At 42.2% G+C, this 59,578-nt stretch overlaps 3 protein-coding genes across 3 annotated transcripts; 2 read left to right on the forward strand and 1 right to left on the reverse strand.

Moving 5' to 3' along the window:
- Positions 1–2,112: 2,112 nt before the first annotated feature.
- On the reverse strand, positions 2,113–36,026 carry LOC142959817 (replication protein A 70 kDa DNA-binding subunit-like). Its single transcript, XM_076101297.1, has 17 exons — positions 35,912–36,026; positions 35,544–35,594; positions 35,188–35,266; positions 34,849–34,957; positions 34,657–34,748; positions 34,473–34,571; positions 28,515–28,779; positions 26,373–26,475; positions 26,189–26,257; positions 23,696–23,888; positions 19,058–19,194; positions 17,841–17,989; positions 15,811–15,940; positions 9,722–9,898; positions 9,448–9,555; positions 9,263–9,349; positions 2,113–2,869 (listed from the first exon to the last, which is right to left on the reverse strand). The coding sequence occupies exons 1-17, from the start codon at positions 35,942–35,944 to the stop codon at positions 2,768–2,770; spliced, it is 1,983 nt and encodes a 660-aa protein (XP_075957412.1). The 5' UTR covers positions 35,945–36,026; the 3' UTR covers positions 2,113–2,767.
- A 73-nt stretch (positions 36,027–36,099) lies between these two features.
- Positions 36,100–42,802, forward strand: smyd4 (SET and MYND domain containing 4). The gene is made up of 10 exons (XM_076102505.1): positions 36,100–36,462; positions 36,735–36,879; positions 37,567–37,656; positions 38,674–39,673; positions 40,034–40,279; positions 40,876–41,081; positions 41,187–41,334; positions 41,459–41,575; positions 42,041–42,164; positions 42,303–42,802. The coding sequence occupies exons 1-10, from the start codon at positions 36,326–36,328 to the stop codon at positions 42,424–42,426; spliced, it is 2,337 nt and encodes a 778-aa protein (XP_075958620.1). The 5' UTR covers positions 36,100–36,325; the 3' UTR covers positions 42,427–42,802.
- A 12,125-nt stretch (positions 42,803–54,927) lies between these two features.
- tpbgl (trophoblast glycoprotein like) lies at positions 54,928–58,336 on the forward strand. The gene has a single exon (XM_076101947.1). It carries the CDS (start codon positions 55,753–55,755, stop codon positions 56,824–56,826), a length of 1,074 nt encoding a protein of 357 aa, XP_075958062.1. The 5' UTR covers positions 54,928–55,752; the 3' UTR covers positions 56,827–58,336.
- The last annotated feature ends 1,242 nt before the right edge of the window (positions 58,337–59,578 follow it).

Below are 59,578 nucleotides of genomic sequence, written 5' to 3' on the forward strand. Positions count from 1 at the left end.
GACGTCAGAGCAAGTCGGGATCAAGTCAGACACAAATATAACCCGACATGCGTTATGCCGTAATCACCGGTGATCGATTCTGGCCCGTCTCAAACGAGCCTATTAACAGCTTATATTACTATAAGTAATATAACATTTCATGTTCACTTAAAACACAGTTTAAACACAAATTAAGTAATATGATTAATAGATTAAAATGTGCCTTACTCTTCCTCCTTGCCTCACAGTCGGCCACACCTGCAGTCCACTTTAGATGACGTGAAACACTGTGATTGGCTTATAGACATCCAATCAAATCAGTTTGTGCATTTGGGTGGAGTCAGATGACACCAATCGTAGATCTGGACATCCTAGAGTATTTCCACAGCGTGGTATTAGTACTTTTGCTTACATAAAGGATCTGAATCTTTCTTCCACCGCTGCAATTGATACCGTTATTGGTATTAGGTCATAGAGTTTGGTAATATGTTAATCCCAGCTTCTTTCCGGTGTTACGCCTACAATACATGTGTCGAAGGCCTGTGTCTCCACTGTAGACTGATGGTTCCAGGTTGTGGGGTTACACAATGTAGGCGTTGCATGTACTGGTTCTGAGGGATGATGGTCTCTTGCGAAGTCTCTCACACACACACACACACACACACACACACACAGCAGGGCTTGACTGAACTACAGTGTGTTTTAAGATAAGACTGCGGTCATATAGACTGTGATCAGGGCTACGACCTCCACGATAACCGCGGCTCATTTCCATTGGCTGTCCTTGTAGCCTGACATTCTGCAGATAGAGACAAACTGCATATTCACCAGACTGAAGGTCCCACATTCCCAGAAAGAAGATATGACAACCTTACCAGCAAATCAGTTCACAAACTGCTTAGCACGTCCCATAAAGTTCTCTTGGGGGTAATACAAAAAAAATGTATTTCTCTTAATCTCTTCACTGTGTCCTCCTCTGTCCCATAATGCCTTGGGGCTGCAGACTGACATGTCTCCATCTTAAGTCTCAATCACCAGCAAGGCTTTAAGTTGGAAATGACTTTCTGATCTCACAGACTCCTTTTTAGAATTGCTGAACAGAACACAGAGTTACAACCGCTGCACCTGCTTGTGCCAGGAAAATAAAATGTCTTGGCAAGGTTTCAGAGTAAAGGTTGTTATGTGAACCGTTATTTTGAATTGTGTGGGACCATTCCCTTTTGTTCAGCAGTGACACATGAATCAAAAGCATCCTTTTATCATTCACTTAGTTCCTTTTATTATTTTCACTTGAGGTTCAAAATGCAGTCTGTGTTACACGTTGGGCCACGACGCTGCACTGCATTAGGTCTGCTTGTGTGGTCGTTAACAATAGATGATTAGAGAGACTTTGGCCTTAGAACAAAAGAACAAAAGAAAAGAAGGAAGACAGAGATAACGGAACAAGTTAAGGGAAAGGTGACACCGGGATGAAAAGATCAGTGTGTGTGTTTAATCTCCCAAACCTCCACACACTCAGCATGGCAGCAGGCAGGAGATGGTGCTCAGAACGCGGGGAGCAGACGGCTTGCTGCCAACATAAATCAGTGCCATGCCCTTGAGCCACAGCTTTAGCAGAGGCACGTCACAGAAGCGCTGTCCGAACGTATACCAACAGTGAACAAAACGTGGTTTAAAATGTTAATATATTCAATTTGACAATGATTTCAACTAGAGTGTAAAACAGCTTTTCATGATGCAGCTAAGAGGAGTAGAAAGCCTGATTCATCAGTGAAATGTGTGATTCTTAAACAGGGTTTGTGCTGGGTTTAACTGAGGGACAACATAACCTACTGTTATTTATCATTATATCACATTAATCAGTACTTCCAAGCTGTATATATATATATATATCAATAACTCCTGATAAACTGATTTGGATGGATTAATCAGTGCAAAATGAATTGATTGAAATCTATTGTGGCTCGTTTGTGTGCAGTTACTGAGGCTCGTAGCTGCTGGGTGGTCAGTAAATCCCTCAATGCATCATTTTCTATTCCCCACACGTGAAACACAAAAGATGTGACGTTTGTGTGACGAGGATTTGGTGAAATTGGGTTGTGATTGTGTAACAGGGATAAAGACGAACACTGATTTTATTCCGACATCCTTTTAATCACTTTTCTTATTTGGACATTTTTGGAGGTGCAGAAACAAACCAAACACTTTTTTTTTTAAATACAAAGAATAATTTGAACAAGCTGAAGACACGGTCGGTAAGAAAGTTAAAACAAATGCCAACACGTGAATCTCCCACACACACTTTGGCCACGCTTTCGTATTTAAAACGCAACAATGAAAATTAAATCAAATCTGACTCATCCATGTCTCACTCAACCAACACTGAGCATCACCACCACAGATTGGAAACAAAGATGAATCATTTGTATTAAAAAAGAAAAAAAGAAAACCGTGGGAGCGTGTACGACACATGAATTACGATAAAAATGTGTGTAGATCTCAAACACAGTTCTGTGTAATGAAATAGCGAAAGCTCGTTGTTAAAATGTCAACAAATTAAAACGGTAAAAGTCATTTCCATCATGTTCCAGTGTTTCACAAATGGCCCGCTGAAGTGAACAACTAAATATCAGTCTTTTGTTCGGCTGCCATTTAATCAGATGAGTCACTGACCGCCCCGCTGCCTCTGTCAGATATGCTCCATGTCGGAAAAAGCCGGACACCAGTCAGAGACCAGCAGAAGAAATGTTGAATCGCCAGGCAGCCGCGTGGACGGCCGGGACTATATTCAGCCGGCCAATTTGCGGATGTTACTGAGGAGCCTCCTGCTGTATTCCCTGTGGTCGAGTGGCTGGACTTCCATGACGGTTACCTTCACTCGGCTCTCATCCTGAGGAGGGGAAGGAAAATCTTCAGTTAAGTGCAGCAACATCTGATGAATAGACGTGTCAAGCCTCTATGATCAGCATCATTCAAGAGATAAATGCTGTAAGAGATAAATGCTGTAAGAGAAAGCACTGAAACCAACAGGTCTCTGTTTGAGTGGTCTGTGTCAGCGGTGTAAATCACTACTGACACGGTGGAGTACTGAACGGTCCATCTGCTCTTGGCTTTCTGTAAATCAGTGGTCCCACATTTTTTACGGCACACCTTCGTAGGAATTTCATAGGCAACATCTGCATCAGCATTTCTTTGAGCTGTTGTAATATGGACAAATCTTTATACCGCTTGCTCGGACGGTCACTATTTTTGACTGCACACCTGGAAAACTGACGATACGATGATTTTGTTATGCATCGCTTAGTTCTTCTGTTTTGAAATGTTTGTGAATGCAAAAGAATTTAGTTAATGGAAGACTTTTTATGTGGTGAAACTTAAGATTCGCACAGTAAGCAAATAATGAAATAAATAAATCTTGCAGCGTCCTTCGCTTGTCACCAAGGCCCCCCACTGTGGGAACCACTGCTGGAGACGACAGATGCCTCTGTAGATACAAATGATGAATTCAAGGATTTCTCAACATACTTGGGTCTATATATCGGCCTCTAACTCGACAACCTTGAAAACCTCTGTGGTGACTGCAATCTGTGAGGGAACAGTGTGTAAGAGGTGGAATGTACCACTTTAAAAGTCCACAAAAGCAGCATGTTGGAAGTTTTTAATCTTTAATTAAAAAAAATAAAAGGTATGCTCTAATTTAACTTGTTTAGTAGGAGTCCACATCTAATACCACATGAGAATCAGTTATTATAACGTACTGTATGTAGGAACAGCCACCATCAGCAGGATGTAATTCACATCACATAAAGCAGCGGTTTCTCACTAAGAGAGCCAAAAGATCATTTCCATTACAAACTCACTCGATAAATCATTAATCAATTCAGCCAGCATAGCCAGCATCACGGACTTAACTTTTGCCCATTATCTTATATGTGGTTTAACACCTCTATTAGTATTTTCAATTTGCATCTACCCGAGGATAGCAGGAAAATTAAACAATACGGGGGGCTGTCGAGACAAAGGTTCCACTTGACGAAAGGTGACAACATATTTAAAAATAATGGTCTTACAAAGGAGGGGAAACTGTGAACGACGGCTCGTTAATTTAATGCTTGGAAAGTAATATTCCAATCACATCTGGAGAAAACAATTACCCAGGGGCCTAACATTCAACCCCTACCCGCCGACTCAATTTCAGACCGTGGGGTTTTTCCTCGAAGAATACACACACACACACACACACACACACACACACACACACACACACACACACACACACACACACACACACACACACACACACACACACACACACACACACACACACACACACACACACACACACACACACACACACACACACACACACACACACACACACACACACACACACACACACACACACACGGCTCACACAGAATCAGTGAGATACTGAACAAGGAAATGACATGAAATTTAAGAATACAATAAACCGATGTGAATGAGAATCATATCAAATCTATAAACATACCTTCAGCTTCTTCAGATGTCGGCATGCTATCACACTAACCTAAGTTAACATTTTACCTGTTAAACACCAGAATCTTAGCATTGTCATTGTTAGCATGTAGCTCAAAGCACCGCTGTATAGGCACAGCCTCAAACAGCTGCTGACGTAGCTGTAGACTCTGTCTTATTGTATCCTGTATATTTCACGGTTACATCATTTTCTATTTATCTCATCAACTTTAAAAGCTGGCTCCATCGCTAGATGTGACATAAACAATAACATACAGAAACAGCACAGATTACAATAAAGCAGCCCGATTTTATTTTAAAACAGTGGCATGAACTATCTTCTGTCAAGTTGAATTAACGTTTCTTTCTTAATAAAAACACAATGAGCGTCATCAAAAGTATACTGAAAGGCTGCTGTATCGTTAAGTGTCTTTGATAATTGTCTCATCCACCCAGTCATGAATGCTCATTGTCAGATACGAGTTATAGAAGAAAGTAACGGAACCAATTATGTAAATGTTCACATTCAGAAAGGCTTTGAGCGGCCGCCTCGAGGAATATTTCTGTGCATCATTTACACACTGGTGGCTTTCACCTTCAGCCATATAAGAATCTTCTCAACCCCCTTTGCACGCGCACAAGGACGACGAAAAGACCCGAATGTGATGTTGACAAGGATTACCACGAGTGTGGTTTGTTGATGTAAAGTGAGTGTGAGTGTGTCTCTCAATGGCCTGCCTCTGACACTAATTTATTCATTGAGACTAAAGCCATTTATTCACTTCAGACACATTCTCACGCACACGCACACAAACCGTATACGTCTACATACATTATTAATACAGTATATTCAAAACGAACAACCATCCGGCTTGGAATGGACTCAAACACTCACCAGGACTCAATATATTGCATCTAGTTATTAGTTGGAAATCAGATACACTTTCCCAAATTCTAAGTGCATTAATCATCTTTGGTAGCCTTTTAAACAAATGCAGAGAAGATGTTTATGGGGAAAATGCAGTCATCTGAGCTCAGTAAATCCAATTCTTCAGGCCAAATCTGATCATTACCATCATCTGAATCCCATTAACTCCGCTAGGAGATGAGATGGGCCTCTACTACACTGAAGTGCTGATTCTCTGCCCACTCTCGGGCCTCTGTGGGGCTCCACCTTAATGAAACATGACAGTCAAAACGGAATTATATTTAAATACTATATTGCATTTTTTTGTATATTGGTTTAGACTCTAATCTACCTCCTAAACGTTATTTGTGTGTTTATCAGTTTTAGGTTTATACCAGATGTTGTCATTAAAGTTAAGCAGCTGTTTCTTCATCATAAACTATCAAGGTGGAAAATGACTGGTGATTAGCAGTGGTGAGTGTACCGTGTGCTTTCAGAGATCACTCCATGTGTCGATCATGCAACAGCAACTATCAAAAACATATTCCGTCTAAAACAGAAGGATGGAGCTGCTGCCTAAACATAAAAAAACAATCACTTCCTGTGTGGAACATCAAACGCTCCAATCTTCAAAGCTCCGGACTCACGCGGACTACAACAGCGATAAGGGGCCCGTATGCTTCAACAGAAGTGCTTGTTGGATGGCCGAACAGCGTCTGAAATCCTCTCACCGCACACCTTTCTGACGCCTGACTTGGAGGGGGGGGGGGGGCTGCTTCCAACATTTTTGGTATCTTTTCAAAACAGACAATATGACAATCAAGTCCACTTCACGCAGGGTTGGACAGGAGTGAGAAAAGCAGGCAGGGAACCTGAACTTCTCCCTTTAGCTCTCTATTTCCACCCTTTCATTTGAACAGCTGAGTGCAACAACATGAATGTTTTCTTCTTCAGGAAGCTGAAGGTGCCGACCTTTATATCTTCTGTTTTGATTTTTTTACTTATTGCCTGTGCCCAACACCTCCAGATAGTCATTAGTTCAAGTCTTGTATTATCACCAACTGTGTAACATGAAGCTATAGGCTTGTGCGGTTTAATTTGATAGCTGATGGCTCAAAACTTAAGGTGCATTGTGCTTGTTAAGTAGATTGGTAGTTTATCATCTCTGCCCGGAAATAATTCAAACTTGAGTTTCTATGCAAGGGAACAAACTTTCTCTTTGTCCTTGTTATGAAAAATGACAAAGCACACATTTTGTTACTTCATTAATCTTGTTAAGCTCCGACATGTCATTACATTGTTCTATTTTTATGAAGACACTGTGGTAGACGTCTGATCTTTTTTGTCTGGCGTTACACTCAAAAGTCTACGGGAAAGAACTGAAGATCAGGTAGACAGACGCACTGAACCAGCGGATCACATACTCTTTCGGTGCTCGTCTTTTTCAATCAGAAGTTTTGAAACAAAAACATAAACTTTGACTAACACCCACTGAAAATAAAACCTGAATCTATTGATAAGCCCCGTGTAGGACATGGATCTGCTCAAACCTCATTATCTTTGTGGCATACTGAAATGATCAATTTTGATGTTGTTCCTTTTGGGCTTTAGATCAAGACTACGACAATAAATCAAAAAGGTGCAGGAAACTAACATATTTGAATTTGTACCTGTATAGTGTTGCTGTTATTGGCATCAGTTCCTAAAAATGTCACCAACAGCTGTTCAGCACTTGTCTGGTGTTTGGCACACTTCTGCTCCTCACCTTTGATGTGGAATTAGCAGCTTCATCGTTTAGAGCAGCATCATCAATTACACAACCAAAACACATTTTCATGATTATAGCTGTAGATATTTTTGGAGGGGGAGGTGTAGCATTAACTTTTTCCTAAATAATGCATCGGCCTCACTTTCTCTGGTTCAAATACTGGCATGCTCTGCAAAATACAGACTTTAGTGACATGTGCTTGTTGTGCAATTCATTAAAAAAGGCACAGAGTGTAGGATTGCTGGTGATCCCATTGCAGAAATGAAATATGATATTCATAAAAAATGTATTAATTGGTGTATAATATCCTGAAACGAAGAACCGTTGTTTTGGGAGAGGATCCCCTTCACGCGGTCGGCTGTGTTGCACCGCCATGTTTCTACGGTAGCCCAGAACGGACAAAACCAAACACTGGCTCTGGGTAGGAATGAGCGGAGTATTCACAATTCTTCAACTACACCGCTACATGCCACCAAATCCTACGCACTGTGCCTTTAATGAGTTATGTTTAAGTGATTCTCACTTGAAAATAAATGCATTTTCATTTCTTTTTTTTTTCACCTCTGGATTCGTATTTCTACGTGCAGAAATCCACAGAGATTCGTGATGCTCAGAGGATGATTTACAGAGAACATCCGGACTTGTATCCTACGACTCTTCCTGTAATGCAGCCATGAAGACAAACTGTATTTTGAGCTCCACCACTAATCATCGGTATGTTAGTGCATGTCATGACCAACACTTCTTTATTGTGGTCGGTAATGAAAATCGCAGCCTCTAGCATCTGCTGAGGCTTCAGGCTCATTCTTGTTCAATAGTGAGTAGCAGTGGTGCGCTGACATTTACTGCAAACAGACGGTCAAGACCATTTCATTTTGTGAGTGAGCATTCCTCTTCAATGTCAATACTTTCCGTAGACTTTGTGTAACTTCTCCTCAAAAAGGCTTCTACATCATTTTCCGGACTATAAAGAACGATTTTTTTTCTTTGCATAGCGTTCCTTGGAGGTTTTCTTGGGGTCGGGACACAGACCGTTCAGAGCTCATCCTACATTTCAATCATTCCACTGACTCTCGGCATGTGCCGCCAGTATCAAATTAGCCACTGAATAATTAAGCTAATTAGGCTTAGACAGACAATAGCTAAATGCTAATTAGTGCCTAATTAAGAGAAATGAATCCACAGCTGTATTTGTTTTCGGTTGCCCAAAATGCACTGGTGGATACATAACAACTCCCTTGTCACTATGACACTAATTGAAATGGTTTTGGATTCATGTTGTGTGACTGACGGTGCGTTATGATTGTGTTGCATTGTGCGCATCTTGTTTAGTGGCTTTAAAATGCTCAGGACGGCAGTTCAGCCGAAGATAATAACAGACGACGAGTCTGGTTGTTACAAATTCATGGTTGGCAGGCAGGCGGCCTATTAAATAAAACACCACACGTCAATGTATCATGCTCAAGATGAGGGGATGCGTCGTATAAAACAATAAATGTTCACTTTTTCTTTGTTGTACTGACTGAGGATTTCACCAAGCAAGCTCCTTGTACCCCTTTATGCGATTCATTATTTGGAGAGAATCCCTCCCACCTCTGCCTGCAACCGCTGCTGATCCATAAAAACTTTCAAAATACTAAATCAGCAAAAACCACAAGCTTTGCCTCCTCATCATGTTGTAACCAAAGTCCATCAGTCACCAAAAAAAAACTTCAGGAACTTCTACTTTTTCAGCCAATAATAAGCTTGTACGTTTGACAAATATTAAGTGCTGCAATTTCCAATTACAATTTCATAACTAAAATAAGGCAACTGTGTTATAAAAAGGAACTGCTGTAACACACACACACACACACTTACTGCAGCTGGTCGCAACGTTTTGGTTTGATTGTGAAATTGACCCTAAATAAGAGCATCTACTGTTTTTAGTCCTTTTTCCCAGAACTACTAGGGTCAAGTACTCCCGCATGTAGAGATCATTAAAACATTTCTCCCAGCTTGCAGGACAATGACGAGCACCACTGTCCGTCATTATATTCTGCTCTTTCATTCCTGGGAAACTAAATTGCATTGCATCAAATTCTATTGTGCTCGTGTTTAAGGCAACTTACGTTGTACGTCTCCAGCTTGACTCGGTTCCTGAAGATGTGAGTTGTGAAGTTGGTTTTCTGAAAGACTTCATCGAATGCAGTTTCGTCCTTACGAGCACAAACACAACAATGTAAATACAGAGTCAGGGCAAATGGTTTACAGGAAACAGTGTGTGGTAGCATATCCTTGTGTGTGTGCGTCTCACTGTGTCTCTGAGCTGTCCCAGTGTTTCTGCACTGTGACCTAACAGGACCTCAGCTGTCTCCTGGAAGCATGTCACCCACTGGTTATCCCCGAAGTCTGCCAAGTTGGCCTGAGAGTCAGACAGAGAGAGAGAGATGATGAAAGGGCGAGAGATTATTCATGTGTGGGCGTTTGAGTGTGTACGTGTGATCACATAAGTTACAATCTTCCTCAAAGTCAGCGGCACAGCATGTGTGACAAAACAAGCGTAAACGATGTGCACTTTATGCACTTACAGAAAGTAGGAGTCTGTATTTGAAGTTGGGGAACTCTCGGTTACACTTTTCGCAGCGGTACAGTCCGTTCTGTTGGTCGACGACCTTCTTGTTGCAGTCTGCAGATGGACAGGCCTGGTACAGACAATTCTCCTTACGAATGTACAGCAGTGTCGCCAAACAGCTGAAATAGTCCGCCTGAGAGGAGAGAAAAAAAAATAATAAATCTAATTATGGGAATTAGATCGAGATCAATACAAAAAAAAACAAAAAACAACAACTACCAAATCACATCAAACTGCTGCAATTTCAACGTCTAAGACGCTGCAGTAAATTTGCAGGCGCTGCCCCTTTAGACAATATTGTGCAGAGGAGAAATCTAACCTGCAAATCAAGTCTTATAATGAAAACAATCTACCAAAGCAGACCTTAAACATTAATTACAATTATTTAAACTTCATTATAGAAAATGTTTGTGCTGCAATATTATGCATTGTATTGTATGTTATTCTACACTTTGGAGAATCTGAAGGTAGAGGTCTGGTCAAATGACGTGCCTTCACCAAATCCTGAGCAGACATATTTTAAGAGCATTGCATTAAATGCAACAGTGAAATTTGTCCTGCTGGAGCAGGGAGAAAAGACAACGTAGCAGCATGATTCACCAGCTAATTAACATTGACCTTCAAAAGCATAATTCAAGTCACAAAAAATGTGGTAAATTGACAAAACACAGGATGACTGCGGCGGGAAGGAAGTGATGATAAAGGACGAATTAGGGTACCATTGTTATGGATCATTTAGTTTCCCTGTTTAACTGTCAGCCTTTCAATGTGTTGCCGGTTGCTCGTAGTACTGGCAGATGTTAAAAACAGAAGATGACTGTAGCAGCGCTTGTGACTGCCTTATAGCTTCGGTTCATTAAAATGTCAGTACATACCCATCTGATTCATTTTTTTCTGAGTTTTAGACTCGAGTGAAACTGTGTTATGAAGACATTTTCACTTCCATTGTCAATGTGGAAAAAAACCCCAAAAAAAACAATTGCATGGAGAATTCAAGCCTAAACCGCTTGACAGACAAACAGCTTCTTCTTTCCGGCTGTGTTTGAGAGGCCACATGAGTAATATGCCACATGCCCCTATGACTAATCCGCATGAGCAATCGCAACACATAATTGTCATCATCAAGTCCCGTTATGTTTACATAAAATTAATTTGTCATTTTTCGTTGAGCACTTCTACCTGGCACATCTTTAAAAACTATTTAAAAAACTAATTACAGAATTGGTCGGTACTGGTTGAGGTACCATCTTCGAACCCACACATTAAAAAGGATTCAAACAGGTGTGATTTGACAGACTTTTAAAATCCATGTTTTTGTATGCCAGGAGAACAAGTCCGAGCGTTGCAAAAGATGTCGCTAAGCTTTTCAAAAGCACAAATCTTTAAAAAAAAAAAGAAGCTGTCCAATGAATGGACAGGAACCAGAGACCCCATCAAAGCGGTTGTTATGTAGGAGGCTGCATCTTGCTCAATGAACAAGACGCCAGGTGGCTCAGGCTGCAAGAACACAACGAGGTTTCACTCGTTCACAGTACAAGAGGTAAAAATCACATGACAGTGGTTGGGTCCGATGATACATTTCAGCACACGCAAAGCTTCAAACTCCTTTCTGCTGGGGCACAACAGCAGATTAGAAGGTAGCTCTCCTGCCCACTGTGACACATTTCCAGTGGGTGAAGAAACATCAGCAAAAAAACAAAAAACTGTCAACTGAAAAAAACAACTTTGTCTGGTCTGATGAATTCCAGTTCCAACAAGTTCACTCAACCACATGAGGCGATGCATGGCATGCATGGTAATAACTGTACAGGCCATGTTCATTCATTATGACCATCATGTAGCTTCAGTTCGACGGGTGAAGAACACAATGCTGCCATCGGTACGTAAAGTGTGCCGGAATGGTTCCTGACACTCAAGTCAAACACAGCGCAACATTAGAGAGAAACGTGAACTCAAACCTCCGCTCAACAAAAATGGTACGAGTATTCTTTTGTCATTTTCTTGTATGATCACTATTGGTATTTTTATATCTTAAATTTGCAGCACACAGCAAATGAAACCAAAGCCCATCAAACTGAAGAGGAAGAGACGAGGAAGAGCAAAAGTGCTGCTTCTAGTGCAGGCAGGACATCCTTCAACAGTTTTAATAATGTGAATAAATAAGCTGCTTAGGGTGAAAAGAGAAACATTAAAAAAAAAAATAAAAATAAAAATTGGTATCATCAGTAAAACTGTTGCCAACAAGTCAGTCCAGCTGGTAGATGCACGCTGTTTACACATCTCTATTTGACTTCCAAACAATCTTGGAACGGTTTAAAAAGAGAGCAGAGGGAGTTTGAGAGTTCCATGCATAATAGATGCAAGATGAGACGAATCCCTTTCTCCCTCTCGAACACATAAATTGTGCTAATGCACGCACACACAAACACACATGAACAAACCAGCACACAGACGCATGCATTGCAAGGTTATATGCAAAGGCCAAAACGTACACATTTGCAATACAGATACAATGGGCTAAACTTCTTTCAGTTAGGAATTTAAATTAAAGTGCAAACAGTCAAACAGAATCAAATTAAAACGCAGCGATGTTGCGGTAATTCAAACAGATATTAGCACTTAAAGCGGCAGAACTCACACTGTAAAAACCAACAGCTAAAAAGGAAAGAAATGCTAAATCGGGGGGGGGGGGGGGGGGGGGGGATGCTGTTCTCTCATCCTGTGGAGAAGCACAGCATTCAATTACCATAAATATAAATAAGAAGAATGCACACAGCAGTTGAACTGTGTCTCATTGGGAAGAGGCGCGCACATGTAGACGCCTGCATGCACACACACTCATACGGATACAAACAAGCACAACGCTGTAAAATACGATATACATGTAAGAAACCACAGAAAAAGAAAAAATCCCTTTTCCAAGCTTCACCAGAGGGTATTTCTTTGTACCAGGAGAGCAGGCCTTGAACAAGACGTTGGAATCACAGCCAGCATTTAAAATGCATTCTAAAACAACAACTACAAGCGAGCGCCGGGCCAGACTCTTTACTAATGTTGGCCTAAATGAGTCTATCAAAGACTCTCTAGGACACTGGCCAACTTCACACACACACACACACACACACACACACACAAACTGACTGAGCAACGCTGCCACCGTTATACAACCCACACTTTCTGTAAAGTGTTCAGCAGGAGCTTCGAATGTGAAAAGGCCATTGTGTTCTCTGCATCCCGCGTGAGATGATTGATGTTGTCCTGTGTCCCCACGACCTCTGCAGATACTGTCAGTCAGACTTAGAGCTCGCCGACACTTCCTTCCCGCTAGCTAACTTTGACTCACATCCTCATAATCTGTCCACGCATCCATCTACCCAGTGCCCGTGCCACACAGCGAGAACCCCCGGAAACACTTGGTAAGAAGCTTCTTTTAATTAGGAGAATTTCTCCCGTGAGCAACAGCCATCACCCCCTCAATCCCCGACAACACTCCACTCCCATGTTTCCGCCCGCGTGCCTGCCTCATCACATTTTGCCGACTTGGGCAGATTGGAGACGCTCGGAGGCTGAAGAGGTGGGAAAGCGATGGGCGGGGAAGGTGGTAGGAGGGTGGACGTGGCAGGAAGAACAGAACAGAACTGGACACTTTCTTTGGGGGCTTGTTGAAGGCTCGTGATGTTGGCAGATGCTACAGAGAACGTGAGGATAGAGGTCAGCAGGATCTGGACCGCAGCGCTTCCATCACAAGTAGACCACTCAAAATGAATCCCCCTTCATTTGTCATCTCTCCCTTTCTTCTTCTTCTGTGTCTCTTTCGTCTCCCTCTGTATTCCGGTGTGTACACAGAAGCCTGAGGGCGAAGTCTTAACCCTTAAGCACACCGAGGAGAACCTAGAAGAGCAGCATGACTAACGCTGCACACAGAGAACGCTCACAGACAAAAACACTAAAATATGTGCAAGACTTACCTAAAGATTCATACACATGCACACATAAACACACACACACAAACCTAACAGTCTGAAAATAGTTTTCATTCTTATCACACCACTGTGTCACCTTCTGGCACCTAAATGCAATTAAATTTTGTATGTGGAAGGGCAACCAAGTGAAAATCTACTTCACATAATTGACGTGGCTGCACGTGCCAACTTTAATGCTCGTCCCAAAACCCCGACACACACACACACACACACACACACACACACTAATTAGAAATGGCTTGTACACACACACACACACACACGTAGAGGCAAACAGGTAGAATGTCAAATTAGATTCCTTCAAAGTATAAGCTAATGATTTGGATTCCATTATTATTATCGAAGCAGCAGCCTGAGTGTGTGACAGACAACCTCTTCCTTAAAGCCGTTCAGTTACAGGAACGGTCGGGGTGCACAGGGCAGGGAGAGAAAAGAAGACGAGACAAAGAGAATAAGTGAAGGTAAAAAAAATAATCTGTGCTTTAATTGTTAACACATTCTCATTTTTAAATCTGCCAGTTAACCATTCCTGTGTATCCGTTCTAAATAATCCTCGACATTTCTCTTTCTTGCCACACTCTTCACTCTGTTTTAATTCTTTTTTTCTTCCTGTGGCCTTGTTCTCTTCCATCCATGCAGTTTAAGTGCCTTGATTTTCTTCCAATCTCCCACATTCTCAGTCTGCACTACTTCCCTTCTGGTAATGTTATGCCCTATAGGCTTCCTCAACTCCAACACATAATTAGAAATTTTCATCAGAAACGACATTGATCTTGAAGCTACCCGTAAGTGGCTTCCAATTTAACATGAGGGATGAGGGAGACTAGTCGGAGATAAACCTAATTAATTAGATGGAAAGTGTACGAGTGGCACACACCACCTCCATTCACTCTTTTAGTTGAAAGCGTTGCATTATTCTGTGCCTTGACACTTCTTAAAATGGCACACGGTTCAATTTGAGACTTCTCACACGCTCCAACAGCATGTGGCAGTTCAACCATTCCTGCGAATATGTGAGCATCACTATCTCTCTCCCACAGCTAAAACAAGGGAACCATGACTCTAATCCATGAAGTCAAAGAAAGGCACAGCCTGAAACAGCTCTATTTACAATGAATGGAAGACTGGCTGTGGATTTATGTTTGACTAAACGCTTACATTCAAACGAGACGGACAAATGTCTGTTCACACAAAATCTTCTCTGGTTTTAAAGAAGAGGCCATCAACGTAATCTCTGTATGGCTAAACAAAGACCGTTAAACTGTTAAGTGTTATGAGCCCGTATAATGTTCGCCTGATGTCCATATGTGTGATTTCCTACACTTCTTGGAGATGCTTCGAGATAAATTCCGCTGTGGGTTGTACTGTATGTGCGGCTAGAGAAAGCTTAAGCCATAGTAAGAGCATGCAAGTGAAATATATCAAGAAAATGCCAGAGTCACACTGTTGTCGTAAGTCCGTCAACATGATGGATTTGTTCCTGTGTTACTGCAAAACGTTGGATTTAAACAGCAACGCTCTAACTCTTTGATTCCCAAAACCCCGTGTTTACTGAACGATGTTCTGCTATCAAACTCTGTTGTGCTGTAGCTATGCTGATGTTACGTCACCTGTAGTTGCTTTTTTTTCTCCATTTGTCTTCAAACAGTAGCCAGCTGCCCAAGTGAAAGAAGGATTTTCTGACTCGCATATCAATCTGCTTCCAGGCAAATTATTTCATGAAGAGCCGACTCAGAGATCCAAATAATACTGCAATGCAAATGATCTACTGTAGATCTCCTGTTCTCTTAAGTCATATAAAGCCATATAAAATAAAGTGAAATAGTTAGTGTAGAGGAATCAGTGAGAGTCGTGCAGACTTTAACACAGAATATTCCACCTGAGGCCAAACAAAAGTATGTACGCACTGCTATGTGCCGTGTATGTACGCACTGCTATGTGCCGTGTATGCACGCACTGCTATGTGCCGTGTATGCACGCACTGCTATGTGCCGTGTATGCACGCACTGCTATGTGCCGTGTATGCACGCACTGCTATGTGCCGTGTATGTACGCACTGCACCTTCTCTCCGTGTCCCAGCTGTTCATTCTTGACGTCGCTCAGCGTTTTCCAGTTCGTCCTTGCTCCGCTGCCCACTGACCTCGGCTCTGTCAGGGATTGGCCGTCGATGGCGTATCCTCCCTGGTCGTACCTATAGTGTGGACATTAAAAACACACAGAACATATTTGCAAATAAATGTACGCGCAAACGGTCTTGCACACCATACACACATTAGTGTGACATATGACATGGATTATTAAGAGTGTAGGGAGACAAAGAAAAAAGAAAAGGAGGGTTTGTTGAATCAAATGAAAAAACGGAGCATGCTTGAGAATGCGATCCCTGGATACTGAGGTGATTAAAGTACACAAGACACCATCAACTGTCTGTGAACATGTCCTTCTCTTTGCGAAAAAGAGGGTGTGTTTGTTCATGTGTATCAAGGTGTGTTACATTCACAATTCTGCTGTTAGATTCTGCAATGCATCTGCTATTATCTCAAAGAAACCGCCTTCAGCAATGACAGAATTACTCCCTTAATCCCTCAACTGATTTACAGCCACTGCATCTGTACCCCGCTATCTCTTTTATCAGACACAGGGCTGTCTATCGTGGACAAATGCAGTCATACTTCAAATCAGCTCCTTACATTTACATAATTGTTTGTCCATAAACACCGTTTCTTTGCTGAGGCAAAGAGAAAAACAACGCTTGCCCGTCTTTCTTTTTGTGTACCCACTCCATCTATTCATTTATCATTTTAATATTCCCTTTAAAATCGTAATGCATCAGTGTGACCCCTGCTCTGTATTCTAGCCGAGCAGAGCAATCTAATCAAGGAATTATCCAAATTCATCAGTTTCCTTCAATCATGCAAGCAGGCCCGGTCAAAGCAATCCACCACAAAGCACATCGCCACAGGACCGAGAGTCAGACGGACACTCTTTGTCTTGTGAAGTGCAGACCTACATGTTAAAAAGGAGGGTTTGCCCTTAAATTACATTCATTGTCATTAAGTCACCGCTGTAAACTGGAGAGAGGACCAAACGGCAACTGAGATGAGGGGGAAAAGTCAGGGATTAGAGAAGAATGGAAAGAGGAAGGAGGGGCACTTGTTTTTTTTCTTTAATGTCAGGATGCGACGGTGTATTGACCAGAGACTAATAAGATCACGATTAAAGCTGGAGCAGTGGAGCCTGTCCCTCCCCCCCCTCTCTAACACATACAACAGCAATAACTAATGCAACACACACATAAAAATGGCTATTATTCATGGAGCAGCAAGCCAAATATTCATAAACCGAACATTAACGACTGAAGGTGTCAACAAATTAAAGCCCACAGGTGCCAACAAACCCAAACCTAGATTTACTGTATTTGCACGTTGAAGCTGTTTGATGCACTTTTCTGCCCAAGAATAGCTTTCAATGTAACAACCAAGCAGTCACACACAAGAAAGGCATTTATATTTCAGCGGTGGCCAGACTTGGGAACAGCCTTAATGAGTGAATGAGTCATAATTTAAAATCCCTCCACAGGAACTGCTAATAAGAATCCAGTTTGATGCGGCTCACCGTGTCCCATCTTTCTCTGCACGTTCAGCAGCAGTTCAGAGCTGGAATCCAGAAATATCTGTGTTCTGCTTTTCTGTTATTCCCTCCATCCATCCATCCATCCCGTCTACATCCTGTCTAGAGTCCTGCTGGGACTGAGGAGGCACATGCCACCAGGCTCCTGACACGTGATCATCAGAGCGTTGCACTTTTTGTTCATCGGTGTGTGTGTGTGCGTGAATAAACCCTGTGTTAAGTATTCCCTCTACTATATTTTACATAGAATCAGCATGACAGCAACGAGAGGATACAATCTCTCCATTTGTAGTGATTTATCCTTCTGTTTACACATAATGTGTCTTAAAGTGACAGGAGGTCCGTGCACACACTATACATACCAGCATGAGTGAACAATTTTGTATATGTTTATGAGTGCGAGTGCGTGTGTGTGTGTGTGTGTGTGTGTTGGCGTATGCGTGCACACCAGCGTGACTCACCAGGCCCGCAGACTAAACGCCTCCGGTAAATCTGGGTTGACCAAGACTGTTGAACTGAACAAAGCAGAGAGAGATCTGCCTCCATAATCAGACAAGCGAGCTCCTTTGATGGCGACCACCGGGTGCCGAGAGCCGTCAAACTTCTCGGCCTGGAGAAGCAACAAACTGTGTCAAAGACGGTAATTGAGGAGAGAAAGATGGCGAACAATAGGTGGAAAAAGCAGTTATTGTCTCTTTAATGTTCGGTCTGTTTCTGCAGTTTGCAGGGACCAGAAAGTAATACAGCGGGTAAAACAAGTATTGAACACGTCACCATTTTTCTCAGTAAATATATTTCTAACGGTGCTATTGACATAACATTTTCACCAGATGTCGGTAACAACCCAAGTAATCCATACATACAAAGAAAACCAAACAAATAAGTTCAGAAATTAAGTTATGTGTAATAAAATAGAATGACACAGGGAAAAAGTATTGAACACGCTTACTGAAATGTATTTAATACTTCGTACAAAAGCCTTTGTTGGTAACGACGGCTTCAAGACGCCTCCTGGATGGAGACACTAGTCGCATGCATTGCTCAGGTGTGGTTTTGGCCCAGTCTTCCACACAAACAGTCTTCAAATCTTGAAGGTTCCGTGGGCCTCTTCTATGAACTCTGATCTTTAGTTCTTTCCATAGGTTTTCTATTGGATTCAAGTCAGCTGATTGGCTGGGCCATTCTAGCAGTTGTTACCGACATCTGGTGAAAATTTCCTCTCAATAGCACCTTTAGAAATATATTTACTGAGAGAAATGGTGACGTGTTCGATACTTATTTTACCCGCTGTATGTGGTATAGTTTGCTTTTATAATTGGACAACCTACAAGTTAATTTGAAAGTCGTTTCTGGATTTTGGCAAAGAGGAGGGATTAGCTCTTGCAGATTGAATGAGCTTAGAGAATAATGGCGCCATTTCACGCACATTCGAGAGTTATTTAGCCTTCCGTCTCAAATCAGGGACTCGGGTCCAAAACACTCCTGAAGGTCACGAGAATGATGTGACCGGTCCAAATTGAACAGCCCAGAGAACCCAATCAAAAGCCTCTGTATGCAAGAGCACACACAGAGATACGTTACGCACCATAGATGGATGGGCACCTTCATAAACACACGATTAATTACAGGATATCCCTGAATACAGAGTGAGTGAGAGAAAGAGATGATAAGTTATTACCTCCTCTCCCCACACTGTGACCGTAACCACTTTGCCAGTTGTGTCTATTAGGTTGAGGGCCCTCTTGGAGACTTCTCTGCTGTTCTTCGTGGTGATACGGGATACATCGTCCGCACTCTTGCACACTCCAATCACATCTACAGACAGAGAGAGAGAGAGAGAGAGAGAGAGAGTCATCTTACACCTCCATCTACAGATAGCTCATGAATACAGGCAGACAAATAGTCTTAAGAAAGATAAAGATGTGTTACGTGAGGAGAGCCTTTTGAAATGTCTCCATGTGGTGTTCAGTGTAACAAATGCCTGTGAAGTGGTATCACATAAGTAGTGAAGACCCCAACACAGCAGAGTTGACATGCTCGTGATATTTCCAAGTCACAGTAGACTGACATAAATGTCATAACAGGCTGGCTGACACCCAGGTCCACACTGCAAATCACAACAAACACTCATTCATGTTTCCTGTCATGCTCAAGGCCGCAACACTTCATTCAGGATTACGGCGCTGAAGAGCAGCCACTGCCGAGCTCTAAGAAGGTGTAGAGCCTGGCCTACCATGACTAATGTGAAAAACCTTAACCGAACAAGACAAATTCATTCATAAAGTGCTTGTGTACTACGAACGGGCTCGTCACAAGGTTACTGAAATCAAAGAAAATAAAAGATTAAATCGAGAAACTGTGTCGACAGGATTAATGCATCTCATTGCTACGACATGAGTTAGATAGTCTGTGTGTACAAATCCATTTCTACGATTGAACCTTTTGTCTATAAATGACAAATGGTCATGACTTAAAGAGTCTCCTTTTTCTGACTAAAAAACATTTACAAAACAATTTCATCCATTTGAAAAGCAGCCAAATGTAAGAAGCTGTAAGCAGCAGGGGTTTGTCATTTCACCTGATGAATAACTTACAAGTTGCTCTCAGGAGTTTTCTTGTAGACAAACAAAGTTGTGTAAACTTTCAATGTTACTTTCCAATACACACCGTTTGGGACTTGACAAATGTGTTGAATGCATTTCCTTATTAATGAAACAATTGCAAAGCAATTTTTTAATATTGCAGCGTTTACATCCATGTTTTCGAGCGTACAGTCGTGTTCCTCGTCTTCGTCGCCGGATTGCCGAGGTTCTTTGCCGCCATCCGCCGATCACTGAATAGTGTGAAACATGCGGCCGACATATGTGTTGCATTGTGTGTGACCCACTCGAAAAACATTGCTCCATAGCACTACTGCTTGTCACAGATTCCACAGGGCTCCTCTGGATGGCTCAACAATGATCACATTTGTGTTGGTTCATGTTCTGCCCATCATCTCATGGCGTCAGACCCAATGCCCACGCGTTATAGGAAACGATTGGACAGAATTATAATAAAGTTTGCAAACCAGTCATTCTCTGAACATCATCCTCCTGTCTGCTACTTCTGCTCACCTTTCTCTAAACTCTCTCCCCCTCCCCCTCCTCCTCCTCCTGTCCTCTCCTGCGCCGTCTGCGCTCTCTCAGCCCTCCTTAATTCCATTATGATTGAGACGATGTCACCCACCTCTGAACTCCATTATCACCAGAGAAACAGGCTGACAGTTCTCATTACCGTGTCATAATCCCCTATTTAACAAAGGAGCAGGAAGAGCGGCGGTGGAGAGAGAGAGAGAGAATGTAGAGACAACAGACGACACACGGGACATGTAACGCTGCCCAATGCAAACACACTCCTCCAGGTAGAGGCCGTTATTTTAGGAAGGTGACGAAATGGATGTGTGATCACGTGCGCAAACTGTGCTCATGGAAACTAGGGCAATGTGAGTAAACGATCATTTATTCTGTGATCGGATAGCTCCTGGTTCAGGTTAAAATGTGTGCCAAATTTAGAAAACCATGTTTGTATTTCTCAAACATAAGTCCTCGCCCTCGAACTTGCATACGGACCAAGACCAGTTTTTTTTAAATGGACACCCTCATTGCCACAACTACAGAACCGTTGTCATACCCGTGCATCGTGTCACTGAAAATATTGAGCAGACTGCCAAAAGCACATGTTGAATCGCTAATTTCAACCCCAATCTTTACTTGGACCATCCTAATTTACCCGTCACCGAGATAAGACATTCCCGTCAGGCACAGAGGGCAGACACTGCAACTAACCTTCACGAAAACAGTGGAATGAGCATTATCCTCGTTTTATCTCTCCTCTTTACCATATGCCTGAATTAACCTTCCCTCTGTCATATTCTTTCAGGACACCTGGTACAGACCGACACGTGCCTGTCCATTAACGCAGTGTTTTTTTTAATCATCTATAACTTGTAATTGCCTGGGTTGACGGAGCTCATCGGAATGAATTGAGTTTAAAAGGGACATCACAATTAACTATATAATATATACACAACTAAAGCTTACTGCAAAGTTAATATTTTGTTATCATTAACATGTCTGCCAGTAGATGATTTTTTTTATTGCCGTAATTCGGCACAATCTTGTACAGTTCAGTAGTTGTGGGGAAACTCTCCAACTCGAGGTCTTTATGCAGGTCGCTGTTGCGTATATTCCTCTGTAGCATGCAACAGTGTCGAATCCCCTACTGTAGGCTATAATTTTCTCTCATCCAATATCTCCATGACCGCCTTTCATATTAGTTAGTCACGGACCGCTTTGCTTTAGAAAGACCTCGTTTAGCATTTCACTTCACCTCGAACCATTCCCTCTTTACTGCTGCGCCGCTCATCGGGAGCTGTACTAATTAATATTTCCCAACAGTTCTGGGTCCTCCAACACCACTACCGTCACTACTGAGCTTATCATGTGCCGATTTCCGAAAGCAGGACCTGAAGCCCCACAGTGTGAAAATCTTATTTCTCTTTGGTCACATTTTTGTGAATTAAATGGGTTTTTATTTCTTCTTTTTGCCCCAATTTCTGGGTTCATGATTTATTTATCTTTTTCTCCATTATTGCAAGACAGAGAACAAACCACTAACGGAACAAAAAGACGACGACATGAACAGCGCACACAGGCCAGTTGACAACATTTTGACAGAGGTGAGGATTTGTGTGTTTGTATGAGTGTCTGAACTATAGGAAACCATCTAGGAAAGGAAATAAATGACACATATATGATGCGTTATAGTTTTTTGATTGCTTGGTCCGGTTTTGTGTCGCCCCCAGAGCCTTATAGGAGGTGGCCCATTGTGAGCTTGATCCGTGGGGATGATAGGGCCTGTTTATTAGGAATTGAAGCAATAAGGCGACCCAGCCCTCCTTACCCATACCACTTGCTCCACAGCAGTCAGAGTGGCCCCAATGGAGCTCCAGCAGCCAGGAACAGTGCGGGGCACGATCGTCATTGAGAATTCATATTAAGGTGGCGGAGTCGTTTAAGAAAAAAAGAAAAAAAAAATGTAAAAATTTGAAAGATGCGGGTGTGTGAAGGGGTGACTCCGTAAAAAGAATACAAAAAGGAAGATTTAATATTCATGACAAAAACGTATAAATAAATTGTATTTTCACTTGTGAATGAAACCAACAACTAACTAACGCGACAGTCAGCCTTACGTGGCATTTTTAAGGGTGTAGATTTATGTAAATGCACAAATCTCATAGAGTATATGCCCTCATGAACATATCAGAATTAAACAAGCAACAATCTATAGAGCGATGCCAGTCCAAGTGAGTCTAGAGTCGAGTAAGCTGTCGAGCAAAACGTTATCGACAGCCTTTTTACTCTTCACACAGATACCGACACAAGCCGCTTCCTCACCTGACCGGACGACTGCACTACTCGCTGGGCTGTTGATGGTCTTTGCTTATGATTTTCAAAATCGATGTAAAATACATGGCAGCCATTCAGGAATGTGGTAAAAATGTTCCTGCCACCAAAATCAATTATCTGAATGAATTTGTAGCAAAAAAAAAAAATAAATGCAACACTGTTGCTGGATCACAGTTCATTTTCTATCTTTAACAGTTTGTTTACAACGTTTGGAGCGGGAGTGAGTCATGTCATCACCTGAGCCCTCAACGCAGACTGTTGATTGGGTTTGACGCATAGCTTTCTTAATCGGTCGATTATGAATGTTTGAGCCTTTGTTGCAAAAATGAGCATGTGAACAAAACAATTCAAAGCTCTGCACTGTTCTTACCCCAGCTGTCCTAAAGTGCTCCCTCACTGTTAAAGTTGAGATGGAATGAAATACGCCTTTTAGATCGCATCACTGGTCGTATTGGGCACCTGTTTCACAATATATGCAAAAAACAAAAATGTCTTCCTGTAAAACAAAACTAAACACGACATATGCTTACATAAGCTTGTACCGACCACTTTCAATCAATAGGACATCCATTCAATCGATCTGCAACGTTTCGGGACAAGGCAGGCGAGTGTGGAGCCACAGTCCTCTGTAGCTTCATATTGCTCGACATTCTAAGCCCGCACACTTTAGCGGTCCAATAAAATGCAAAAGGATTTGATTTTAAATCCCTCTTGTAACCGTACACCACTCAAATATTCTGTTTCACTGGGGGAATACTCACAGTACATAAGCTGAAGATGCTCTAATTTCTGTTTTACTGGGACTTTAAATCGTTCTTTCATCGGTAAATGGTAGAAATGAGTCTCGTTGGTGAAGATTCTTCTCTTACCGATGATGGCGTCCTTGTCTCTGTTCTCCAGCTCAGCGATGGGCACAAAGTCACAGTGCACAGCGGGGATGTCTTGACTGTCATCACATGGCACGATGGACGACTGAGCGTGGAGGGTCATCTCGTAGTCGTTCTTCAGCGTGGTGTACTGTTTGTTGGCCACCTTCAGGGTAGCCTTGGTGATGAAGTACACCTACAGGGAACGGGCGAGCAAGGTGAGTTAGACCCGATCGCACTATGACCACTTTATAGATCCTGCAAAAAGGAAATTATTACCACAACAAAGCTTCTGTTCCACCAAAAGCTTTTAATAACAAAAAGGAAAAAACCTTGAGGTCCAACTAAGATGCGGTGTCATTCCAACTAAGATGCGGTGTCATATCAGGCCCATCACTTCTCTAATTCACCAGAAAATAAGTAGCACCGAAGAGCAAGTCTGCTAACCAGCACAATTAATACTCAATATGCGAGGCACACACACTTCTTCATTTGCTCTTCAAACTCCCCAATATCCCCTCTCAGTTTGTCTCTATAGCTTACTCGTTCTGCTTTCCTCCCTCTCTCTCTCTGATTTACCCCACACAGAGATAGGAGCATGAAACTAATGTGATAAGCATTCCGGCTGCTCAGAGCCAGTCACACCCACTCACTGTTCTGTCAATACTCGGATCACGAAGGGAAGACGGATTCATTCCTTTATTTATCTTCCGAGGGCAGAGGGCACAAATTGGATCTGGGGCCGTGTTGGGAGTCACTGCCAGTGGCTGATACCTGAGCCAGTGCGACTAGCAAAATGACGGCCGGGGGTTAATTGAGTTATTAAGCTCTGTGGGCCAGACTGGGTTGAGCAAGAGCTTTAACATACAGGAACATGCAGAGGGCTTGTTCTCGGTTTCACACGGTTTAGCACAAACAACACACAGTCTGTTGCATAAACAATAGCCTGAGACGATTGATAACTCAAAAATGTTGACATCTCTCACCGTCTGCCATCCCGCATACAGATATATACAATATAAATATATATACTATATATATACTATTATATATATATACTATTATACATACCTTGCATTTTACTTTTTGTCACTTTATTGATGGTGTTTCTATTTGTTTAACCCCTTAAATGCGATATCTACCGAGTGCTTGACTTCACATGTAGAAAGCATTACTACGAGGTCCACTTGATGGCTGCACTGTTTCCTCATGAGTATTAATAAGGTATTATCAAATATGAATTGTTCCTTAATATTCATGATTATTTTAAGGATCCTACGGTGTATAATTTGCTTTGCAGGCCTCCAGCAAGGTCAGAAGCCAGCATTGCTGTCAGTTATGTAACAGCAGATGGAGCTGGTGGGCATTACATGCATTTCTAAAAAGGACAGTAAAGCAGATAGCTACCGACAAGATATTTAAAAAAAAAGGACCCTGTGGATGAAAGATGATCTGTTAACAAATGCTACCTCCAAGAATTTGATATTCAGATCATTAATATAGCAATGAACTATTTGCTGCATAAAGATGTAGGGTGTCCCTGTTCAGTGCAAAGATGTTTTCTGGATTCCAGCTGAAGCTAATGTGAAGCTTCGGTTGCCTGAATATTTAAAATTTACAGGCTTTTTAGAATGAAATTCCTACTTTGCTTTTAAACGGACAGCGTCTCCGTACTCAGTGGTGCCTGAGGGATACATCTTGGTAGTGACATTGCCAGGACACACGATGGCTACAAACCTTCACCTGACCACCACTAGGGTCTAGATACTGACTTAATTAGGCTAACTGGGATTGATGAAGCCTCATATTATCTTTAGAATGCACTTCAGCGCAGACGATTGGATTTTCTTTTCTCTCCCCGTATCTTCCAATGTAGTCGCTACAAATGGATCGCATAAATTTCAGTATGGAGCGGAGGGACCCATACAAATTCTAATCTCAGTATCAATTACTTATGTTGAGAACCTCTATAAACCCATCCACCACGGTGACCACAGCCTGCAAGGCTGGCAGCCATTTCTGATACATTAAAAACAACTTGAAGCTAACGCTTGCACAACAGCAAAAACAATACAGACACATCAGCTTTGAAGTCTTCTCACGCTGCCCTCCACAGCATACTCCATGCCTCGTGAATCCACTCAAACGCTCAATGTGTCTGAAACGCATATATTTCTGTAAAATACTACAGCACTTAATGAATTCCCTCCACAACATCCTCTAATACTTGCCTCTGGCTCATTCATTGGCCAGAAGTCCTGCAGGCATGAGAGGGTTTTGCAGAAGGGTTTATTATGTACCATTTTACCTAGGATAAATTAGTTGGAGGCGTTATGTGCATACAAAATGGATGGCTGAGAAAGTTACTCTGCAAGTAGTTTGTTTATATATTATGTAACGCAATACGTACAAAAGTTATCGTTTTTTTAGTGAAATTTCAAAGAAGCTCTTATCACTTCAAGTGAGGATGGATATGGGTGAGTGGGATTTGCTCACCTTGCCTTGCTCCACTAGAGAGAAAAACTTGTCCACTTCGTTGTTGAAGGCTGTGATCTTGATTTCTCCCTGTTGACGAGCACATTTCCATTAAACGGATAAAAACCAAAGACGGCCAAGTGTGACGTACGTTGACATGCATGCACGTGACGAGATATTCAGGCGTCTCCGCTCCTCTACTCACACTCTCATCCACTATCTCAAAGGAGAAGAGCTTGCCCTCTCCTCTGGAGTTACTCCAGGTGCGGATACTGGATTTGTTGGAGACTCGGGCTCTGATAGTCCACCTAAGGATGTACACGGAGCAGACACTTGTAATAATGAATCAGTGCTCACAAAGTACACGTCAACAAAACTACACAACCGAAAAGTCCCAGCATTTCCTACTCTTCAAATGAAAGCAGCTTGCAACACTAGCTTCAAAAGTTGGTAAATCTAGTGAGAAAGATGCAGAACACCGACGCCAACTCTGAGACGGTAGGAAACACTGGCAGCCCTTCTGGTCTACCGCCAAAGCAACTCCCCCAAAATTACCATTATACACGTAAAACCATCATATTTTAAAAGAAATGATTTGACAGGCTTATTATAGTCTTTATAGCCAGGTTGTTTTTGGGATGGAAGAGAATTTCAACAGATAACAAAAACATTACCTTCCGTAGCTTTAAATGTTACTTCTGGTTAGTGGGCATGTTAAATGTTTTACGTGAATGTCCATCATGTTTTCATCAACAGATTCATTTTATGTGAATGCACACAGAACACTTAACACAAATCCTTTGTAAAAGATTACAAAAGCGTTCTTTGACCAACACATGTGCAACTTAACTATAAGAGTTGCAGTCTAAAGGTCAGCGCGTACAATAAAGAACGCTGCAGAGACACTTGCTTCTTTGTTAATGAGCACCACACTCAGCTCACATCAGTCACCAATGAGAAACACACAAACAAAAAGTGTCTTTTTAAAAGGTCCAGGAGAGAAAAGAAAAAAAAAGAAAAGCATCCAGCAACTTTCTTTTCAAAGAGTAAATGCGGTGTTTTACATCTGCCAACTCCTGGTTGCATTTAAAATGTGCTTCTTGTTTCTGTTTTTAACAGCCAGCCAAGCTCGGCAGTTTATGCAGCAGCGAGCTTTTTGACTGCGTTGATAATTGTGCAGTGGAGGATATTCATACCATAACTTCGCCTGCAATTAAATCCCCTATCATGAGAGCAGCTGCTGGCCCAGAGTGAACCCCATTCCCTGCTCAGTATGGATAAGACTGCTACACCAAGGTTTATGGCAGCCAAAAGCCAATTATAGTCTGCTCTAGATGCTATTACTTAACACCAGCAGAATGGGATGAGAGAGCCATGCAAACGGCCATGAAAGGCCATGTGAACATACACAGCATCCCTATATAATCCACCGAGCGAAACACTTTGTGTCACACAAACTCGCACTTTTCATTTCACGCAAGCATACGTGGAAGAACCACAGCTGCTGAAGTCATCGGTTTTACTCACTGTAGGTACACCCAAACTTCAAAGTTAGAACAGTCATCAGTTTATTACAACACCTAGAGGCACAGTTATCTTTACAGCTTGCAATTTCAAACAGGGCTACGTTATCAGAGCCCATACATGGAGGGAGAGTTGACAGGGTACCTTTACTCCGATCTGAAGAGCTACACCTTGCTCTTGTCTTTTTGTGGCCAACTTTAAGGTCAGAGACTTAAGCCAAATGATAAGAGAAGGGGGGGGGGAGACAGCAGTAAAAATGAACCCTGGAGGAGGTAAAGAAATTGTGAGAGGGAATGAAGAAAATAAAAAAAAAAACAATGAGTTTGGCCAAATCCCCAACGGGCCGAATAACAGAATCAAAACCTCAGCAGGAGACCTTAAAGACCCTGCAGTACCTGCCTTTAAAGTGTCCGTTTCTCAGGCAAGATCGGTAATTTCATTTCTATGGAGATGGGCTGACGAACATGCACACGCAGGCATCCACAAGGCCACACACACACACACACACACACACACATAGATAGAGAAAAACTGAATGCCCACGTATACATGCACAAGCACGTACACATCTCCAAACATGCCCTTAAGTACTACTAAGAAAAGGCAGCAAACAGGCAAGTGGAGTCACAGCATGAGAGGAAATAGCTCAGCTGTTGAACGAGCAGCAGAGGAAAGACGGCGTTTGCTTAAATTTTAGGAGGAAATACATGCAAGTCGTCACTATCCACCTCGAAGTGAAGTCATGTTTAAAGACTTTTACATACACCATACATGTGTGTGAAAGCAGGCGCATGCAGAAATGGACACATACACTTAAACTTACTTGCTTTGGTAGGGGTTCAGGTCTGCAAGAGGAATCACTATTGATGAAGAACCTGGAGAAGTGCTGGTAGCCTTCATGGGTGAGGCCTTCATGGGTGAGGCCTTCATGGGTGAGGCCTGCATGGGTGAGGCCTTCATGGGTGAGGCCTGCATGGGTGAGGCCTGCATGGGTGAGGCCTGCATGGGTGAGGCCTTCATGGGTGAGGCCTTCATGGGTGAGGCCTTCCCCATAAAACCTTTTTCATGGCCTCGGGGAGGAGAAAGGGCTGCAGGGAGACAAGGTGAGATACTTACTGTACACGAGCACTCCACATTTACAAGTTGACAATTTGATAGTAATAAAATATTACATTTATTGAACAATTTTTCTGCATTATTTATACAAAACTTAAATATCTTCAGGTTTGATTTTAACTGACCAATCACTAGAGATGTCGGGGTTGTTGTCCCATATAGACCCGGTGTTTATTCTGGGAGTACAATGTTTTAGATTACGTGTAAGGGTTAAAGATTCACAATGAATTGAAAAGAAGTGGCAGTCGTAGCTTAACATTACGGTACGTACACAAATGAGGAAGACTCGAGAAGAGTAAAGAGGGCCCGTGACTCGCCGACAAAGATGCAGGGAAACAGAAGCTATGCCAGAGTCTCTACCCAGCATCTATTAGCCGTACGACAGAGTTAAATAATATATTTTCCAAACATCAAAGCAGAGTGCTGTTCAGATTTCAAAGTAATTGGTACTTTTAAATCAATTTAGAGCAGTCTTGTTAGTAGCTTTAATGTCGTCTGTGGCGGTCTCCAATGATGTATTTTTTAGTCCCGTGTTCCTGCTGACGACGGCTTGACACTGGGTGTTAGTACCACCCATGGCGCCGATTGGCTAATCGTTGTTCAACCCTGTGGCGCACGTTAGCTTCATCATTTTTTTTTTATGGATAGACCGCTGTTTCATGTCACGATGGCGGACAAGTCAGTCAACTTGAACACAGTGGAGTGGGCGCATTCAAAAGGTCTGGACCCAGACGAGCCATTGTCACTAATATACCATGAAATTAAACAAATAAAAGACTCTACTGATTAGCATTGCACTATAACATTGTAAGACTCAAAAAAACAATATATACAAGTATTGTCATATTCATTCCACACATTGTTCTTCCTGTCAAATTTGGTGCCTATTACCCCAAATGCAAGTTGACGGCCAACAAAATGAGATTCAGATATGCTAGTAGCGGCTAATGTGGGCTCGAGCCGACGACCTAAAGCAGAAATGAGTGTATTCATATTCCTGAAATAATTTTCTTCATCGACCGTCTAAAAGTTTCACAAACTGTGAGCTACTCATTTCCTCAAATCCCATGTAAAGGTTATGAAGAACGGTAGTTGAGGCGGACAAATTAATTTGCAGATACCGATACGTATCCGACAGACCACCTACCAGTTCACCAGGCTCTACAAACTGAAACACTTTAGAAAATGATTTCAGCGATTATAAAACACCAGTGATACTCTTACCTCATGTAAGCAGCTGCCAAAATTATAAGCTGCCCGAGAAAGTTAAACTCTCCCCGTAGAGTTACTCATCTCCCTTTTAATAACATCAGTTTGTGCCAAAGAATGAAACAGTTTTTCTTCTTATGCAACAACGCCAATCAATTATTCATTTCATAATTACTGTACTTGTGCCGTCTGGTAGAAGGAAAACGAATAATTAAGATTAGTTATCAGAATATCAATCAAATATATATTTATATCATCAGTCATGGTAAGGTGTGCGCGTTCTCTGAGACCCAACATAAAATCTCATACCAAAAAAAAAAAAAAACACAACTACTTAGAACAAAGTAAAGAACAAGTTCCCTTTGTTTCAAAAAGAACTGATCTGCTTTTACATTTATTTTACTAACGATAATGCCAAAAAAACTTTTGAGAGTTCGAGGCAGCCCACTGAATCACAAGGTGTTATTCTCACCTCCCACGATAAAGTCGCATCAGCCCCATCATCAGTGATTCAGGCGAGACAGTTGGCTGTTGTCAAAATATATCGCAGGCAACGCCTCACTTTGGTACGATCATATTGAGGAACAGCATTTGCGGGAAGAATTGTCGGGGATAAAATAATGTCATTCCACAGAGACCCCTCCCCCGATATGAGCTCCTGTACTGGAGCACAACAAATACTCCCCTCTATGATACCCTCCTTTGCAGGGGTGTGCTATTCCTTGGGGAAATCACAGATTGAACAGCTATTTTCAGGCGAGGAGTAATTAACATCAATATTCATACACACGCAATCCGAATAGAGTGTTTAGAGGGAAGCAAAAGGAGAGAAAGAGTTGACAGTTGATAGGTGTTGACTTGGGGGCGATACTATAGGAAGAGAGAAAATTAGAAATATATGGACAAGAAAAAGGCAATAAATAGAGAAAGCGAGTGTGTAAAAGTGTGTGTGTGAGCGAGAGAGAGAGAGAGAGAGAGAGAGGATTGGAGGGAAAGAGTTGTGAGGACAAAGGAAACCTTCAGAGAATAGTTAGTGATGAATAATTAATATTTTTTTAACTGCACTTCAACGAGTGCAGATCTCTTTTTGGAATTTAAATATCACCTGCGAAACAATTTGAAGGTAGTCTATTTCAAGGGCTGATGCTGCCGATGAATATTTAAATGAGAACACAGAACTGTCAGTGACTACTGTGTCACAACCTTTGGCGCTACACCTAATGCTGGAGGAGGAATAGCTACAAATTAATTTCAGAATACCAAGAGTCAAATGTTGATGTTACGTTGCTTGTGACTGACAGAGCTTACAAGGCATGCCATGAACGATAATAAATGCTAAAAACATTTGAAAATATATTCCTTCAAACACTGCTGATACCACAGAAAAAAGAAAATGTTATGACCACATCCTCTCACGCCAACGATGACAGAGGTCAGACTTCACTACAGAGCAGAATGCCCGGAGGTGACAGGGAGTGCTTTCCATTCAGCCAATTACACTTTCTCCTGTCCTCACCCTCCCCCTCCCCCCCCCCCCCCTCTTCTAGCCCTTGACCTGGAAAATAACCAAGGTCTTCATCAAAAGACGATACGTCTCGGAGAAGACGAGGAGCGTGGAACCACAGGGGTGTCCTATAAAGGCTTATCTGATAGGACAGAAAAGGAATAGACCGCAACATTGTTGCATAAATGAAATACTATAAATTGAGTAAATACTAGAAACAAATGGCACCAACATCAGCTCTAACCATTTTTTAAATATTTAACCAGAATCACATATGAAATCAGCAAACAACTTTTATTTTCTTCCTTTCTGCTTTAAGTAAATCTTGGCTCAAGAGCGGCACAGTTGCAGTTATTAGTCCTGTAATATATCCAGCCTGAGCAGGATAAAGCTACTGTACCTGCAGCCTTTCACAGACAAATTGATCATTTTACTGCGCCATCTTGTCTGTTCCATTCTTTCAGCAATAAACACGTTTATTTGTCCATTGGTGGTATTTATATCATGCCCTGACGCAGCAATGGATCTGTAATTGCTACTGGAGCAGCAGCCTTCTCTTAAAAATGACCCTGAGAGAGCGAGGATGTCCCGTTTGGTAAATACAGGACATTACCGTCTTTGCTGAAGGACAGTGAAGTCTTCACACAGGCTGGCACCCAGACACTTAGAGAAAACAGCAGCCTACCCAGCCATTACATGGCCCCGCAGCTCATTGGAAACGCTTCATGTGTTGCACTTAGCAATCTTGTAAATGAATGCGTCGACTTACTGAAAAAGGAATCAAAAACATTCAGCAGGAGAAAATACTTTGAGATGTTAAGGATGCCGCTCGTTTTGGGCTCTTAATGCAGGACCATGTCATCAACAGAACAATTACACCGAGGCGCAGGTTTTCTAGATCTGGAAGCATCTCTGAGGCAACACGATTCAAAGGATATAAACTAGGAAGGAGTCTGATAACCTCCTGAATGCTAAGCCTCATCCTTGCTCAGTCAAATCTCTGTGTGTGTGTGTGCATCACTACGAGGGGATTCAGTCCACAACACAATATTCATGAAGCCATGAACTGGAGGAGCCATCGGCCCACACAAGCTCCCTCAGTCACAACACACTCACACACCTACACACAATATGTACCAAGCACTCATTATCCACCCACATGCCTACATCCTCCACCGAGGAGGACTACCGGGTACGTTTCTGACACATAACAATATCCATGTTGATGCCGAGAGCATTCGGTGGTCTAAAGCAAGTGAGTGAAACAAAGACTGAGCTAATAAAAGAAGATCCAATAAAACACAGGCTACTTTAGGCATGATACATGGCACCAGCCCTTTTGGCAGAGACCCAAGCATTATTTGGAGGTCCTATTCGGTTCTGAAATACGGTAGGTGGTAAAACAGTGAAAGGTGTGAGTTATGGACTCCACCAGCCGCAGTGGCCAGTGGGCAAGATAGTTTCCTGCTCTGCTGCCAGAGCAGTAAATATGATAAAAGTGCACAATGTCATAAGAGAATAGCGCACTTCAGCTGAAGGAACTGCGTTCTTCCATCTAGCTGTGAAGTCACTCAGACGACATCCTTTGAACACCGAAGAGCAATGAATATCAAAAGGAATGAAAACCAGGATTTACTTGCGAGTCCACAGAGCTGGTTTAAGTGCGCTGCAGTAAACGGGATTGAAAACTGAACAACAAAACACTCGGTTGGTCCAAAGTTATGGATGCAGAACAGTATGGAGGTAAAAAAAAAAAAAACAGAGGATTGCAAATCAATAATCAGCAGAGTTCTCTCACAAGGTAAGTAGCTCCCTCTGCTGGTTACATAAGAGTTAAACAATGTTGAGATCTGAGAAAAGAGTGAACTCTTGAGAAGCAGAGGGTTTCCAACAAAACGAGACAATTCATCATCTAACCGTGAAGCTCATATTTTAGTCCAAATTCTGTTGAATATGAAAATCCTAACTTGTTTTCCTTGACTTCCTATTATTAGTCATTAATACGGATCGGTCCTCTAAGCACTACATTTGAAGAGTCCGTTCTGCGTGACGTCACAATAAAGAATCAATTCTGTGACTTCTAGTCAACAAAACTGTATTCAGCTTGAGCAAAGGCCTAATGCTCAGTGCATCGAACTTTGCTAAATGAAGAAATTAGATCTTGTTTGCATTAGTGAGGTATTTAATTGCTGTAATCGGGCACAGCAAATGAGTACAATAAATCTATAGGACATGTAATATCATGAACGGAGAGCTTGAGGGCCTCTGGGTGCAGCATTGTATTGTGCATTGTGCACATATATTTTTAGTCCCGGTATCAACACTCTATTTCTGCCATTGGCTAAAAAAAATAAAAACACACACACTATAGAGATTTTTTTACACCCAAGATGACTTTAGCAACCTCTGTCTGTCAGCATTGTATCGAGTCTGCAGCAACCTCATGCTACTCTCTTGTACATGGAGAGCAATGGTTCAGCTGTTGCGTATTCTTGCTACATCTAGAATGTCAGTGCAGTAATCAATACGTGTTGAGAGACAAGTTCATCCAATTTGTTTGCTGTAGAAAAGTTACATAAAAACAAAGTTGAGACTTACTGCTCCTCGTGCTCCAGTTGGGAAAACCAGAATAACGAAATACGACACAGCTGAATGCCAATCGCATCCGGTTAAGTTATTGCTGCTGAGCATGAGAAGCCAACACGAAAAGCGACATCTGCCATGTAAGTGACTAATAAACGAGGATCAATAAGACAGAATATCTCAGAGATTCTGTTGGGTTTGTCCTGACAAAAACTGGCATCAGAAATAAAAAACTGCAGGTATATCATTATCATGGCAGTGATAATTGACAAAAATGTTACAGTATTTATGTATAATGACCGAGACGACAAGATAATTATATATACAGACGCATGAAATCACATACGAAGTCTTTGCTGTGACACTCACTGCTGTTGCTCTTGTAGGAGGGTCCGGGTTCTGCAGCAGACGGAGGGGATGCCGGGACAGAGGAACATGAGGCAGACTTCTGTGGAGATGATGTCTTACCTGCAGGTTGAACAAACACCATAAAGAGACCTGCAGACACTGTTTACTACCGTTACTAACTTCATGCATTTTAAAAGAATAATACCAGCTGTATTATACGGAGTGGGATTTCCAATCTTCCCTCCGGTTTTCTCGGCCGATTGCAGAACCTCCATGTCCAGCACAATCACCACATGCCTGGAAGAAAGTCACAATAATGCCAAAAGGGGAATTACACACAACAAACAAACATGGAGTAGGGAGCAGGAAGTAAGAACATGCAAATGAAACCACATACCTGCCATCTTGCAATGTGTTGTTGATGGTCTTCTTCACCATACACACACAATTAGGTGCCAGGATGTTCTCTTCTGGCAGATGGTTTAATTGTGTGGCCAACAGGAAGGCTAGATACACAAACACATACAAACGTATTCATGTACAGCTAAAAAAAAAAGTTACGTATGCATCATTGGTACTTGATTATCTTCTGAGGTGCACATTTGCTTAGAGCTACTGTCGTTCTTTGTAATTTATGATATTACCCTTGTTAGATTTAACACACGTGTCTGTCAACTTGCTACCAAAAGGCCAAACCCACAGTCCGACGGTTTATTGGCTTCTGCAAAATACTCACAAGACCAGGAGTGACTGCCATCACTCAACATGAGCCGGAACCTGGGCGGACCAGAACCACTGGTGACCTGACGGATGTTCTGACAAACACAGAGGGAAGGAAGGGTTGTATAAGTAAAACACTCATCATGACACTAGACATTTGACAGATCCATGAGGATGTATTCGTTCTACCACCCTGTGTACAAACCATATATAATCACAGTAATATTAAAGATAATCTTCATATAATTACATTCAGCTGAGAAGCTCTCTCAATACTTAATTGATTATCTTTGGATATTGATTAACAATAGAAATATTTCAATACAATACACCTGGATTGTTTGGTAAAGTGGACTCTCAGAATCTACTTACCAGCAGCTGCAGCACGACATCAGTGTCCGCTTGTGAGCTGTTGAACAGAGCCTGGACAATAACACACACACATGGACTTGTTAGTTTGGCCCCATCACACTACCATGCTACTAATGCAAAGCTACAGTACAACATTAATTAGAAAGATTCATGAAGTGCCAATTGTTTTGTACCACCCCTAGCAGGTAATGTTAAGCAGTAGTGGACAAACAGAGCGGGACTACATCACACCTTCCTGGTGTTGTGAGTTATCTCATTAGCTGGCATTGCTAACAGCTGCAGCTAGCAGAGCCAACACTATAGGCTGGTATCTCAAGTGCAGAACAAAAACAACGTTTATATTCAGTTGTGTACATATGTATGCTTACTTCAACTGCTCCCTCTGTGAGTTTTAAACTCATGTCGCCCCGGTAAAGTAGCTCTCCAAGCAAGCAGACTTTGGCTTTATTTATGCGTAGTCGAGTGAAAGGTATGGAACCTATCGCGAGAGGAGCGATACAAACGATATTTCAACACCGGATATGGCACATTCGTGCCTTCAAAATAAAGGAGTACATGTGCACGGCAGACATGATGGCTCCTAATGTAAAATTGGAAAAGTAACTTAAGTTACCACGCAAATGGTACTTGAACAACACACTCGGAGGTATATTTTGAAGGTTTTGGTGAGAAACTCCCGTTTCAGTCAAGCTAACTTGATAGTCGTGCTCCGCAGACGCGCAACGGACTCGAAACAAACCCTGAACTGTCCACCGGCTACTCATGTGGTTTACTTGTAGTTCATGATGGATCTTCCGTGCGTTCAGTGGCAAGATCATGTTGCACAGAAATGGATCGGACTCGACCCCGAGCTGAAGGAAACGTTAACGTCCCAGCTTGAAGTAGATGATCTTTTCAAATGTGCCCTAACTCTGACAACGTGAGTAGCTAACGTTAGCTTACTCCTCTAGTTTGTTGCTAATGAGTTTCCAGTTTATATCCGATCGATCTGAATAGTTTAGATCAACTACTACGAGCAAGGGCGCTGTTTTTGATTGGACCCCTTTAAGCCATTTACATTATATTGACTTGAATTAGTTTGCAGAACTTGTCTAGGAATAAACAGTAAACCCACGCTTTCCTGCTGCTGGAGAATATTTTGAACACAGAGAGACAGTTTCTCTGTAATTTGTCTCCGTTTCTGTTTCACAGCCAAGATGATCTGGACTTGGTGCGGTCGATCTCTTCAGGATACTCTGCACAGAAGGATGCAGAGCTAGCAGCCACATGCAGGGAGAAGGGGAACTGTAGCTTCAAGACCAGAGACTACCCTGCAGCCGCTCTGCACTATTCACAGGTGACGTGAAGATATTCTTCTATTGCTCCACATGAAAATATATACTTTAATGATACTACAATGACGCATTAAATCACGAGAAATGCCACTATTCAATTCTATGATATTATGGCTATAACTATAATAATGTGAAGATAATGTCCCTGTAAACCAGGGGTGTCCAAACGTTTTTCAAAGAGGGCCAGATTTGATAATGTGAAAATGCCCAAGGGCCAACAGTCCCTGCTGACATTATTTTAAACAATACAAGTAGCCTATACATACATTGTTATTTAATCATTTTATTTTCAATGACAGCAAATAGCAATGTAACCAAATGTAAGCAGCTATAATCACTATTTTAAAATGTTTAGTGACTCATCTAAAACATTTAAGAAAGGAATAACTTCAATAGAATCATTCTATACACTGTAGCTTCTTTACATTCTATTATAATGTAAAGAAGTTACATTCTGATACAATGTAACTTCTTTACATTCTATTAGAATGTAAAGAAGCTACAGTGTTGCCTTTTCTTTTCTTTCCACAAGAACGTAATTTTGTCAGGTTGATTAAAAAAATGTCACTTTACTTCCTGACATTATTTAAACTGTTTGAAAATCAGATGTACTGTATGTATAAATTGTTTATAATTTGCACTATGTAATATGCACTAACAACCAGCTTCTCTGTCTCCTCTCATGACAGGGCTTATGTTTTGCTCATCAAGGTTCGGAGCAGCTGTCTCTGTGCTTTGCCAACCGCTCTGCTGCGCTCTACCATCTGCAGCACTACCAGGTAAAATGGTAACATCTTCACCCGTTGCATAATGAGACAGTGTTGTACTTGGGGTGTCATTAAAAGCTGCTTCTTATTTGTTGACTGAAAACGGGCGTGGAGACATCTAACGGATTGTGTCACCGTTGTGTAATCAAATTCAACAGCACTTGATTGCAGGAATCCTGCAGGGGAAAATCATCATGTTTTAATTCTATGTAAACAGTATCCTCACATCCTTAACATGCTGTTAAGTGAAATAGCAGATGGTTTGCAGGAGCACATAAATAGGTGATTTAATAATAATGTCTCAGGATTTATGGGAAAACTGTTTTTAACTTGACCTTTTCACATGTGTCATTGACATTAAAGTGCATTCTTCAGTAGGCCATCCTGGTGATGTATGATTGGAGGAAAGACATTTAGTTTTGCGGTCAGGAAGCAGCTCTTCACCCACAGGACGTACAGTATGTTTCACTATAATTTAGCCGGTTTTCACTGCATCAACTTTCTCCAGGAACCCATGAAACATCATTAAGATATTATTGTAGAACCCAGGGGCTCATCTTCTATGATACCTCATTTAAATTATGCCTTTTGGCCTTCTTATGGGCTAGTTGACTCAACTTTGTTTCAACCAATTCATTTCTTCGTCTCTAAAAAAAGCAAGTTGAACACATTTCAGTTTTCACCCATAGAGTCATTTAGCCCCACACATGTAGTATCAACAGCACATAAAAGTATCTGTAATGTGTCCGGATAATAATCTATTCAATGGCCTTTTGAAGTTTAAATACAACAGTAATGAAGCTCCTGCCATTACGTGGTTAGTAACAATGACTACTGAGTGTCCCACAGAAATTGCTTCATCATCACTTTCTCAATCTTGTCAGGTCTGCATCTCTGGTTTAGGTTTTTATCTGTCTCAAAGCTAAAATTCTGATTTAAATAAGTTATTAAATCGTCAGTTAGTTTGTTTTACTCACAATCTTAGATTTTGTAGTGACTCACACTCCGGTGTTTCTGTTTTTCTCTCAGGAGTCCCTTGATGACATTGACAAAGCTATAAAGAATAGCTACCCCTCTCATCTTTTACACAAACTAGAGGACCGTCGCACACAATGCCTCAAGCACCTCTCTGTAGGTCAAAAGGCAAAAGAGGATCATCACAATCCTGCCTCAGAGAATCACAAAACTCCAGACAGAGTAAAAGGGGCATCTGTTGGACTTCTCACATTTGGGATTTGTCCTCAAGCTGCTGTTGGCTTCAGCTCGGAGAAAGGTCGACACCTTGTGGCTGCAGAGAGAATAGCAGCTGGGGAGGTGATCCTTCATGACAGGCCGTACAGCTGCGTCCTCATACCAGGGATGGAGGAAGTGAAAGGGAAGGGAGGAAGGCAGCACGCAGACAGAGGAGTGTTGTTTGGAGTGGAGCACAGGCGCTGTCACAGGTGTTTGACGGAAACGGCGTGTCCCGTGCCGTGTGAGGGGTGTAGCTACAGCCGGTACTGTTCAACTTCCTGTCAGCGAGACGCCTGGGAGGAACACCACCGCTGGGAGTGTCCGCTGGGAGCAGATCTGAAGACGATGGGTGTGATGTCACAGCTCGCTCTGAGGGTAACTCTAAAGGCGGGGTTAAAAGACATCCAAATGGCCAGGGATCCAATCAGAGACGAGCACACAGAGTCAGAGCCAAGCGGTCTAAACGGAGAGTCCAGTGATCCGTGTACTTCATACTACGGGGACTCGTACCCGAGCGTGTTTCACCTGCAGCACCACCTGAATCGTCATAGCCCTGAAGTGCGTTTCCTGTGTGCGATTACCGTAGCGACACTCTTCCTAAAGCTAAGCAAAGCAGGACCCCCGCCTGCCTCTTGGGACCTTAGTGGACCCTCAGGGGCAGACAGACAATCACCAGACAAGGAGGGAGGTATCGCAGATTGGAGCTCGAACCTGTGGCCACTGGGAAGTGCAGTTCTGAGGCACATCCTGCAGCTGAGGTGTAACGCCCAGGCAATCCTCATGCAGCAAGATACAGGTTACTGGTTTCACAAGTGTTGTTGGCTTGCTTCACATTGAGTTTTGTCACAATGAAAGAAATCATAACTACAGTACGTCACAAAGTCAGAAACATGGAAGCAGTTTGTTCTAGTGATGCACCGATCTGACTTTGATCACAGAAGACTTAGAAAAATTCAAACATTTGAGATGTTAGAACAAGTAAATTCGGGGAATTTTGCTTAAAAATGTCAATTAACCATTTATTTGACCAAAGCTGTTGCCCTAGCAGCACAATGAAAAGGTCTATTGAAGAATTCAAGCTTTTCCAATGATTGAACCTTCAGCTTTGAATGTTCTTGAGGTGCACAATGACCTTTTAGTTTCTTCCATCTTACAGGAGCAGCAAACTCACCAGTGCAGTCCAGCAGGGAAATCCGCATTGCCACAGCCATATTCCCAACTCTCAGTCTTCTGAATCACTCCTGCTGTCCCAACACCAGTCTGGTGTTCAGCACTGGAACCGGTCTGTCTGCAGACTTCAGTGAGAGTGTGACTGAGTACAGAAGCACAGCCCGCGGAGTCACTGTGACTGTCAGAGCATCCAAAGCTATCGCTCCTGGACAAGAGATCCTGCACTGCTATGGTAAGAAACTCCTATGAGTGTGAAAGGATTGTTAAGGTGCTGACATATTTCTGGTTTATGTTTGTAGTCCTTGTCGTATTGGCCAATCACGTTCCAGCGGGCTTTGGCTGAATGCAGGTTAACGGGCCGAAATGTAATTTCCGAACCCACCGGCTATCGTCTGACGATGATTTTGCATTTTTTTTTTTGGTGTGAAATTAGCTTGTAAATTTGCTACCTGTGAAACAATCTGGTCGTACACGTTGACACTCAAGTCCAACTCCAGTCTCTCATGTCAATTTGCCAAATGAAGTGTAAACAACGAGCAGTGCACAGAAAATAAGTCTTTGCCCGGACACCTGCTGGCTACACTGTGATCCCAGAAATATAGCCCCTTGCCCCCAGAGGCTTATCAGACAGACCGATAGCCGATGGGTTCCGGGATCGGGTTAAAATATGGTCTGTTTCATTTTGTTTGTCACCCAGCCCTGATGCAGCACTTCCAGACATCATTCTCCACTGAAATTACTATGTCATTGCTTCCAGCGGTGTTGTTCTGTTACTTTTGTTCTGTGAGTTATTACTTGTGGCGTTATCCTCCCTCCTCCCTCCCTCAGGTCCACACAGCAGTCGGATGGCAACCCGAGAACGGCAGCGTCTCCTGCAGGAACAGTACTATTTCCTGTGTCGGTGTGAGGCCTGCACCCAGCAGCAGCAGGAGGAGGAGGAGGAGGAGGGTCCAGAGGGCAGACAGCAGGGGTCGGGTGTTGGAGGCAGTCTTCAGTCTGGACTCCTGTGTGGCAAGTGCAAAGGATCTCTCAAAGTAGGCGTTCATTAGTGGTTTTGTTGATATGTTTTCTTACAATCATACATGATTAATTGTACTACTTATTAATGAACTCCATCTTGATCTTTATATGATTTTCAGAAGAGCAGCGAGCACGGAGGAAAAGGATTTATATGTTCGCAGTCATCCTGTGCTCATCGCGTGTCTTTATCTGAAGTGAGCCGCAGGCTGCAGGAGATCAAGGTCGACCTGGAGAAGGCTGTGGACCTCATGGAAAGAGAGAAGCCAGGTGCTTGTGAAAAACTACATCCAAATGCTGATACAGAATGCAGATTCAGTAATGTATCATTATCATTTGTTCAGAAGGTCTTTGTAACATCCCCGTGTTATACTTCTGCTCCTCCCTCCCTCAGATGAGGCTCTGAGACTGTTAAGAAGGACCCAGAGTCAGCCTGGACTGACCCTTGCAGAGACGCACCCAGTACAGGGGGAGCTGGAAGATGCAACAGCCAGAGCATATGCTACAATGGGTGAGAATGATAATGCATGAGCTGTGTGGTTAATACACTCCTACTGTTCTGTAGGTTAAGGCGCACTTTTACCATTAACGGACATCTCTACCAATTGGTTAAGCATGTTAACGGTTACTTCCTGGAAGGTTGCCACTTGGAAAGGGCTGGCTCTAAAAACCCAGTGCACTCTGGGGATTTTATTAGCTTTGACATGCTTCAATGGAGTGCTAGAGATGGCTCACTTCGGTGATTATTACATTTTTCAACAAGATTCTACTGCTCAAACGCTCTACCAAACAGCAGGAAGACAATGCGGCTGCTTATTTTTAGGTCAAAAATAAACAACTACCCTGGATACTTTTCCCAAAAATTATTACCCCCCCCCTAAATCATTATGAACTTTAGCTCTATTATGTCATAACCAGAGCAGTTTGGATTTCTGCAGTTCTCTTACGGCTTTTTTCTTCTTTGCTGCTCCTGTAGGTGACTGGAATAATGCAGCCTCCCATCTGGAGAGAAGTGCTGTAGCTATTGGCTCCCAGTACGGAGAAGACAGTATTGAATTGGGTCGACAGCTCTTCAAATTAGCTCAGCTACACTTCAATGGGTGAGTGAGTTGTACAGGGAACATTTTCAGGACACGCACTCTTTTCAATGTCTGAAACTGTCCTACTGTTGTATTTATGTTGACTGGCATTATGAGAAGAAGTAAGAGGTCTGTGTGTCTCTCCTCTCCTTCTCACAGTGGTGCCAGAGGCCCGGCCCTCTCCGTCATCCCCAAGGTCAGACAACTCCTCTGCCTTCACGGTGGCCCTCTCTGTCACGAAATACAAGAGCTGCAAGCTATGGAGGACTGTCTACAGGGGTAGTCCTACATATGCACAAGATCGAAAAATCTTCACAATATAATTAGTTTTTAACTCTGAGTGATACAAATATGCAAACATTTCTGATTGTGGGCACTTGTGTGTGTGTGTATATACAGGTACTATTATACTGATATACTAATTTAGTCAGTATAAAATTATACAGTTTTAGAAGTGACTTGCAAGTCTACACAGCCACCAAATAACCACAGGCATGCATGCAGTTGATTGTGGCTCTCTGACCTCTTGGTGTCTGAATGTATCCATCAATAATTTCAATTTCATGCTTCAGTGGTAGTCTTGCAGTGTGAGGCAACTTATACACCAGGTACTTCCTGGGTATACATGTACTTCTCTGAATTAAACTGAAGTAAATGTGTTTTTTGTGATTGGGGGCATTTTGTTTGAAGCCAGTCAGAGGTCGGTCATGGTTTACACTGAAGCAACTAAATCAATCTATTAAATCTGCAAATACCTTCAGCTACGACATACACATATAGGTAGCCCTCTGACCTTTAGGTGGCAGCAGTTATCCACCGACAAATTCAATTTCATGCTTCGGTGACCGGAAAGCCAAATGTAGTTCTGACCTTTTACACCTTCAACTTAAAAGTCTTTATGACTATCATCTTTATCTCTCAAAGTCTTTATCATCTTTTTTTCCCTCTCTCCACTTGTAATCAATTAGTAACCTATGTAACTGGAGATGAGTGAAAGCTCCTGTTGAGACAATAAAATCTTGATCACAGCTGGACCTCCTGAAGCCTCTGCCAGTTAGACATCAACAGTATCTGGAGGGCAGCCAATTCGACAGATGTGGAAGAAAGCCGAGGTTAAGAAGAGAAAAAACTCGGGGGAGAGGCAGCGGGTGAAATCAGCTGAGGTGTATAAAGTCAAAAACAGGGCGGGTTCCTGCTAAATATTACAGAGACAAGGTCGCCACGGGTTTGGGACCAAAAAAACAGCTGCTGGGACTAAACACGAGGCAGAAGAATAAGACAATATTACAGGGATTATTTCAGTCATGTTGAAACACATGACAATCAGAAAACTGAGAAAGGGGCTGCAACCTAAATGTTTTCGTTATCTTTCAATCTGCTGATTATTTTCTCGATGAATCTGCAAAACATTCATATTCTGATGACCATAAAACATCAGGAAAGCGATCAACAGTTCAAAACTCCAAAATATTTAATTTACTTTAATGTTTTTTTGCCAAACAAAGCTATACAAACATACAAAACACACTTCAGGATGCTATACTATAATGTCAAAGTAGCTTCAAGTTATTTTCTATTGATACAATCTTTCTCCTGGTAAAGAATTGACTTACTCATGCTGCTGGACAGTCTGTTGCCACTCTGCAGACAATTACAATTACAATTAACACTCCTCGCTTAAATCCCTCTTAAAAAAATCCAGAGTAGTATAGTAGTAGTAGTATATTTTTTGTACAGTTTGTCCTTTAAAGAGCTACAACATGACGTCAGATAATGTCTTTATACACTGGGAGAGTCACTGATGCAGATTGCTATCTCTGCAAAGCCAGAGATAGCAATGCTTACATAAAGCAATGAGTTACACAATAGAAGTTTGCTAATGTAGCTTAATATCCCCTAATGTAGAGCTAGTAATTACATAGTTGGAATAGCAATTCTAGAGATAATAAAGCTGCAGTATTTGAATGTTGAAGGGTTGAATGAAAAATGCCCAAAGAAACCTGCATATTCATGTTTTCTGAGGTATTTCTGTTTGTTTATTTGCTTGCTGCTCCGCTTTTTTAAGCGTCTTTATCAGCCAGGAGCTCAGGGAGAAAATGTGAGGTCATGTTCTCAAGGAGAAACACTAGCAAACTCAATGTTGGGAAGTAGGGAGGGAAAAGGAGCCGAGAAACAGCAGACATGAGTAGGCCTGCAGACATCATCTCGTTGCTGCTGCAGTATCAGATCGCAGATTCCGTATTTAACTGCAGAGTGCCATTTTGGGCCATTTCCAGTGGCTGTGATCATGGACTTATCAGATGTCTTGCTATACATAATGCAATCAAAATTGGCCAGACCGCAAACAAAAAGATGTCTCATGGGTATTTTGTAACAAGGCCTGCTTCAATATCTGTAACACAGACCGACAGAGTTACTAACAGCTGAGTCGACCTAAAATTGCCCCTTTGCTTGTCTTTTGGTTTGTGTTTCTAAATGGTTGCTTGCTTTAGAGCTTGGTTTTGCAGGCATTACTGTCAGGTTACCTGATCAACAGAGGAGCAGATGCCCAGTTCTTTAAACCATTCAACCATTGCCACTAGAGCACAAAGGTCTTGTTCAGAAGCACAACCTAAAAGAGAATCCCAAAATAAAACCAAAAGGCAAGCAATGCAGTCATGCTGAAACTTTTCACCTCTAAGCTCTTTGACGTATGTTTTACATCTTAAATAGTAGTTTTGGTACTAACACAGTAGCAGTCTTATTGACCTCCCTTTCACCGCTTATCCATCAACCTGCACTTCCCCCATGCAGACCCCTTTGGAAGGTCTCGTGTTCAAAATATCCCCTCTTGCCTTCTTCCCGGCCTGATAGTTACATGAGCCCCTCACTTCCTCTATCAGAGCTCCGACCCCCTCAAGCTCTCCGATGTCTGCATCTGCCTTTAAGTGGATTTGTTCCTTCACTCAGTCTCTTCGATGCTCGATCTTTCAGTCCCTCTTTCCACAGCGGAGGACATCTGATACATGATGCAGACGATGGTAATGTGGCTGGTGCTCATGTAAAAATAAAATCCCCCATCTATCTCTCACACAGGCAAGGTTATTACCGACTATTATGGAAATGGCTGACAGTAAATAATAGGCCCTCAAAACTGAATGTTAAAGTACAATGACGTATTTAAAACAGTTTGGAACGACTCAATGTTCTTGATTTGTGTTGCTGCAAAAATAGAAACATGAATTAGTTTTTACCTGATCTTGCAGGCTACAGTGTCGACATCAAATGAAATATTAGAAAGAGAGACGGAGGGTGCTTGTGGGTTGAATGAGAATCACAATCCAAGTGTTTGAGGGCTGGTGTAATTTCATCTGCAGAGAGAGGCTTGCTAAATTTGGCACAGGTGCATGAGAGGCGTGTTCACTACTGGACAAGGTGAGGAGCGGCAGACCCACCGGCAATCACTCTCCTAAAACAGTCTGTTCACTTTGCTGGAACACAGCCACACACACCTATGACCAAGCAGCCCGAACCATACAAGGTTAGGGTTTGAATGGCACTCCAATCTTCTGCATTTTAGCCACACTAGCCTCGTGTCTCTGGGGTGGCAATGTTGGTCTGTCAGTCGGTGCATCGCGATGGCCCTGATTGAAATAATCGGAACAACTGTATCTACCTTTTGTGCAGATTTCCATGGTCCCCGGAGGATGAATCCTACTGACTTTTGGGGATCTTTTCTTGTAGAGCCACCATTAGGTTGACATTTATGGTTTGCAGTGAAATGTCTTAAAGGTGGAAACAGTCAGCAGATCGAATATTAACTGGAAGTATGTTCCAGAGCTGAGGTGCCAGTACAGCAAACGCTCGATCACCCTTAGACCTTAACCTGGACTCTGGAACGGCTAGCAGGCTTAACCGAACAGATCTGAGAGTTCCTTTTAGACAATAGGGACTTAAAAGTTATGTATTCTGGCACTTGGCCATGCAAAGCTTTGTAAGTAATGAGTCACATTTTAAAATGTATTCTAAAGGAAATTGGTAACCAGTGCAGGGAGACTATGGGGTGGTGTCAGAAGAGCGTTTGGTCTTTGTCACGAGTCTGGCTGCAGAATTCTGCACAGTCTGAAGTTTAGCTACATCTCGGGCACTGAGGCATGTAAACAAGGCATTGCAATAGTCCAGTCATGAGGAAATACAAGCATGGATAACTTTCTCTGTATTGCTAAAAGATAACATTTCTCTGATCTTAGAGATATTCTTGAGTTGGTAGAAACATGATTGTGTTATGTCCAAAGCTGAGCTCACTGTAGACGTAGGAAGTTAAGTTTAGCCTTATATCAACTGATTCTTGTCATTTAACTCATCAGCAATTTTATAAGTTTGTATTTACACAGAAGCGGTTTTTATTTATCATAATTTTATCACATTATCTCCCGCAAAGACAGGAGACGCTGCTGACAAACTCCATGCGGTGTGCTTTTCCCCCATCTCCTGACTAGCCACTGCTCTCTTGTTATAATATTCTCAGATATGAAAGCTGAATATTGCTGACATTATTCATCCACTCCAGGGAACAATAACCCAGGTGACATACTTTCAACCCCAAAAAAGTAAATAAATATTTTAGAGGAATACCGAGTCGGCCTTGGGGAAATTTATTTATTTACTTAGTTTATATTCTGTGGTGTCAGCATTCCCAGCTGTCGCCTGCGGCACCAAATATATTAACTGAAGAACTGCAACTCTTTCTTTTTCATAACTGCCGTAAAAGTATATTCATCTGACAAACCAATGATAATTTAAGTAGGAGATATTGTGTGTTTGATAAAGCAGTTGCTTGGCAGAGTCGGGCTTGGGGTTCTAAAACAGACTTATATAAAACTGTAGATCTATCTTGTCGACCAGCCACAGGGGTAAAAGCTAAGAATAGGACCCCCCCCCCCCCCCCCCCCCCCCTCTCTCTCTACTCTCCAGTAAAAAAATAATGACTTCCCCTTTTTAATAAGCTCCACCATAATAAATGTGAGATAATCTCTTCCTCCTCCTTCTCTTCCATCTATCCTTGCGTTCTTTTCTCTGCAAATGTCCCGCTCTGTCCTCAGACATAATGGCACGAGTATTTTCAGCCCTGTGGTGAAACATGGATGGATGATAAAGACAATGACTGCTCATGCTTCTCCTTCATCAGTTATATCTCCATGTAATGTAATGTGATTCTGTATTGCTCTCTGTAGGAAAATTTACTTTTCACTTTCTCCCTTCACAAGAAGAAAGCAGAGCTGCAGCAGGGATCATGCTTTCTGCTCCTCCTGTTGATAAGGGGAGTCTAGTTTAAACTGCGTTTAGTCCAATGGTTCCCAACCTAGAGATAAGCCAGCCTCCAAAGGATCACAAAATAAATCTGGGGGGGGTAATGGGATGGTTAATGGTGCAGGGAAAAATACACAGCTCCACAAATTTGTATTCTGGACTTTTCTCGAATGTATTTTTCTCTTAAACATTGGCTTATTTAACCTCTTTTGGATTTCAACAACCATTCAAATAAAAGCCTCAGAAATGTCACTTTGGTGGAACCACGATACCAGAAATGTGACAAGATCCCAACCAGACACAACTTTTTAGTAACTTTTTGGTCACAAGCCAGAAAGGTTGGGAATCTGTGACAATGCGTTGTATTTCATAAGCTTATTATACGAACACAAAAAAAGTAATGAGTAACTGCAGCTAACCAATAATTGTACTGGAGTGAAAAGTATGAAACTTCTGTGAAATGTAGTGGAGCAGAAGTACAACGTTGGAGGAAATGGAAATACTCAAATAATACAAACAAGCAAAGAACCAAACAACCCAAATTGTACTTAAGTACAGTACTTGAGTAAATGTACTTTGTATGTAATGCATTTGTAATGTGCATTTACACCACTGTGTGGTTTGTTATACCTTCTTTGACCACACAGTCTGGGAGATCTAACATCGCACATCTCTCAGCAGCCCCAAATAGATTAATTATTAAATAAATGAGAGGCGAGAGCACTAGACTCTGGGCGCTGGTCGTCCATCTCCACAGTGACTTGCTGCCCTCGATGCCGAGCAGAACCGAGGCAGTTTGCCTTGGAAAGTTCACCCTGTCCGGAAGTGATGAGCAGTCTAGTTTCTGATGGATGGAGGGTACTACTACTCTGACTGCCTGGCCCGGACAAACATAAATACCATCTCTTACTTTGCTCCTCCGGGACAGCCTGACAGCACCAAGGTTTATTGAAAGATGTTGAGGGAGTGATATCAGGCCACATGTACGACTCTGCTAAAAAAAATACAAATAAACGTAACTACTTAATTTGACCTTTTTTATTTTACTGTATTTGGATTGCGTGCTGGTATTTCATGATTAGGTCACCAATGTTTTATCACATTATTGGCACTTGCTTTTCTGATGACTTCTATCGATTCTGGAAACTCTTAACTCCTTTTTAATCAAACTCGAATCCTCACTTCATCATTGACTAATGCTATTTCTGACCTACTGTAAACTTGAATTAATAGACAGACCTTTTACTGACACCCCGTGGTCATGCGATCCCAAGTTGAGTATCAGCATTGCATCATTTTAATAAAATGTGACCGAAAATACAAAGCTAATTTTTGTTTATATGGGACCACCGTGTTATTGAGCTCAAATCAGTGTCTGACGACATTTGTACTAAAGAAAACATACTGTACAGTATTTATAGTGCAATAATAAAATAGACAAATGGAAGAAATTCTCCTTTCCAAAACATTATATCTGTATAGTGGCACCGAAACAGGATCGCAGACTACTGGGACTGATTAACCCCTTCTAACAGGACTGGCGGCGGGCCCGTGTCTTGCCCTGACTCAGGCAGTTGGTTCACTTTCCAAGGTGTCACTGATACACTTCAACCTTCCGCAGGAGTGTCTTAACTGCCATGGGGACCTCTGTGGTCGGTCAATGATAGCCAGAAGGACCAACAGCGGTCACCTGAGCATCAGATATCAACCGTTTTGTAACTCAATCTAAATAGAGACATTGCGAGCCAAGTATCCATACCATTTGTTTGTTACGTGATAGTTAGAAACGTAACGTTATTATGGACTGGGAGGAGACGTAAACTAATCCATCCGGCTACTGGAGGAGTCATTCTTGTGTAATACTAACTGTGTAAAGCCATAGACACTTTGAAGGTTTAGAAATATACATAAAGTCATAAATATGTGTTCACATACATATCACCTCATATCACCTCTGATTCCCTGATCATATGTTTTTATATTCAAGTCCTCAGATCCTAAAGGAATTTAGAAAAACAACCTCTATAATATATATATATATATATATATACGTAACCCCAAGGAACCCTGGTGTGACTCACACACTTTGTAATTCAATCTTAATATCCTCTTAGAGGGTCAGTATCCACAGCAATTGATTGTTACATGATCATGACAAAATCTGTGTCCTTTGACTCTTAAATATGAAACAATAAAACTATGGCTTTGTGCAGGTGAAGTTGAATTACCTGCATACGTTATGAATTCAAAACCCCTCATATTTATTTAGAGAGGAAAATATGTGAATATAATCTTGCGTGAACTGATTGATTGCCAGATCATATAACATTTAGACTCCAAGTCTTAACAGTTTGAGTACTATAGATTACCACTGAGTGTCATAGGCCCAGCCAAGACTTTCATTTGAAAAATTATGAATTTATGCATCGCTGTGACTGTATGGTTTGTGGGATATAAACTTTCCATTACGTGCGGGCAAGTACGATAATGGAATATTTTATTATATCTAATTATTCAAGTACATTATTTTGCATTATCTTTATTTTCACATTATAAAAGTGAATATATTAAATGTAATCGTGTGTAATGTTATGACATGGACTCAGTCTCTGATCACCTATAGTTTTCCACTCTGGCCACACAGAGTGATCAACAGCCACAGCTGACTCCTCTGATTGAGTGACTTGGCTTTGTTTGGCCGGTTGCGTCTGTCTGGCTCCGGCTCACTCCATTACAAGTCTGAATGACTAATTAATGGTCCCGGGACAGTTGACACCGGCTCCTCAAGATCCATTTACACCCTCATCCCCGGAGGGCTCTGCCTGGACTCCACTGCGCTTCTTCAATCCTCCCTAACCTCCATCCTCTCCTCCCTCATCCCCTCATCTATTATTCATCCGGCGGTAGAGTACTGTTTAAGGAGCAGGTCTGCGGATAGGCAGATTGAGAGACAGGTTGATCAGACAAATAGAGGTGCACATTGCATTTGGGATGGGAGGGAGAGAAAGATAGAAAGAGTGAGGTGGGGAACGTGTTACTATCTGTATTGGTCTTTTCAACTCTGAGGTATTTTGAAGTAGTTTGTCTGAAGGGGAGATAGATGAACTCTGATCTCCACCTGCACCTTCACAGCACACACATTCATATCTGAAGAGTTTAATGTTGGGTCGGAAAGATAGTATTAGACACTGTGTGTGTGTGTGTGTGTGTGTGTGTGTGTGTGTTTGAGTGTGCAAACCGTATTATTCACAGTTGCTACAGAGTCCTTCAACTGCTCAACGCCACACCATCAAGCATACACACAGTGCAAGGAGAACGATTAAGGAAGGCTGTTAGATTAAACTTCTGGTACCCACGAGCACCCAGGTGTACCACAGTACGGCCCTTGGCACCCATCGAACAGAGAGCAGCAGTTTAAGTGTGTAGCCAGTAATGATCCTGCACATACAAAGCTCTTTAGAGTCCTTCTCATAGCTAACAGAGCTATGTCTCTAATTGCCCGAGTCTTTACAGAGAGGGGAAGATATTTTCCGTTTTATTAAAGGTTGTCCTCAGCTTTAAGTCCTTTTCATGCAAAACGTAAACGAACATTGCTATTCCGTCAAAGCTACAAAGGGCAGAATACACTGAAGATGTACTGCTGTAAAATTGTGGGAATGGAGAAAGCTGTTTGACATAGTGGTTAAAGAGAGCAATCTGTTATTTGAAGGTCACGATTTCAGAGTGGGCTTCTAATTGCAGATTGAACATGGGAGAAATTGAAAGAGGACAACATTGTTTTTTTACGCCTTACATCTCTTTGACACTATCACAACCAAAACTGCACATCATAATCATTATTAGAACGGTGGGTCGTGATATTGGGTCCATCCCCACTTTAACAGGACCAAGTTTGTTTATCTCTCCCCTCTATGTTCGCCACCAACAGCTTTAGCTCAGAGTATCGGCTAAAAAGTAAATGTGCACTCAAAAACCTTTTAGCAAGGGTCAACACATGACAATGTGATTTCTGTCAATAACAGTACTGCATAATTTTAAGCCTGCAAAATTATTATAGTCACCTCTCTGTGTGATATTGTACAAGAGAGATGGCCATGGTGCAGTGTTGAGTCATGTTGGGAGCTCTAAGTTTACACCTACTGCACCAAATATTGTTATACCCTCAAGCCCCGACCCAGAAGACTCTAGAGTCTTTACATGTTGTATGTGCGCTCTTGTCCTTTACTACGGTCAAATTGGATTGTATTTAATTCTCTATTTTGTGTTTAAAAGTCCTGCATTTGTCGGTCATGTACCAGCTGGAGGGAGGACGAAGGACAGATCAGGTTGGCTGTTAAAACAAGGTTAATGACTGACGAGTGACTCAGGAAGGATGAAGGAGGAAATTAAAATGTGAGGGTAGAATTTGCAGCGGACCTATAATTCTACACACAGTGCACACAGAGCGTAATCCCGCGTACATACTTAACATTGCATACACACACATACAGCTTGACGCTGCTAATTTAGCATGAGCACCAGAGCTGTCAGAAATAATGACACACCTGAGGATATGACGAAAACGTGACTGCCAAGGTTATTGGCAACTGGTCACAAGTTTACACACCCACACACACACACACACTGTAGTCAGGAGATAGGGATGGGCAGCCTTGAGTAAATCAATTACAAGGTTCAGTATCAAGTTGAAGGTCACGAGGAGGGCACCATAACAATATCCCGCTAACGGCCTGTGAATAACAGCCACCGCTAAATCAGCTCTCTGCACGGGCAGATAGAGCGAACACTTGTGGAGCAGGCAATGGGGTCCTAAGAGGAGAAGAGGAGGACTAAGCATGTTGTTTGGAGGAAGAAATACTATCCCATATGTCGTAATAGGCAAAACAACCTGACATTAATATGGCCCTCTGTGCTTATCTGTAGCACCAGCAGGAGGCCCATTCCCCATCACCCTCTATCTCTTTCTGTCTTGTTGCCTCTCTGTCTCCGTTTCTCGTCCTCGCCCTCTCAGTGTCTATATTTATATTGATACCGTAGCTGTTTTTGTCCACCCGTTCCAGATTTAGTGCTCTTGAGCATGACAGCAAACTGCAATCAGCTTAAGACTACCCAGTGCCATGGCCCCTACAAATACAAACAAACGCTGGGCCTGAATGTCTTCTATGGTTCCGTTTGTCCTTTAAAAGAATACTTTTACCTTTTGAGAAATATTCTTATTTGCTTTCTTGCACAGAGTTAGATTAGAAGATCAATATTACTCTCATATCTGCTCCATTTACTTTATATTGCCAGTAGCGTCATTGAGTCAGTCATGATTCTGCACACTACTAGACTGTATATCGTGCCAAAAGTATGTGGATACTCTTGTCCACATACTTGTTTGCACTTTTGGTCAGGGGCTGTTTTTCATGGTTTGTGCCCCTTCGTTCCAAATAAGAGAAATTCCAATGTTACAGCATACACTGGTATTTTAGACAACAGTGTGCTTTCAACTTTGTGCCAGCAGTTTGGGAAAGGAAAGGCCAGTTCATGTTCCAACATGAAAATGCACAAACCATGGGCCATAAAAGTAAGATTTTTCCCAGTTTGGTGTAGAGGAACTTGACTGTCCTGCATAGAGCCCCGATCTCAACTTCATCCAACACCTTTGGGATAAATTGAGACCTAGAGAAGTCATTGCACAACATCAATTCTCTTACTTTACTCGTGCTACTGTGGCTTAATGGGTGCAAATCTCTTCCAAGGTTCCAATTTTGGAGCCAGAAGAGTGGAGGCTGTTATAGCAGTAGATTGATGCCTATATATGGTTTTAAAGAGAGACGTTAAACAAGCACATATGGGAGTAATGATTGCATCGCCCACATTCTTTCAGCTACATAGTATACCTGTGTATACAGCTGGCCCTGTGAGACTAGCATATCGGCTAGATATATGATGTTGGGGGTCTAAATGGGCAGCCGTGGCTCATGGGGTAGAGGGGGTCGCCCGGTTCAATCCCTGGCTGCTACGTGTCCTTGAGCAAGACACAGAACCCCTAATCGCTCCCCGGGCGCTTCACAGCAGCCCACTGCTGCTAATACGCTATGGATGGGTAAAATGCAGAGGTCAGATTTCAGATATGTATCTGGTGTAAATGAGGATTTACATTAGTTTAAAGTTGAATTTCAAATCATTGAAATAAACACAGCAAGCAATGTATTGACCCAGATGATGTTCAACAACATTATAAAATAACGAATACATTGTACATGTTCTTCTTCTGTGCAGTTCAGAGAGATGTAAGCCATAAGCCTGTCGAAAACTGAAAAGGCTGGCACTTAAATACAAGGCAGATTGCAGATACACCTTCTTCTTTATCAGAAGACAGAACACACGGCATGGTCTGATGCTCTTTGTCTAGGTGTGTGCTCTCACTTACTCAGTAAACACACACACACACACACACACACACACACACACACACACACACACACACACACACAGAAAGAGTGAAAAAGAAGAGCAGTCCCTTAGTCGTGCTCATTGTGACCGTGACTACATGTCAGTAATGACTATGGCAGCTTACTGTTACTTTGCATCTGCTCCAATTAATTAAACCCCAAATGGTTTCATTTGAACTTGGTTTGTTAATAGGCCATCGTGGTCAGGTCATCCTGAAAGTTATTTCTGTGCCCAATGTCTATTATAAATGGGACCACACGTGACAGAGAGAGTTGTGGATACTGCTGAGTAGCTTCAGCCTGTCTTTCTTATTTTCATTAATCAACTATTACCAGTGGTGCTTTACTCCTCTGTGCCATCCATGGTCCTGAGTCTGTCAAAACAGTCTCTGCTTCTTTATGTCGTTTTCTTGCTCAGAACTGCGCTGCCATTTGGAGCTATCCATGGTGCTGAACCTTTCTTCTTTCCTGTCTTCGTCCTCATTTCTTTTTCTTCCTCAGCTCATGTTAGGTTTGTTGTCAGTTTAAAAGAAGAACAAAAAAACTACAGTGCCTTCCACTTTTCTTCTTTCCACCCTTTTCATCTTTCCATTTGCGGGGTACTTCTTTCATTGCCTCATTGTGAACATAGAACAACAAAAGATCATTTTAAGTGGAGCTGTCCATAGGGCTGAAACTCTAACTCTCTTCCTGTCTTACTATGAGCACTTACTGACCACTTAAATACTTTATGAAATGGATACATTGTCTGTGCTTATGGCTTATTAACGTGGCCTTAATTATGTTGGTTGGTGGAGAAATAGTTAAAATATTGTCACTATTTCCTCTTCAGATAAAAGATAAAAGTAGCCTAATGAATTTGAGTGATGTTGTGTGCCATGGTACCCTTCCAGGCTGTGTTTCCGGTTCAGTCATCAGCAGAAACAACATGGCAGCCCCAGCCCCTTGTCAGTCCAGCATCAGATATCGCTCTCTGTTAGAAGCGGCTTATGTATTCAAGCGTATTGATTTGTTTGCCAACTCTATGCTGTAGACGTGGAGAGCGTGACCAACTCTCCAAAATTCTGTTTTCTTTCTTTGGAAAATGGGAAAGAATTGACCAAGGCCCCCATCGCACAGGCTCCACTGCCCGCACATAATTACAGCAACTGATTTGCAACAAACACAAGATGCCATAAATGAAGGCCGTAATGATGGAAACGTGACGTGGAAAGGAAACAACAAACTCTCTCGGAGTTCAATTATTCTGCAACCATTCAGGCATAATTCATGATGAACGACCTCATTTGTTGTTCAAACTGGCGGATTGGGTTTGAGGTTTTTTTTTTCAATGGGAAAAACGACGTACAATAACTCAAGAGAGTCTTCCTGCAACGTAAGGAGGGGATTTCTATATGTTTGCAATCAATAACTTGCGTAGCATTTATGCTATACATCTGTATTAAATGTCCCTTTATATTAATCATGTTTTTTTTAAAAAACTAGAATTAGGATGACTTGGGAGTGGGATACTTATATTGTCACGTGTATCGCTCTCTCCTTCTCCCTCTCTCTCTCTTCTCTCTCTCTCTCGCTCTCTCTCTCTCAGTGACAGGCGTCAAAAATACCACCAAGGGAGCGCTATCTGCAGCTTTTCACGCAGCCACACTCGGCTGTTATCCACCGTACCGATGCGTAAATATCCCAAAGAAAACTCATCTTTTCTCCGGACAGAGACACAGAGCACCGAGGCGACTGTGGAAAGAGCGTTTTTTTCCTTCCTATTCTGATGGTTCAAAGTAACCGAAGCCGGACTGAATCGACTTTACATGCCAGATAGGACAGTAGTCGGTCACCTTTTTTGCAAGACACATCGGCACAGACCTTTCTTTGAGACTTAAATGAGGGGGAAGATGTGGATATTTCACAGTGCCGACAATTCAAAGTGTCTTTTTTCTATTTGGAACCAGCGGTGTTTGTATTACGCAGCAGTGGCGTGTTTGTTGTTTTCTCCTGTCAGGACGGATCATGCTTGCCCGTCGTCCTGCATCTGTGCCAAAGACTCCGGGACAGTGACCTGCCGTGATGGGGAGGACACCGAGGTGCCGGCAGACATACCGGAGTGGACGTCCACCTTGATACTCAAGGGGAAAAACATTTCAACTTTACAGCGTGGTGCGTTCATGAGCAACGGGACGGAGTTGCAAATGACGACACTCTCCCTGTCCCATAACGGGATACAGGTTATTGAACCTTACGCCTTCCTGGGACTCCCCCGGTTGCATTTGCTGGATCTGAGCCACAACCAGCTGGAGTACATCTCAGCCAGGGCTTTCCACGGGTTACTGGAGCTTCGCTCTCTTTACCTAAATCACTCTATTTTACCTCCGGCCACAGAGCAGCTCTCGAATGCGCTCAACACACAAAGTTTGCGCAACCTCCACAGACTGGAGTTAGCGGGAAACACGCTGAAGTCAATTCCCCTGCTGCGATTAGATATGCACAATCTCCACGCGTTAGTGCTGGTAAATAACTCAATAGAGAGCATAGGGGGAGGCAATTTAACCATGTTGTACCAGCAAAAGCGCATACGCGTCTACTTGGCTTTAAACCCGTTTCGGTGCAACTGCGAACTGGAGGCGTTTTACTACTGGTTGAAGAACTCATCCCAGTGCCCGGATGCGGGGCGTCTCCTGTGCAGCGAGCCGGAGGCCAAGAGGGGGGTTCCTGTGGAGATGCTGCGGGAAGAGGACGTGGATTGTATGAAGGAGAACCTCGAGGCGGTTTCGTACGTGTTCCTCGGGTTAGTGCTGGCTCTGATCGGGGTGGTGTTTCTAATGGTGCTGTATCTCAACCGGGGAGGCATCAAACGGTGGCTCAACAACATCAGAGATGCGTGCCGGGACCAGATGGAGGTCTACCATTACCGCTACGAGCAGGACTCAGACCCGAGACTGGCCAACGTGGCCGTTTAAATCCGGCCAATGCCGTGTGGTGAGAGGGCAGGGGAGGCGACGTTTCCCTGGCAGTGCCCTGTTACAATCCAAAACCAATAGTTTTTACAAACAGTTTCATCTTTTTCAGCTGCTGGGCCAATGAACTGCATGTGGTATTCCTCTCACACTGGGATATCCACAGAGCCAAACACAGTTAAATGACTTTAAGAGACTATTATAGTAAGAGTTCATCTTGCACAACTGAATATTTAAACTTCCAAGCACTATTGTACACATTGTATCTCCTCAATAGAGGAATGCTTTCCATGCATCATGTTAACCTGCACAGTCTACAGCAGCTTGTCAGACTAACTTAGTAGTATTTATCTTATTAACAAAGTGACAAATATACAGTAAAGTTATATAGAATTTCTGATTTGAAAAACTTGAATGAAATTGTGAATCCCTGTAATTTCTGAATACTGCAGCCCTTTGCAAATTGTTGCAAACGAATGGCCTACATTCAGCAGACCCCACAGGAAGAACAAGGTATTTGTGTTTCTAATGAGGGAGTGCATATTGCAAAGGGTGAGAGAGGAAAGTGGTAGAGAAGGAGACTTGGGCAGGTAAGATGAGGCAGGGAAGCTGGTGAGTGCCATGTTCGTGCAAGCAGGCAATGCTTGAGTATACTGTCATATTTCATCATCAGGAACATGGGGTAAGTTACCAACCTGGCCTTTCTGAACAGTCTTTGATCTATGAAAATAACACACATGCATCATTTGACTCCAGGTCAGTTTATCCGGGAAGTGGCGGAAGAGGAAGAGACAGAATCTAACCATGCATGTGACTGTTGTAGGCATAGAGAACCAACCAAAACATAAATAAAAGGTCAAATAAAAATGGCGAGTTAGCAGTGTTCTTTACATCAGCGCATTTTATCATCACTGTCAGGAAATGTTGACTTCATGCAGCGCTGTGCCAGACATTAAACACTGGAAGTGTTTCCCTGTCGTATTTTGTAAAAAAAAAAAGTTTTTGTGAAATCGCTACAAGCAGGTGTGAATGAGGGCATCGGCTCCATGTCAAGTTTTGAGTAAGTTTACCTGAACTACAGTAAGAAGTCACATCGTCAGCACTTCCGCTCACCAGAAAAGGTCTCGACTATCTCACCTGCTTCTCTTTAAAGCACCAAACAGTCCGAGGCGGGTAGAGGTCCGCTGCTTGAGGGGTGTAACTGAAAGGCATGGCAGTGTTAATCTCATCAGCTCCGTGACGAATAAACCACGAAGAATCACGATCAACCCGTGAAGTCAGTATCTCTCCACACCCCGGAGCTCATCAACCGTCTTAACTAAAGGTCAAACATGAAAAGCTGGAAAACAGCAGGAGAGTAGGAGTGTGTGTGTGAGAGAGAATATTCATTTGAGTAATTTAACAGAGTCCAACTGAAACACGTTAGATATAAAATAGATGAAAGTGAAGACGACAAACATGTTTTTCTGACTTTTGATTTGTTTCATATACAAATTGCAGTTTTATAATGTAAGAGTTAATTAATGTGTTTGTGCATGGGGACAAATGGTTCACAAAACTATTCAAAATCAGCATGCATTCCCCTGCTTTCACTCTCCTATAAATCATAATAAACGTTGATTAATACACCAGATTTAAGACGACAAGGCGAGAAATGATTCATCGTTAATAAATAGATAATTTTGAAACACAAGGCTGGTTATAAATAGGCTTTTCTGTTCTCATCATGTAAAACTGAATTAGTAAGAGATGTTTGTAAATAAACAAATGGATGAGATAGATAGATAGATAGATAGATAGATACATACAAAGGTAGAAAAAACTGTTTTTTATTGTTGGTCAAAAAGACTGAATTAGTTTTTTGAAAGCATTCAGGCTTCAACTCTGCACTTCACTTGTCATTGCTCCATTTCTTTGTTCCTCTGCCATCTTGCTACATTCCTACCTTAAAAAAACACATGACACACCCTCCCTTTCTCTGTCTATTTCCCTTTCTCGCTCCCCTTCATCCAGGTAAATTACTTTATCCAGTTGAGTGACTTTGTAAAGGACGCAGGGACGGGGTTTAAGCTGAGCCCAGTGAAAAAGGAAGAACGGAAAGAGACAGATAAAGAAAAGGGGAGTCGAGAAAAGATTCATTAGAGTTCTTTAGTTCAGACACCAAATGTCCTTGACTTATGCAAAGCGATGACTCATCTTCTTGCTCTTCATGTGAATGGCCAAAGCCCGACTGCAAACTAGGGTAGATGTCTAAAATGAGCGAGAAAATATCGCCTTAATTGTTGAACAGCTGCTGCTTTCCGAGAATTTGATCTTGTCTGAGCATCTGAACTTCAGGCGACTTTTTAAATGGTCTCCATCTTTCCTCCGTAGCAACACTTTCTCTACGATGTCTCACAAATATACATATTTTGGTATATCTGCACTGAAACTTAGCTCTCGTATTGCCACCGGTATTGACAAATTTCAAACCATACCCAGTACCTATCCACAGCACAGAGGACATAATGAAAGATCACAATGCATTCTGGGTAAATATGCTTCTCTAATGTCTGTCATTGTTCGCTTTCTCTCTCAGCCCTTTCAGATCTCTGACGATCTCTCAGAGGTCCCCTTAAGATTAAACTTCAGATTTTGGAGGATTGGAATTAAAGTTGTGGACGGGGACTCCCCACAAAGGAAGAAGGGGAAGTCAACCAGGGCTTTTTAAACCATACAGCTTTGAATATCTGTCAGAGAAGGGTTGATCATGTCA

This window comes from Anarhichas minor, unplaced genomic scaffold (genome assembly GCF_050575085.1).
Source record: "Anarhichas minor isolate MPS153535 unplaced genomic scaffold, ASM5057508v1 ptg000027l, whole genome shotgun sequence".
NCBI classification, from domain to species: domain Eukaryota; kingdom Metazoa; phylum Chordata; class Actinopteri; order Perciformes; family Anarhichadidae; genus Anarhichas; species Anarhichas minor.

Bases quoted from the DNA above. Each gene is read 5' to 3' on its own strand.
- LOC142959817 (XM_076101297.1), bottom strand. From the start codon at position 35,944: ATGAGTTTAAAACTCACAGAGGGAGCAGTTGAA. The intron at 35,267-35,543 runs GTAAGTAGATTC...TGTGTTTGTCAG, and splicing joins ATGTCGTGCTGCAGCTGCTG to AACATCCGTCAGGTCACCAG. The intron at 9,350-9,447 runs GTGAGACGCACA...TGTGCTCGTAAG, and splicing joins TGGGACAGCTCAGAGACACA to GACGAAACTGCATTCGATGA.
- smyd4 (XM_076102505.1), top strand. From the start codon at position 36,326: ATGATGGATCTTCCGTGCGTTCAGTGGCAAGATCATGTTGCACAGAAA. The intron at 36,880-37,566 runs GTGACGTGAAGA...CTCTCATGACAG, and splicing joins CCGCTCTGCACTATTCACAG to GGCTTATGTTTTGCTCATCA. The intron at 41,335-41,458 runs GTGCTTGTGAAA...TCCCTCCCTCAG, and splicing joins CATGGAAAGAGAGAAGCCAG to ATGAGGCTCTGAGACTGTTA.
- tpbgl (XM_076101947.1), top strand. From the start codon at position 55,753: ATGAGGGGGAAGATGTGGATATTTCACAGTGCCGACAATTCAAAGTGT.